The sequence below is a fragment of the Cornus florida genome, unplaced genomic scaffold (genome assembly GCF_030987335.1).
Source record: "Cornus florida cultivar Cherokee Brave unplaced genomic scaffold, ASM3098733v1 CherokeeBrave_3.0.0_Hap2_Chr02, whole genome shotgun sequence".
Classification (NCBI taxonomy): Eukaryota; Viridiplantae; Streptophyta; class Magnoliopsida; order Cornales; family Cornaceae; genus Cornus; species Cornus florida.
This window is the reverse complement of record NW_026775572.1, coordinates 109,567,953-109,640,041: the sequence shown is the minus strand read 5'-3', so window position 1 is coordinate 109,640,041 and position 72,089 is coordinate 109,567,953. Positions and strand designations below refer to the sequence as shown.

The window sequence follows — 72,089 nt, the reverse complement described above, 5'->3', positions numbered from 1 at the left end:
CCCAAGTCTCGTGGAGTTGTTCTCCATCAACTTGAGAAAAGCTTAGAATGGAACGCCTCATTTGGTTGGTTTTACTCACCGTATAGTACTTCTTAAGAAATTCTTGTTGCAATTGAGCCCAAGAAGTAATAGAGTTAGGAGCGAGGGAGTTCAACCAATATTTTGCCCTATCCTTTAGGGAGAATGGGAAAAGATGGAGATGAAGTGCATTGTCCGGAAAACCTCTCAACCGGATGGTCGAACAGATTTCAAGGAACTCATCAAGATGCTTATATGGATCTTCATTATCAAAGCCATGAAATGATGGAAGCATTTGGATGGTGCTTGATTTGATCTCATATTGAGCTGCATCGATGTTTGGCATCACTATGCAAGATGGAGAAGCATAGGTGGTAGGGATGAAATGATCTCTAAGAGTCATTGGCTCGATATTAGGAATTTCAGCCCTTTCATTCCTCGGATTTCCTACGTTATCCCCCATTATATTGAATTCAGTTCCAAGGTCCCTTATAAGAGTGGGTTCCCTAAGATCCGTCTAAGAGTTCTTTCAAGAGAGTTAATATCAATGGGAGAATCGATTGTGGGTAAGGAAAGTGACCTACGACCGAACATCAACAACAAAGCATATACTCAACAAATCAATTCATCAACCACAACTCCACATACGATGTTCCCTTTCTCCTCAATTATCAAGACAGAAAATGTAAATGGCCACGACAAGGACCGATGCTTGAACACAAAATATAAACAAGTTAAGAGCCTCGACAAGGGCTTCACAACTAAATTAAACACATACACAATATTTACAATGAGAAACTAGAAGTCAAGAGACTTACCTGGGGTCCTCTAGACTTACAATTTGCTAGCAATCCCACGGCGAGCTCCGAATCCCTAGAATCTTACAACACAAAGATGATCAAAACACACAAGGAATATTCACAAGACACAATATTCACAATCAAACTAAAATTAAGCCTAGAACTTTGGTCGCTAAACCGTTTGCAGTCCCCGACAACGGCGCCAAAAATTGATCGGTTGGTCAATTAAACATCAACCTTCGCAATAGCACGAATCATTGTAAAATAGGGCTATTGGTCGGGTAAGTCGAACCACTGGGACTGCGCTAATCTATGGCAACCTAAGTGTCTAGAGTCATTTTAGAGTGATAAGGGGTGTTCATAGAGGGTTTGTTTTGTTTGTCACTAAATTACAAATTCAGAATGCATAAAACAATAAATTGAAGGAGATTAAAAGAGAAGATTTAGAGAAGGAAGTCTAGGGAAGTGAGTCCACTCCAAACCTCTACACAAGCTAATTATATGATTAATTTGGGGAATTAATGTAGAAATGACCTTGATATATAATAATACATGACTACTATAATATCTTCAAGAAATTCAATTAATTAAAGAGTAAGAACAACCTATCAAAGCTTCACATGGTTGAGTTACCTAAACTAAGATGCAACCCTAGACATGCTCACTAAGCTAGAGATTGTCAAACAATTAATCAATTGGTGGAAGCACATGATATCAAGTCACAAGATTAACTCATCAAAAGAAATTCTTAAGCTATGGATTAACAAGCTACTCAAAACCATGCCATTAAAACCGTTCCATAATGTTAGTTCCATTGTCACTATGAAACTATAAGTCATACAACTATGAGATTAAATAATCTAAGACAAGAGTATGTAAATCAACATAGTCATTCAAACATTCAAAATCTTCATTACAATTTGTAACATGCTCTAGACCATGGAACCAGCCAAATATACATTTCATTCCCCAAAATAAATCAAAAACTAGACATGCTTACAAGGTAGAGCTTCATCACCTCCCTAGATGGAGGTTTAGTTACCCATTGATGCACTAGAGGAAGGAGGAATCAAAGCCTTGACCTCCATTTTCGAGCTCCCCTCTTCTAGCTCCAAGAACACACCTTTTTTGCTCTCTTCTCTCTCCTCTAATCTTGTAGAATATGGGATAATGATATGTGTGGCCTTCCTTGCCTTATCTACCACCAAAAGGTCACCAACCAACATCTCCAACCACTTCATTAAAGAGGAAAGCAAAGTGAAGAAACCAAGGTGCAAGTGGGCTGAAATGAGCCATTTCCGAAGGGCATTCTGCCCAAAATTCGAGCACTCTAAGCAAGGCCTCGAGCACTCGAATTTAGTGTAAAAATGCCCATGCTTCACTTGCTCCGCCCAGACCTACTTTGGTTAAACAGCCATAACTTTGTACTCCGAACTCCGAATGATGAACCGTTTGAAGATTTAAAAAGCTAATTCAGAGCTCTAAATATTTCATGTTTTGGTGGAGATCCAATTCTCAAGGATGGTTGGTCGAAAATGAAGATCAAGGCAGAATTTCATTGCTGCCAGGCAGTTCTGCGCGCCTCTGGTAACAAGGCCATAACTCTCTGCTCTGAGCTCCGAATGACAAACCGTTTGAAGATTTAGAAAGCTAATTCAGAGCTCTAAATCTTTCATGTTATGAGGGAAGTCCATTTCTCGAGTTTGGAAGGTCAAAATGGCAAGCAAAATTCAGGTTCTACTGCTGCCAGAATTCAGCATTGGCACCTTTTGTTGCTCAAGATTCCACAAGGCCTTATTCTTGTTCCATTTTGGCCAATGAACCTGAAAATGCATAAAAACATAGAAATGAAGATAATCTACATAAATTAACATACAACGGACTTTACTAATGCAATTTAGGGCGCTTGAATATACAATATTCGGCGCTTATCACCATGTAGGGAACCTTCTTGTCTGTTCTGTCGATTGATGCGAGTAAGGCTCATGTGAGCGTAGCGTCGCAGTCCTTGTCTGGTGGAGTGAGATGCGGTCCAGGCAGGCACCATATCATTTCCTTTTCCTTCATGGCTTCAAGATCTAAGGCCTTAAGCGTAACGGTACCTATGACATTGTTGTCAGAGTTTTGGGATTAGCTACCCCAACTCTCACAGATGCCTGGTTCCCGTGGTGCTTTTGGTAATGATCATTTTTGACATTGATGTCATCCGTACCGATAGGTTTTTCTGAGTTGACCTGGTTCAGGGCAGGTTATGAACTAGTGCCTTATACTATCATGCTACCTTACTGACGAGTAAATGTGGGCGGGTTCTGGTCGCTGTTCGTACTATCTTGTCACTTTCTTCTTTTATCGTGTTTCAATATTTCGTTGTCTTGGGATTCTCTCGGTGGTTGACATTGAGTTAACATGCCGATTTGTATGAGGTGTTGTCTCGGTTCGTGGTTTCATGTTCTTCCAGTCGATCTTGGGACTTCTGGAGTTGCCTTTCAGTGCTTTATGAGCTATCATTTGGTTTGACCTTTAGTTCGGTCCCTATTCTGTCCCTTTCCGGTATGTTCCTAATTTCGGGGATGAAATTTGTTTAAGGAGGGTAGGTTGTAATGACCCGGTCATTTACCTTCCTATCCTTTTTTTGAAATTTTACGGATAAATTTTTTCGTTTAATTTTCTTTTCTGAGTTTAGTTTCTCGTCACTGGTGTCATCTCGAGTGCTCAGAAATAGTTTCTGAGATTCTTTCGTTCGGATTGATAACTTCCTTTGAGAACCGAGTTATTTCCACATTTTCACTTTCTGGACACTATTCACTTTTCGTCCTTTTCCTTATTTCGTCTTTTCCCCGTTTGTCACTTTTTGGTACAACCTCACTTTTCATGCTCAGAGTTGGTTTTTGACTTCACGTGCCCTGTAATGACCCGGTCATTTTCATTCCTTTCCCTTTCCTCAGATTTTCACGGATATTTTTTTCCATTGATCTTTTTTCCATTCTGAGTTCAGTTTCATGTCGTTTAGTGTCATCTTGAGTGCTCTGGAGTGATTTTCGAGACTCTTTTCTATAGATTAACAACTTCCTTTGAGGACCAAGTCGTTTCCACATTTTTCTTTTTTCGACACTATTCACTTTTCGAACTTTTCCCTATTTTATCTTTTTCCCGTTTGGCACTTTGTTTGCGTAACCACACTTTTTGTGTTCGGAGTTGGTTTCTGACTTCACGTACCTTCAATCTCAATGATTTCTATAAGATATGTATCTTTACTTTCGTGAGAAAGTACTCTGGTTGTTTCCGGTGTCTATAGGGGCATGGATGCATTGTTCTTTGGAAACATTTCCTTTTCTTGGGGTATTTTTTATAAATATCTTTTGAAGATATTTTATTTCATGGGTATCTAAGAAAATATCTTTTGGAAGATATTTTCATTCTGAGGCAGTTTCGCAATTTTCACTTTTTGGAGGGGCCATTGTGCAATTAATGAAAGTTATTACTCAATGCCTTGTTTTGAGCCTGGATCCTCGTACGGGATTCATTTTCACATTTTGTCGAGTCGTGGACTCTTAGAATTTCCTCCTGGACAATGTTTTCCAGTTTCAGGGTTTCTGGCCCTAGTTTGTGCCAAACTTGTTTGGGGTATAACTCTCTGGTCGGGACTCAGTTTTTGACGCTGTTTCTTCTGTTGTTCATATTTTCTCATTTTGAATCTTTTTTGTTCACGGAGTTTTGCCGTTTGAGTACGTCTGCTCAAATTTCACTTTTTCGGACCCGGCGAGGCCCGTTCGAGGCACTTTTTGAGTTTTTCTATAAATAGGGGGTGAGTAGATGAAAAATCAGATTTTTCTCTCTCTCTCTCTCCTCTTTCTCATGGCCGGTCCAAGCTCCTCCCATGGCTTCCAGCTTCTCTCTCCTCTTTTGAGCTTCTTCCCTTCAATGAAAAGTTATCGTGCCTTAGTGTTTTATGTTCGTGTTGGCGAGGCCTTCGATTCCAACCGATTGGAATCTCGTTTTGGCCATTTCTTGAGTTTGGGTTTGAAGTCAAGTTGTGTTTTTGATGGGGCTTCCTTGGGATTCATGTTCATGGTGTTGTCCCCGGCAAAACCTAGGAGTTTCGTCGGATTCGGAGCCGATTTATTTTGGTGGGGATTTAAGATTTCATCTTAAATGGAGGTAAGGAATGTTTTAGGAATTTATATGTGTTGTATTATGTGTTTTCCATGTTTATACAACCTATATGCATGCCTTGTATCAAATTTATGAAATTTGAAATATTTAATTCTTTGTATAAGATTTAATTTTCATGATGATGAGAAATTTTGATTTGAATTGTGGCATGGTAAAAACTCTTGTTTTAATATGTTGGTTAACATATATTAAATTGGGATTAATTAAATAAGAATTACTCTTTTTAATTAACATTTATCTTTTATGAAAGATTAAAGTTCATGGCCGTACCTTGCATGAAATTGAGTTGTAATATGCTTTTAAATTAAGTCATGGCATGCTCTTTAACATACTTTAATTTGAGAGCATTTGGTTGAGTTTGAAAATCTAGAGACTTTAATTAAGAGAATTAATTAAAATCTATTTTGTGGTTTCATGGGCCTAATTAAGCTTTTATGTGAATATATGTAATGACCATGATATGTCTTTTATTATATATTAAATTGAGGCCATTTTGAAATGATTTGAAATCTAGAGAGTTTAATTATTTTGATGTAATTAAATTCTATCTTGTTTATCCATGGATTTAATCATTTTTAGAAGTTGCTTCTATTTTAAGAGCATGGATTTAGACTTGTGATATATTCACTTGATTGTGTTATATGCATTGAAGAGCATTGTTGTTAAATTTATATTCATGAGAGTATGTTTCTAATATGAATATATTGTTAGCTTGTGATTTCATAGAATTATGGATATGAAATAATTATTATGCACTATTGAGAGTTAAATTGCTAACTTGTTACTATGTAGTAGAAATATGTATAAGTTGTGAACTTATTTGGCTTATTTTGGAATCTTGAGACATTGTTACAAGTGACATGGCTAGAGTTTGACTCTAGTGCGGGAGGTATGAGTTCTCCCCAATTGAGATAGTGCGCACTAGGGTGGTCTTCCCAGCGGGTTAATGCCCGGAATAACCATTTTGTTCTTGGTTCAGTCCGAGACGTAATGTCCAAGTCTTCCACTAATTGTTTTCGCATTCAATTCCAAGTTGACAATCATGTTTAATTGTGACTTGTGGTTTTGGTTGTTGGCGATTTGATGTTGTTAAGCATATCCATACTAAATTGCTATATTTAGTTGATTTCACACTTTTAGATTTCTAGTTCATAACCTAAAGAATCTATGTCTTGATGTGTGGTATTAGATATTCTAATTATACTAAATTATTATATTTAGTTGATGTTGCATTTTAGATTTCTAGTTGATAACCTAGAGAATCTATGTCTTGATGTGTGGTATTAGATATTTTAATTATGCTAAATTGTTATATTTAATTGATGTTGCATTTTAGACTTCAAGTTGATAACCTTGAGAATCTATATGTTATTGCTTTGTGTAAGCATGCTCCTATGTTGTTGCTTTGTGTAAGCATGACCCTATGTTGTTGAAATTGCATGAATGAGGCGATTGATGCTAGAAATGATCTTAGGGAGCTAGGATGCTCCCTGAGTCTCACCTTTGACATAGACGCTAGGTAGAATGAACCACAATAATTAAATCATGCAAACTTGTAAAACGTAGGTCGATGCATGCTCATTTCCTACAAGTAGGTTTATGTTACTCACCCCTACGATACTGGGGCATATTTTAGGTACAAGAATCAAAGTAGAGATTCTCATCATGCTTGGATGGTTTGTGAACTTAGAGACTTCCATTTTTGTGAAGGTTGGCTTGGAATGCCAATTGTAGCCTTATTTGTTAATTGTGTATATTTGATTCTAAATGTGTAATGTGTGCCTAAGCACACTTTTTGATTCTCATTTTGTGTATATGACATGAGGCCAAGGGCCAAACTTCTGTTGGAATCACATTTATATCATGGATGTTAATTTTTGTCTTAATGAGAATATATGAAAAATCATGCGTTTTAGCTTGCTATTTTGCGCCGGAGCGTGCATTGTGCATGAAACTCATCCATTAGCATTCATTCATCATGTATGAAGTGTGGCCAAAGGCCAAACGGTATTTTGAAGTCATTTCAAAATTTTGAATTCCAAGTTTTCATTCCAAACTTCATTTTTGTCATTTTGGCCGTTGGGGGGTCATATTTTGTGTCGGCCATATTTTTGAGCCATGGACCATTGTAGCATATCTTATTAGGTAAGTTACGTTTGTGTGCATAGTAGTTTCCAAGCAAAGATTCTTCTTTGGTGAAATGAGCCTCCTACGGCCTCATTCTACACTTTTGTTGCATAATCTGACCTAAGGGTATTTTGGAAATTTCCTTTAGGAAATAAATTCTGTTCCTCACATGGTCACTTAGAAAATGTGATTTTAGGGGGGGTTTCTTCTTCGTGTTTTTCTTAAAAATGTCGTCTTGGCATCGGAAACCATTTCCGAGTTCAGCTTCTGTTTTTCCATTTAGCAACTTTTTCGACCCTCTGGACCAGATTTCTTGGGAGGGCATTTTGGGAATTTCATTGTGTTTATTTTTTGATTTCTATCATAAGTCACGTAGAAAACTCAATTTTGAGGAGGGTTTTATTCCCTGTGTTTTTCCAGAAAATGTCATCTAGGGCCTCAAAATCCCATTTTTTCTGGAAAAACCCCTGCTGCTAGGGTTCCTTGCTGCCCATTCTGCCTCCTTTACATCTAAACGGTTAGATGGGGTTTCGTAACCGGTTAGATGAGTGTGGGCAGTGTTTTGGTCCAGTTTTTTGGTCTTTTAACCGGTTAGGAAGGTGTGGTAATCGGTTAGATGTTCTTGGGTTGGTACTTTTCGACCGTTTTGCCCCTGTTTCTTCCGTTAGCCATATCTTTTTCATCCGGACTCCAAATCAAGTGATTTTTGAGTCTAAGTTCATTAATTTTTTGTTGTCTTTCCAATGGTGTGCTTGGTAGCACCCACTTTTAAGCTGGAAATGATGTTTTTGCCCCTAGGTTCATTCTTGTTCGTTTTTAAAACGTTGCTTCCGCATTTGATTACTTTGGGTTCTGTGACCTCGTTGAGGGTCACATTGGTGTCTTAAAGTTATGTTGTATCTCTAGAGACCGTTGTTTGTCTTTTGCTTCCGCATTTCGGATCCGTTATCGGGTCATCTTTCGGTTCATCACTGACGCACCGAGTTGAAAAACTTGGGCCGTCACAAGTGGTATCAGAGCTCCTTCGTTTGAATACCTTAGACGATGGGTTTTGGGTGCATATCATGCTTATGTTGCCATGCTTTATGTGCTTATATGCTTTATGATAACATGTTTTGGTTTGATAACATGTTTATATGCTTACGTGCTACATATGGTATGCCATTTGTTTAGCATGATTTAAATTTGTCGTAAAGAGCATGACATATGATGTATGCTAGATTAGATTTGTATATGCATAACTATATTGCATATTTGGCATGACACGGGTTTGGTCATTGAGGCACAAGTTAGGGTGGATGGTGATTATAGTCACAGTCTCGTGGTGATGTAGGTTGTTGTTGACCTAGCATTGGTTTTGAGGTAGGTGGATGGTCACCTTTTGTTTAGGCTCTTGTGAGATTAGTCATTTGGCGTTACCGTAGTGGTGGATTTGTTGGTTTTGGGCCATTATAAGGTTATGGACCTCTTAGGATCCTTGATTATCCAGGAAGATTCCTCTGGAACTTGCATTTTTCGTGGGCGGGTACGTTTGTGGGCGGATGCATGGCACTGTCATGCTACCGTGCTGGCTAGTTACAAGCGTAGTTCAGATGGAATCAGTGTTGGTTTTGTTTTGATAAGCGTTGTCCTTTGATCGGTGATGATGATGGTTATTTTGGCGATCAGTCGTGGTGATTGATTTAGTTGTTATTGGTATGGCTGTAGTTGCCATTTTCTTTGAGGGGCTCTTACGTGATGACGCTTTTGGGATCAAGTCGATTGATTGATGTTGCGGGTAGTGAGAGCACTGCACTGTTAGTGTCACTTGTAGTGTCACCTCTAGATTTGGAGTTAGATTGTTAGAGTCTTACCATTGTGGTAAGGGCTCACGTTTGTTTGGAGACAGGTTGTTGTCGCATTAGTTTTGGAGACAGTTTATAACTAGGAATTGTCCTTTCTTTTCTTAGACACTCTAGGACACGATGTCAATAAGGTTCATTGTTGCATCATGTTGTCTTATGCAGTTTCATTTACTACCATGTTAGTAGTATGATTTATGATATTGTGATGCATAAGTAGGTGGAGGTGTATTAACATTTGTCTTCTTGTTGTGTGGCATTAGTATGCCTTCTTTATATACATAGAGATGCCATATTGTTTATGTGTTTTACTGACATGATTTTGTGTTTATGTGGAGACGTGCAGCATGTACTTTTGATTTTTATCTACGTGAGTGGATTTTCTTTCTGGTAGTTGCATTCCTTGTCATATGCATGACTTCCAGGTTTGGTATTCCCTTTTGTTTTCCTTCGGTCGCACGTAGCGTGTATGCGGGTTTCCACAATGGTTTCGTGTTTGGTTCGTGTAAGGGACTTCACAAGGAGTAAGTCTCTTTTCTCCATTGTGTTGTGTGTTGTTTTGGGGTTGACTGATTCATGAGGGTCACCATCGTTGTCTTGAGTCCTTGGTGAGAATTTAATGGATTTTGGTCGACTCACTTCCATGTAGGGGGTGAAGTCTTTGGACTTGTTGTCTTTCATTACAGAGATGGAGTCGTGGTGTTGTTCTTTTTAGGACTGGTGGTTCCCTTTCTTTCGTGTCTTCCCTTTGGGAGTTTCTGCAGTGGTTGTTGACGGCTGTGGTGCTCAGAGTGAGTGGATTGGTGTGTGATCATTTTTCGGGGACTTATGTCCATATCATTGAGGATTTGTTTGATTCGCAAGGTGAGCTCGATGCTCTTTTGAGGATGTCTTTTAGAGACTTATTTTAGTTTTGAAGACCTTGATGTGATTGATTCTTAAGAGAATTCTTGGAAGATCGCTGTTAGATATTGCTTGTCTGTGGAGTCTTCTCGTCCTAGTTATAACTAGGCATGGTCTTGAAGAATCGTAGTTCCAGTGGTTGTTTATGGATCGATAGAAATTGAGGAATTTTGATTTAGCTTGGTGTTGCCAAGCATGGTTTCGAGAGATTCATCTTGTGACCTTAGTTGTTGGCATTTTGATGTGTGTATACCACTTGGTGGACTTGTATTTCGAAGATTTAGTTATCCATGATAGGGATGTGGATCTGATGTTTGATTACAGTGTAGTCTTATAGTTGATCTGTTTCAGGGAGATATAAAGGACCTTCGATGAAATGTCTTGTGGAGAGGTTCGTTTTGATTTTTAGAGGTTCCGATTTGCTTTTTAGGCTTTGGATTCTTCATTAATGTTGTTGGTTGAAGTATTTTGAGACATTGGAGATGCTGGTTTTGTTATATTGAGGATTTAAGGCCTTAAGCATAGCGGTACCTATGGCATTGTTGTCAGAGTTTTGGGATTAGCCAGGATGGTCTGGCCAGACATCTTTGGACCATATCTCAACTCTCACAAAATGTTGGTCTCCGTAGTGCTTTTGGCATTGATCATTTTTTGACATTGATGTCATTTGTATCGAGAGGTTTCTTGGGTAGACCTAGTAGGGGGCAGGTTATGAATTAGTGCCTTATACTGTCATGTTACCGTACAAAGTTGTGTATTGTGGGCGAGTACTAGTTGCCGTCGATGCTACCTTACTGATGAGTAAGTGTGGGTGGGCACTAGGCACTGTTGTTGCTACCACACATTTGAGTACGTCGTGGACGGGTTCTGGTCGCTATTCGTACTGCCATGTCGTCTCTGTTCAGTACCTTGATTTGATACGTTGTTATTTTGGACTTCTTTTGTTGGTTGTTTTCGAACTCGTATGGTGATTTGTTAGGAGGGATGCTTTCGGTTGTTGTCTTCCATTCCCCTGTCTGACCTTGGGTTCAGTGCGTGAGTTTTGAATTATCATATGGCCATGTGGTCACTTTTCCCTTGAGGGGTTGTCTTGTCATAAGCACGCGGGTGCAATTAACACTAGTTTGTATGTTCCTTTCAGCTTTGAGGTCGCTGGTGTAGCGCGTTGTGAGGGATACTCGGAGATGTACTCTGTAGTTATCCTGGTTCCGCTTTCTGTTTCATTGGGCTGGATTTCATGGACGAAATCCCTTTAAGGTAGGAAGGTTGTAATGACCCGGTCATTTTCATTCCTTTCTCTTTCCTCAGATTTTCACCGATATTTTTTTCCGTTGATCTTTTTCCTTTCTGAGTTCAGTTTCATGTCGCTTAGCGTCATCTTAAGTGCTCTGGAGTGATTTCCGAGACTCTTTTCTGTGGATTGACAACTTCCTTTGAGGACCGAGTCGTTTCCACATTTTTCGTTTTTCGACACTATCACTTTTCGTCATTTTCCCTATTTTGTCTTTTTCCCGTTTGGCACTTTGTTTGCGTAACCACACTTCTTGTGTTCGGAGTTGGTTTCTGACTTCACGTATCTTCATTCTCAATGATTTCTATGAGATACGTATCTTTACTTTCGTGAGAAAGTACTCTGGTTGCTCCCGGTGTCCACAGGGGCATGGATGCATTGTTCTTTGGAAACATTTCCTTTTCTTGGGGTGTTCTTTGTAAATATCTTTTAAAAATATATTATTTCAGGGGTATCTAATAAAATATCTTTTGGAAGATATTTTCATTTTGGGGCAGTTTCGTAGTTTTCACTTTTTGGAGGGGCCATTGTGCAATTAATGAAAGTTATTACTCAATGTCTTGTTTTGAGCCTAGATCCTCGTACAGGATTCATTTTCACATTTTGTCGAGTCGTGGACTCTTAGAATTTCCTCTTCGACAATGTTTTCCAATTTCAGGGTTTCTGGCCCCGGTTTATGCCAAACTTGTTTAGGGCATAACTCTCTACTCGGGACCCAGTTTTTGACGTTGTTTCATCCGTTGTTCATATTTTCTCATTTTGAATCTTTTTCGTTCACAGAGTTTTGCCGTTTGAGCGTGTCTGCTCAAATTTCACTTTTTCGAACCCGGCGAGGCCCGTTCGAGGCACTTTTTGAGTTTTTCTATAAATAGGGGGTTAGTAGATGAAAAATCAGATTTTTTTCTCTCTCTCTCTCCTCTCTGTCATGGCCAGTCCAAGCTCCTCCCATGGCTGCCATCTTCTCTCTCCTCTTTTGAGCTTCTTCCATTCAATGAAAAGTTATCGTGCCTTAGTGTTTTATGTTCGTGTTGGCAAGGCCTTCGATTCCAACCGATTGAATTCTCGTTTTGGCCATTTCTTGAGTTTGGGTTTGAAATCAAGTTGTGTTTTTGATGGGGCTTCCTTGAGATTCATGTTCGTGGTGTTGTCCTCGGCAAAACCTAAGAGTTTCGTCGGATTCGGAGCCGATTTATTTTGGTGGGGATTTGAGATTTCATCTCAAATGGAGGTAGGGAATGTTTTAGGATTTTATATGTGTTGTATTGTGTGTTTTTCATATTTATACAACTTATATGCATGCCTTGTATCAAATATAGGAAATTTAAAATATTTAATTCTTTGTATAAGATTTAATTTTCATGATGATGAGAAATTTGGATTTGAATTGTGGCATGGTAAAAACTCTTGTTTTAATATGTTGGTTAACATATATTAAATTGGCATTAATTAAATAAGAATTGCTCTCTTTAATTAATATTTATCTTTTGTGAAAGATTAAAGTTCATGGCCGTACCTTGCATGAAATTGAGTTGTAATATGCTTTTAAATTAAGTCATGGCTTATTCTTTAACATACTTTAATTTGAGAGCATTTGGTTGAGTTTGGAAATCTAGAGACTTTAATTAAGAGAATTAATTAAAATCTACTTTGTGATTTCATGGGCCTAATTAAGCTTTTGTGTTAATATATGTAATGACCATGATATGTCTTTTATCATATATTAAATTGAGGCCATTTGGAAATGATTTGAAATCTAGAAAGTTCAATTATTTTGATGTAATTAAATTCTATCTTGTTTATCCATGGATTTAATCATGTTTTAGAAGTTGCTTCTATTTTAAGAACATGGATTTAGACTTGTGATGTATTCACTTGATTGTATTATATGCATTGAAGAGCATTGTTGTTAAATTTATATTCATGAGAGTATGTTTCTAATATGAATATATTGTTAGCTTGTGATTTTATAGCATTATGGATATGAAATGCTAATTATGCATAATTGAGAGTTAAATTGCTAACTTGTTACTATGTAGTAGTAATATGTATAAGTTGTGAACTAATTTGGCTTATTTTGGAATCTTGGGACATTGTTACAAGTGACATGGCTAGATTTCACACTTTTAGATTTCTAGTTCATAACCTAAAGAATCTATGTCTTGATGTGTGGTATTAGATATTCTAATTATACTAAATTGTTATATTTAGTTGATGTTGCATTTTAGATTTCTAGTTGATAACCTAGAGAATCTATGTCTTGATGTGTGGTATTAGATATTCTAATTATGCTAAATTGTTATATTTAGTTAATGTTGTATTTTAGACTTCAAGTTGATAACCTTGAGAATCTATATGTTGTTGCTTTGTGTAAGCATGCTCCTATGTTGTTGCTTTGTGTAAGCGTGACCCTATGTTGTTAAAATTGCATGAATGAGGCGATTGATGCTAGAAATGATCTTAGGGAGCTAGGATGCTCCCTGAGTCTCACCTTTGACATAGACGTTAAGTATAATGAACCACAATAATTAAATCATGCAAACTTGTAAAACGTAGGTCGATGCATGCTCATTTCCTAGGAGTAGCTTTATGTTACTCACCCCTACGATACTGGGGCATATTTCAAGTACAAGAATCGAAGTAGAGATTCTCATCATGCTTGGATGGTTTGTAGACTTGGAGACTTCCATTTTTGTGAAGGTTGGCTTGGAATGCCAATTGTAGCCTTATTTGTTAATTGTGTATATTTGATTCTAAACTTGTAATATATGCCTAAGCACACTTTTTGATTCTTATTTTGTGTATATGACATGAGGCCAAGGGCCAAACTTCTGTTGGAATCACATTTATATCATGGATGTTAATTTTTGTCTTAATGAGAATATATGAAAAATCATGCGTTTAATATGTTATTTTGCACCAGAGCGTGCATTGTGTATGAAACTCATCCATTAGCATTCATTCATCATGTATGAAGTGTGGCCAAAGGCCAAACAGTATTTTGAAGTTATTTCAAAATTTTGAATTCCAAGTTTTCATTCCAAACTTTATTTTTGTCATTTTGGCCGTTGGGGGGTCATATTTTGCGTCGGCCATATTTTTGAGCCATGGACCATTGTAGCACATCTTATTAGGTAAGTTACGTTTGCGTGCATGGTCGTTTCCAGGCAAAGATTCTTCTTTGGTGAAATGAGCCTACGGACTCATTCTATACTTTTATTGCATAATCTGACCTAAGGGTATTTTAGGAATTTTTTTTGGGAAATAAATTCGTCACTTAGAAAATGTGATTTTAGGGGGGGTTTCTTCTTCGTGTTTTTCCTGAAAATGTCGTCTTGGCATCGGAAACCATTTCCGAAGTTCAGCTTCTGTTTTTTCATTTAGCAGCTTTTTTGACCCTCTGGACATTTTGGGACTTTTATAGTGTTTATTTTTTGATTTCTCTCGTGTGTCACATAGAAAACTCAATTTTGAGGAGGGTTTTATTCGTTGTGTTTTTCCAGAAAATTTCATTCAGGGGCTCAAAATCCCATTTTTTCCGGAAAAACCCCTGCTGCTAGGGTTTCTTGCTGCCCATTCTGTCTCCTTTACATCTAAACGGTTAGATGGGGTTTCGTAACCGGTTAGATGAGTGTGGGCAGTGTTTTGGTCAAGTTTTTTGGTCTTCTAACCAGTTAGGAAGGTGTGGTAACCGGTTAGATGTTCTTGGGTTGGTACTTTTTGACCGTTTTGCCCCTGTTTCTTCCGTTAGCTATATCTTCTTCATCCGAACTCCAAATCAAGTGATTTTTGAGTCTAAGTTCATTGATTTTTCGTTGTCCTTCCAATGGGGTGCTCAATAGCACCCACTTTTAAGCTGGAAATGATTTTTTGCCCCTAGGTTCATTCTTGTTCGTTTTTGAAACGTTGCTTCCGCATTTGATTCCTTTAGGTTCCGTGACCTCATTGAGGGTCACATTGGCGTCTTAGAGTCATGTTGTATCTATAAAGACCGTTGTTTGTCTTTTGCTTCCGCATTTTGGATCCGTTATCGAGTCATCTTTCGTTTCATCACTGACGCACCGAATTGAAAAACTGGGGCCGTCACATGCATTCATCCTTAGTGGTTTCCACGAAATCCGTATATTTACTTTTGTAAGAAAGTACTCTGGTTGCTCCCGGTGTCCATAGGGGCATGGATGCACAGTTCTTCAGAATCTTTTTCTTTTGTTGGGGTGTTTTTCATAAATATCTTTTGAAGATATTTTATTTCAGGGTTTTTAAGAAAATATTTTTCGAAGATATTTTCATTCTGGGTCGTTAGTGTAGTTAACCCTTTTTGGAGGGGCCATTGTGTATTAACGAAAGTTATTGCAAAATACCTCGTTTTGTGCCTGGATCCTTGAACGGGATTCATTTTCACATTTCGTCGAGTCATGTACTCTTAGATTTTCCTCCTGGTTGTTTTTCTCCAGTTTCAGAATTTTTGGCCCCGGTTGCCGCCGAACTTGTTCAGGGCATATCTTTCTACTCAGGACTCGATTTTTGACACTATTTCTTGCGTTATTCATATTTTCTCATTTCAGTTCGTTCACGGAGTTTTTTTGTTTGAGTGCGTTTGCTCAAATTCCACTTTTTTGGACCCGGCGGGGCCCTTTCGGGGCACTTTTTTAGATTTCTATAAATAAGTTGCCCTAATTTTTAAAATCAGATTTTTCAGACCTTCCTCCTCTTGGCCAGCAGCCATGGGAGCCCAAGGGGCTGCCTTTACTCTTTCTTCCCCCCCACTTGATTTCCTTGGTAGAAAGTCTTCGACCTTAACATTTATCGTAGGCCTCGACGTGCTCTACCTTTCCCCCTTATTAGAATCCATTTCTAACCATTTTTTGAGTTCGGGTTTGAAGTCAAGTTGTGATTTTCATGGGCCTTTCTTAGGATTCTTGTTCACCGTGTTGTCCCCGACAAAACCCCGCGGTATTGTCGGATTCAGAGCACTTTTTTTTCGGTGGGGATTTGAGATTTCCATCTCAAATTGAGGTAAGAGGTGTTATAGTTTATATTCTTGTTATATTGCATGCTATTGATGCTTATACAACTCATTTGCATGTCTTTATATCAAATCTAGAAACTTTAATTAATTATTTCTTTGTGTAAGATTTAATTTTTCCGGTTGCTCATAGCTTGGTTTAAACATGTGGCATGATATTATATTACCTCTTGACATGGTCATTGACATATATTAAATTGAGGATTTTTGGACAAGTATTGAAGATTTTATTTAATATTTATCTTGAATAAATATTTAATTCATGTGGCCTTAACTAGCTTGAAATTAATATGTGTTAGCATATTATATTAGGCTCTAGCATGCTCTTCAACATACGTGAATTTGAGAGTAATTGGAGGTGTTTTAAAATCTAGAGAATATTTAATTAAGTTGATTAATTAATTTATTCCATGTGCACTATTCACTCTGGATTTCTGACTTGATATTATTGATGTGTATGCCATATACTTTCACATATATTAAATCGGGAATATTTGATTAGGTTTTAAAACCTTTCATTTAATTATTTTCTAGTATTAAAGTTTAATACTCATGGCCGTACCTTGCATGTAATTCGCTTGTAATAGGCTTTTAAATCAAGTCTTGACATGTTGTATAACATACATTAACTTGAGACCATTTGGGTGAGTTTCAAAATCTACAGATTTTAATTTAAAGAATTAATTAAAACATATTCAATGGTTCCATGAGCTTGATTAAGTTTCTAACTTTGTATTCATGATTTCCTTGATAAGTTCCTTCACGTGTATCAAATTGAGAATAATCGGATAAGTTTTGAAACTTATATTTAATTATTTTCCTTGAATGGGACTTAATTCACATGGTTGTAACTTGTATTTCAGGGAGCTTTTAGCTTTTTATCATGTATCTAGACTTCTTGTAACTTGACTTCATTAATGGGTTTAATGAACTAGCACAATTGTCTTGGAATGATTTAATTATTTATGTATTGCTTAGTAAATAATTAAATCATTAATCTTATACTTGTGGTATATTTGCATCAATGGATTCCTTGTGTTTTAAATCCTAATTTGTAGTCTATGTAGGTGCATACTATGATATCTTGACATTTCACATGCCATCATAGTTGAGAACTTAGGGCATGACTTGTGTGTTCCAAAATCTTGGTTGTGCACAACTTGTTGATTTTGGGACTTGGGATATCAATCAAGAATTGACATAGCTAGGACTTGGTTCTAGTACGGCAGATAGAGAGCTCCCTACACTATAGTGCACACTAGGGGAAGGTACTCATAGGTTAGTAGCCCTAAAGTGATCCCAAGAGTACGGTTTTAATCCGGGCGATATCCGAGTTTCCACATTGGTTGATTTCACTCTTTAAATTTTAAGTTGCTATTCCTTGAAGATTTAAAACTTGTGTTATGTGAAATACTCCAATCTTGTTAATTGCATAGATATTATGCCTTGTCCTTGACTTCATGTATTTTTCCTATCGTGTTAATTGGAATGCGCCAATCATGTTAATTGCATTGATAATGTAATTCTTGTTAACTTATATCCGACTATACTTCTTGTCGTGTTAATTGGTATGTTCCAATCATGTAAATTGCATTGATAATGTGATCCTTGTATTCTAGCATTCTCTTGTCGTATTGTATAGATTATTCCAAACCTTGCTTAATTGTATTGATACTGCGATTCATGTTGATCTATATTATAGTATCATTCTTATCATGTTCTTTGGATTATTCCAACTTTGATTTGTCTCATATATGTATATATATATCATGATTCTTGTTGATTTATACTCTAAGGTAGTTTAGGATGATCCCCGAGTCTCACTTTGACATAGACGTTAGGTGGCATGATCCATTTTGAATTGTTTTATGTTGATGTAAAAATCTGTAACAACTTGAGTCTATGCATGCTCATTCCCTATGAGTAAACTTGTTTACTCACCCCAAAGTTACCGGGTGATTTGTCAGGTATGGAAGACTTGGTTCGTGATGCTCATCATACTTTGGATGACATGTAGCTTTTAAGTTTCCATTTCATGCAACTGTTAGCATGAAATGTCATTTTGTAGCCTTATAGGTCAAAACTTGTATCTTTGATTCTATATATGTAATGTGTACTTAAGTACACCTTTTGTAACGTATTTACCTTGTGTGAGATGAGGCCGGAGGCTAATGACATTTATATTGCATCTTACGTAATTCTTGATTTCATGAAATATTATGAAAATATTAAAAAATGCCAAGTCATTATCTCACCATGGTTGCATCGGGTGTGGGAATTTCATTTTTATTCTTTCATAGGGTCTCATTAATCATGTTTGAAGTGTGGCCAAGGGCCAAATAGTAATTTGAGATCATTTGTTAATTTTGGTTTTCAAATTTTCCATTTCTTGTTCATTTTTGCCTTTTTGGCCGTTGGGGGGTCGAATTTTGCATCAGCGGTATTTTTAAGCCGTGGACCATTGTAGCACGTCCTAATAGGTAAGTTACGTTTGCGTGCATAATCGTTTTCAAGAAAAACCGCATCCTTGGTGATTTGAGCCTCCTATGGACTCATTTTACATTTTTATTGCATAATCTAATTTTAGGGCATTTTGGGGTTTTCCTTCGAGAAATAAATTCCGGTCTTTACATAGTTACCTAGAAAACGTGATTTTAGGGGGGGTTTCTTCTTTGTATTTTTCCAGAAAATGTCATATTCGTATCGGAAATCCCTCGCAAAGTTTAGCTTTCAATTTTGCATTTTAGCAGCTTTTTAACCCTCATTACCAGATTTCATAGAGGGGCATTCTGGGCATTTTACAGTGCATTTTCTTTGTTTCCATCTATAATGTTGGGTAGAAAAATCGATTTTAGGGGGGGTTTCTTCTTTGTGCTGTTCCAGAAAAATTCGTTTGGTAGCCCGTTTTTGAACTCAGATGTGGACGGTTACTGTAACAGCTTTTTGCCCTCTTATCCAGTTCTGATCTAGGGGCATTTTGGGGATTTTCCAGTGTGTCTTTTTCGTTTCCTTTCACGAGGTCAGGTAGAAAACTCGATTTTAGGGGGTGTTTCTTCTTCGTATTTTTCCAAAAAAATCTCTTTTCAAATCTCATTTCGGCTCTCAATTCTGGCTGAATTGTTTTCTTTTCTAGCATGTCATGGTGTATGTCATGGTGGTTGTCGGTGTGCTCGTGGGGTGCTCGTCTCGACGTCATGACGTCGACTTTTGTTTTCGCTCGTTCTCCTTTGTCCGGACTTCAAATCGAGTGAACTTTTTTTTAAAACTTGACTAATTTTATGCTGTCTTTCCAACAGTATGCTCGGTTGCACCCGGATATTCCTTGATAATTACCAGTTTACCCTTTTGCCTTAAGTGCTCGTTTTTCTTTGTCATGCCATTTCTCTTTCGTCCGGACTCCGAATTATGTGATTCTTGAGTCCATCTTGATTAGTTTTTCATTTTCTTTCCAGCAGTGTGCTCGGTGGCACCCGAATCCATATTTTTTGAAATGACTATTTTGCCCTAGGGCTAAATTGTTATTTTTTTCGATCTTTTGCTTCCGTGTCTGTTCTCTTTGAGTTCCATGACCTCATGGAAAGTCATCAAAGTGTCTTAGAGGTGTGTTGTGCCTTGAGAGACCGTTGTCTTATTTCTTGCTTCCACATCTGGATCCGCTATCTGATCAATCTTCGGGTCATCACAGGACGCACTAGCTTGAAAAACTAGGGTCGTCATGGTCACAGAGACAGGATTCAGATTTAACTTCCATTCATCAGTTGATTTCAGATGGGGATATAATAAAGGACTGGACCTTACACACAGATGGTGGTTTACAATTCAGAGGTTTGCTTGTGGTTCTTACAGTTTGTCGGGAAGATATGTTATGGGAGTTTCACATTTCTCGATTTACTGTTCATCCAGGTGGTACTAAAATGTATCATAATTTGAAATGCCAATATTAGTGGAATAGGATGAAGACAGATGTAGCTCAGTTTATGGCTAGATATCTTACCTATCAGCAAGTAAAAGTAGAGCATCAGAGACCTGCTGGTCGGTTACAGCCATTGCCATTAGCACAGTGGAAATGGGAGTGTTGCCATGGATTTTGTGACAGGATTTCCGAGGTCACAGAGGGGTAATGAGTCTTTTTGGGTTATTATTGACAGATTGACTAAGACTGCTCACTTTTTGCCTGTTAAGGCGACAAATTTTGCTAAGGCACTTGGCAAAGATGTCAGAGAGATCATTAAATTACATGGGGTGCCATTTCAGACAGAGACGCCAAGTTCACATCGAAGTTCTAGGAAAGGCTTCATGCAGCGTTTAGTTTACCGTTATATTTCAGTACGGCATTCCATCCGCAAACAGACGGCCAGTCGAAGCGTACTATCCAGATCTTGGAAGATATGCTTCGGGCCTGTGTGCTTGATTTTGGTGGTAGTTGGGAGAACCACTTACCTCTTATTGAGTTTGCCTACAACAATAGCTATCAGTCAAGCATTGAGATGGCTCATTTTGAGGCATTGTATGGTAGGCCTTGTCGTTCTCCTATTTAGACTGAGGTGGGTGAGACAGCCGCCTTAGGGCCAGACATTGTTTTGGAAACTATAGAAAAGATTAAGTTGATTCGATAGCTGTTGTTGACTGCTCAGAGCCGACAGAAAAGTTACACAGATAGACGGAGACGGCCGTTATCCTTTAAGGTGGGAGACCACGTGTTTCTCAAGGTTTCTCCACAAAAAGGATTGTTACGATTTGGAAAGAGTGGCAAGATTGGCATTACCGCCACAGATGGACAGGGTTCATAATGTGTTTCATATTTCGATGCTACGAAAGTATGAGCCGAATCCATCACACGTGTTGAGTTGGGTCGATGTTGACATTGATGAGGATGTTTCTTACGAGGAGGGGCCCGTTCAGATTCTTGAAACTCGAGACAAAGTGCATGTTAAGGGGTTAAACGGTGACTCTCGTGAAGGTTTTGTGGTGACATCACGGTGTTGAGGAAGCTACGTGGGAACGGGAACAGGATGTTCGTTCTGTGTATCCGAGTTTGTTTTCTTCCCCAGGTATGACTTGATTTCGGGGACGAAATCCTTGTATGTTAGGGAGACTGTGAGAACTTGCATTTTTAATATTTTCTAGACATGTTGGCATTTATGCATTTTTATTTTATTGTCGGGATTATGATTATTTTTGCAAATGTGTTTAATTTTATTTAAATGTCATTATTTGTTTCATGAGGGTTATTATACACTTTTATTATGCAAATAACATATTTAGCATTTGATTATTTTATTACGGGCAAAGTAGACTTTTATTATGTAAATGGCATTTATTTATTTTGTGAGGGATATTGTGGACTTTTTGCTATGCAAATGGCATAGTTGATATTTATTTATATTATGGAGGGTAGCATTGGTTTTTGTCATGCACATGGCATGAATGAGATTTGGTAATTTTTAATGGATTTTTTTTTCATTTTATATAGTCCTACCTTTGACTATGTGTGTGGGCTTGACACCTAGGTGTGTGATGAGGCAACCTTTATATTTATTTGGTAAAATAATTCATCTAAAAGAAAAAAAAAATTGCATAAATTCTTCTGCAGACATTTTGTTCTTGTGTTCTTCCTAGTGGTCAAATTGAGGGGGGTTTGTGAACGAAAAATGTTCCTATGATTGTGAGGGTTCTTTTGATATCAAGTTTGGATTCATTTCTTTGTTACTGATTTTAAAAAGTGGTTTTGAAAGAAGAAGGGTGAAGGGATTTTAAAAAGGAAAGTGTTCTTCCATTTTTATCACTTTTGGGTGGCTTTGATTCATCCTTGGATTGCTTTGAATTGTGGTTTAGCAAGGTTTTCAAGCTTCTAAGAGGTAGGATTGTCTAACCCTCAATTCCTTTGCCTTTAGTGAGTTAATTTCTTTCAATTTGAGTTGAAAATGTATAGAAAACTAAACTGAAATTCTGTGCAAAATTCTGAAACTGTTTGGCTGAAATTACATGCGACGTTTCTCCTCAAATTCATGTAAATTCGTAATTTATATTTTAGATATGATTTGATATTATGATAATATAGTTAATTATCTTTCATTGAGAATTGGTTTCACACAAATTGGTTGAGAAATGAATTTATTATGAATTTTTGAAGTTAGAGTGTTCTTGCTGGAAATTCTGGGTTGGGGGCAGATTTTTTCCGAGTTTTCTCATCAAACCTGCTTTAAATGGTAAGGTAGTTTGGTGTAGTAAATTTTTATTTTGAAAATATAGTCTTTAAAATTTCAATGGCCTCTAGATTCATTCAATTTGGATGAGAATTGTCTATTTTATGATTTTTCAAAGTTGGAAGCTACAGGCTGGAAATCAGTTTTCTGGGCCGAATTTGTTTCAAAAGTATGGGTCAAAACTGTTCCAATTGAGAAGAGATTTTGTTAAACTAAATTGATACTTTCAAATTACAATGTTTAATCTTTCATTAAGCTTTGGAATCACTCAATTTGATATAGAATTGAAATTGTTATGAATTTTCAAAGATGAAGGTAACAAGGTGTGAATGAAACTATTTTGTTGTATAGAAACCTTAGGACATGACACAATTGTGCATTCATCTTGCATGGTCATGGGGTTAAGGTTAGAATGGAAAAGGAAGTGAAAACATCTCATTAAATGATTTTGAAAACCGGATAACAGGGAGGTGCCTTGTATCCGTGAGTTTAGAAAGTGGGATTGAATCAATGATTTGAAAATCGGACAAAGGAGTTGCCTTATGTCTGTGCAGTTAATGGGAATTTAGAGAAGATGTAGAAGTTGCTTACACGTAATTGTGTCACTAGGCCCCAAATAATCACAAAGAGTTGCCTTATATCAGGGATAGATGACCAATTCTCTTCTCGTGGTACTGGGGAGCAGCCCTAAGCAGATTACATTAACTTTTGTGATGGAAATGGGATTTTAGGAAGTGAGAAGTGTCAGTGGTATTAGCATTAACATTGGCATTGCATGGCACTTCATTTTATTATCTTACATGACATCATGTCTTTCCCGAGCTTATATGGTCCCATTATCCTTTATCTGTTCTTTGTTTAGATTCATAAAGGTATTAAGGAGTGCGCTTTAGACAATTTCTGTTGAGCTGTGATTGCTTATTCCTATTTTGTACACATCTTTTCAGGTCATGGCATGGATGGTATAAAGGGTGTTCCTCTTCAGTTGTAGTTAGAGTTGGGGTTGGTGTCTTGGGTTTTTATTCCTCATTTTAGACTATGTTCTGTATTATATTTCTTCCGAATATTCCTAGCATGTAATAAATGTTATTTCAGACTTTAAAACCTTAAAGTTGTAATATGTACATCTTTTCTATTTATTTTTTTTAGTCTTGATTTTGTAAAGGGAAATAGATAGGTGGATGTGTGGTTGAGACAGGTTATAGGGATATTTATTGATTTTGGGACTGTGATTGTTTGTGTGTTGTGTTCATAATCTGGACTACGGTCTAGGGGCATGACACGAAGTCCCTAGTGTTCTGGTATTTTGCCATACACTTGCATGTGGTGGACATTTTAGTGCCAAGAAGACCGATTTGAAGGTTCTTCAAAGTAGGCTATTTTGGCCCACCATCCATAAAGATGCCCACAACTTTTGCAAGGTGTGTAAACGGTGTTAAAAGATGGGATCAATGTCAAAGAGAGACATGATGCCCTTAACCAATATTCTTGTTGTGGAAATCTTCGATATTTGGGGCATTGATTTCATGGCCCTTTTCCAATGTCCTATGGCTATCAATACATTCTCCTAGCCGTCGATTATGTTTCCAAGTGAGTTGAGGCTTGCGCTACCAAAATGAACGACCACTCCGTAGTAGTTCAATTCATTAAATCAAACATCTTTACTCGTTTTGGTATACCAAGAGCAATTACTAGTGATGGAGGAAAGCATTTTTGCAATCATTTCTTAAAGACACTATTCTTGAAATACTCCGTCACTCATAAGGTTGCCACCGTCTATCACCCTCAAACAAGTGGGCAAGTTGAAGTTTTAAATCGGGAAATTAACCAAATTCTTGAAAAGACTGTGAACACAACCCGGAAGGATTGGTTAAGAAAATTGAATGATGTTTTGTGGACTTGTCGGATAACATATAAGACTCCAATTGGAATGTCTCATTATATACTTGTTTATGGGAAGCCTTGCCATCTTCCAGTAGAATTAGAACATAAAGCTATGTGGGCAATTAAAAAGCTCAACCTTGACCTTGATAAAGCCTGTGAGAATCGTTTACTTCAATTGAATTAGTTGAAGGAGTTAAGACATCATGCCTATGACAATGCCAAACTTTATAAAGAAAGGACCAAAGCTTTCCACGATAAACACATTGTGAAGAAATCCTTTGAGCCTGGATAAAAAGCGTGGCTCTTCAATTCCAGGCTCAAAATCTTTCCCGGAAAGTTGCATACGAAATAGGAAGGCCCGTATGAAATCATTTCCATTGCTCCTTATAGGGTGGTTAAGATCAAGAGCTTCAAAGATGGAAACACATTCAAAGTAAATAGTCAAAGATTGAAGCCCTACATTGAAGGGCAAGTTTTTCAAATAGATGTGGAAGCTGCCCTCTTGATGAATCCCATCTATCTTGATGATTGAGATAGTTTGAACGTCGTCTAGAGACGTTAAACCTAGTTCTATAGAGTTTCCAAACTCTATCCCTCTTTTCTCTCTCTTTTTGTTTTCCATTCTTGCAGCATCTAAACAAGGTCCAGGGTGCATTATTGAAAAATTCTATGCATTTTATGCTTTTTAGGACTTCTGCCTTGAAATAATGTCCATAAAGATGTAAAATTTCAAAGAATCATCATTCTGCCCAGGACTTTTCGATCGATCGAACATGGTCTCAATTAATTAAAATTAATTTCAATCAATCGATAACCATGTCGGAAATTTTTGATCCCAGGGCATCAGTTTTTAAGCTTTCGATTAATCGTGAATCATCTCGATCGATTATAGGAAATTTTGATCAATCAAATCATAAAAAAAAAAAAAAAAAAAAAAAAAAAAAAAAAAAAAATCAATATTATTGTTCATATATCTTTGCATTTTGTCTTTCCTTGTTTTCCTAAAAATGAAAAACATTAAAACTTTTTAGCATTGTGCCCTTTTGGGCTTAATCTCTTACCTCTTATCCTGTGTTATATTGCCTTACGATGCATAACTTCACCTCGCATCCCATGATGATATTTGATGTGTGTTTGCTAGTGTGACCATTTTCAGACAGGTTTTTGGAATCTAAGTTTGGGAGTGCACCTTCCAATGCTAAGCTTCCATTGCCGGGTCCTATTTGCTACACCCATTTGGTATACTCTTTTCATTATCTGTTGTTTTCTTTGTACATTACAGACAATGCACATATTAAGTTTCGGGGTGTGTTAGCATAATTTGGCATGTTGCATTTATTTTCAATGCATGTGATATGATTTGAGAGTTTTAGCTATGATTTTGATCTTTTAAGGGCCATGATACTTAGAATTTAAAAATTGCTTAACTTGAGAGTTTAATACTCCTTGTATGCCTTGTGGATGCCATTTAGGAGTAATTTTTTTGAAAGATTGATATCATGCTTGCATTTGTAGTCCACATCGTCTTGATCTTGTGATTATTTTGAGATTCATTCTAGGATTCTACACTAGCACAGGCGTACACTAGCATTCATTTGTGGGGTACATGCTTAGTTGATTACGGTTTATATCCCAATTGAGCTAGTAGTGTTTTGAAAGCTCTCATTCTTGACAAAGGTGGATAAAAAACCCTTTTCACTAAGTAGCCAGGATTCTAGCCTCATCAAGCATTAAATTTCTCGCGCCGAAAGATGGAGGGCCCAAACTCTAGGTTAAAAAAGAAAAAGAAAAAGTGAGGACTTCTTACCAAAGGTGAGGAGTAGGAAATGATTAGATGGAGGTTGTTTTGATTTGTAGCCTAGTTGATTTGAGCTTGTAAGTCCTTAGGGGTGTCTCTATACCTCATGCCCTAAACCCGTCCGGTTTGGAAGTCATTGACCTAACGCTCGCCTCATGAATCTTCTAGAAAGCTTAAGAGATCACTACATTGCCTCATGCTTCCATCTTTGATCCAAATAAAAAAAAAAAAATTGAGTGAAAAGAATAAGTGCACCTAGTTAAATAAAACTTTAATAAAAGGTTTATTCTTTGTCTTGACGATCGGTACTAGATTTGTGTGCTAACTTGAGGCCGGTTGTGACCATTTCATTAGTTGGCTAAAATAGCAACATGTTTGATGTCGGTTCACTTAAAAAGGATTCTAGAGTTCTTTTGATTTGCATGATCATTCTCTTGATGTGTGGAGGACCATATTTGTTTGCATGTTAATGAAATTTTGGAAAGTTGTTTAGAGGTGGTTGAAAAATTGCATACTTGAGGTAGTTTTCTCCCAATTTTTGTTTGGAATGTTGGTGCCCCTTTAGTGAGAAAGAGCTTAATGTTTTTGAGTATCATTTCTAGAAACCCTCACGAGACTTCACTCGTCCACTAGGGATAACCTAGGAGTTTAAAAGGCTTGTTGCATACGCTAAATGCAATCGTGTTCCCTACGAAAGTGGTGTTATCCTTTTATTGCTTTCTAGTTTATAGTTGTATAGTTGTTTATTTTTTTCTTTGCTTTGTAGTTCATTACTAAGGACTAGAAATAACTAAGTTTGGACGTGTGATAAATACTCAAATGTGATGCATTTTAGCACCTAAGTTAGGGTATTATATTTCATTCTTCTATCTTACTTTCTCGTTTTAGTTCTAATTTACGTTTTTGTCTATTTTAGGTCAATAAGGTTCAAACAGGCTAAAAAGAGCCTATTAGCTCCTTTTTGGAGTTAAGAAGAAAATCCGAAAAAAGTCAGAAAAACGGCACTAGACAATCTTCGATCGATCGAAAGAGTTCCTGATCGATTGAAAAGATCTACGATCCATCGAAATTAAGGCGGTGCCAGCTCAGTGGATAAGGTCGCCAGTTGTCAAAAATATCTTTGCCACGTCATCTTTTACTCCGATCGATCGAAGCCCCTGTTAGCAATGAGCCGTTTAATTCCCAAGCGAGCCCAAACTCCACCAACTTTTGTAGTTGCGAGATTGCACCAATCAAAGGCCTATTTTCTGACTTGTTGCCTACTCAAAGAGGCTTGTATTTAAATGAAATTGAACCAATTGTATAGGTTCCAAGATTTTACTACACTAGTCATTCCAACTTTTGTTATACAATTAGATAATATTCTCTCTCTAGATTGGGGTTTTTGGAGCAAAGCAAAAAGAAAGAAGATGGTGCCTACATTGAAGAAAGCTTTTGAGGGTTGGATGACAACAATCATGCGTGGCTAGATCCTTCTCTTGGGGCTAGAGATAACCCCTAGGCTTGTTTCCTAAACTTAGTATTTTGTAGTTTTTGGGGATTTATGTTGTAAATGATGTTTTGATCATGATTATATATAAATCTTGAGCTTCTACATGATTTGTATGAATTAATTCTTCCAATTGATCTTTTATTTCTAGTCATATATCTATGTATGTTAGAATGAATGGTCATGTGCTTACACTAGATTTTATGAGTTTAATGCATGTCTATGTGTGTTGGAATTATAAATCTAGTGATGGTCAAGGCATGGTACTTAATTGATTACCCTTGTAGTTTGTTTGATGGATTATGCTTATTTCTTGATGGATTGTGCTACCTCCTTAGCTTAATTAGTTTAATTTCCTTATCATTAGTATAATTATAGTGTAGTTGTTTTAAATTCCTAGATAGGTAGACAATCCATTCTTGTTGTTTGATGATCCATGCTTATTAGTGCAAATAGTATATTTCTCTAGATTTTTGTGTGTTTATTAATTGTAGGTTCATTGAACAGTTAATGGCTTAATTTGATAGGTTGTGCTACTCACTAGATTGATTAGACAATTTATGTTTAATTTGCCATCCATGCTTAATTTATGCTTAACTTGTTTTTACAACACGGAACCCCCCTAAATTAGCAAATGCTAAATGTTTAGTGAAGTAAAGTTTATCGGTTAACTCTATGCCCCAAGACTTCTCTCTCATTCTCTATACCTTAATCTTTAGATTGCTCTTAATTTGCATGTTTTTAATTGAATCTTTAGCTTAATTCAACCAATCAAAACTCTATTTGATCATTCGACCTACTAATCCAATTTCGATTTCGTAGTACCTTGCAAATCCCTTGGGACGATCCCTTTTCACTCATACTACATAGTATAGTGTTAGGTAGTTTTTATAAATTTTAAATATGGTGGCCACTTCTCACACTTACACTTTTTACATCATTTTGAGGTATCAGTCATGGCTCACACCATACATATTTCGTGGAAACCAAATAGAATAAAGGTACGTAAAGTCAGAAATCAACTTCAAGCACAAAAGGTGAGGTTACGCGAAAGAAGTGACAAATGGGGAAAAGACGAAAAAGGAAAATGTCTGAAAAAGAAAAGAGGAGACGACACGGTCTTCATGAGGATGATACCAATCTCCAAAAAGAATAAGTGTCGGGAACTATTCCCGAGCACACACGACTATCCGAAGGGTCAAAACTCGGACCTAGAAAGGAAAATATCAACGGAAAAAATTTATCCATAAAAACAGAGAAAAAGAAAGGAAGAAAAATGACAAAGTCATTGTAGAATCATATCCTAACAATGGTCCTCAAACAATCCAAATATATAGATCATGTATAAGGTCATAATACAACTATGAACATGATTATAATCATACTATCAAGTACTGCAATTATTATAGCAATTTAACATTTATACATCATAGAAATAACTTATAAGCTATTAAAGTCCTTTATATAAACCATGACTGCCATAAACCCAGCCAAGATATAATTTATGATTCCAGCAATTAAGATAGTTAAACCATAATCCAATGCTAAACATTTAAATCCCAATATTTAAACAATACGACATATTCAATTTACCATTTAGTAATTGAATAACTCCCGTGCTAACATGCATACTTAAACTTCTTGTTATTAAATCCACCTACCTCTGTTCCCGAGTCGTTATAATATGATCGGGACCTTAAATAATCAATTCGGGACTGAACAGAACATGTTCGGGCCAAAATCACGCATCAGCGCTCGAGCACCCCATCACTTGGCTCGAGCGCTACCCAAACAGTAATTGAGCGCTGTTTTCTCTAGAAAATGGCGCTCGAGCTTTGTAAACAATGCTCGAGCGCTATTTCGTGACTAAGATTTGTGCTCGAGCTCATCGCAAAACCTATTTGTGCTTGAGCTCATCGCTAAAATTGGAAAAGATTTTAATTCTGAGAGTCATTGGCTCGAGTAAAATGCATCCGAAATAAGTAATTCAGTATGACAATGACGCTTTATTACAGATTAACACAAAAATTGTGAAACAGTGACCGTTTGCTACTTTATTTCACAATGAAAGAAAATAAATAAAAAAGTAAATATTAAACAAACAACATCAATATAATAAAACCCTAAATAAAAGTAAAATATAGGTTGTTTATTCATCAAATTTAATAACTATATTTTTAGCCTCCTTGGAAGTTCTAGTTTAAACTAAATTAAAGAATATTATTGTTGAAGTTCCTTTCAATATGAAGTAATTGCATTGCAATTACATATTCCTAAGGCTGCAATCTGCATCAGAACAAATGGTGTATATTTATCAAATATAAGCACTATAATTTTAGATATTTCTTTATGTTACTCATTGTGAATTGATGGAGAGACGATGAATGAATTGGTTGAGTTTCCCTTTTCATCCAAATGGCAGGTCTTTGAAATCCCAAAAATTAGAAAGTGTTTGCTAAACAGGGAGAATGGAAAACACAATTAAATATACCAACACTACATGGGCAAAAGGTGCCAAATAAAAATAAAAATACCATTTACCTTTCTGAAAGAAAAAAAAATCTAAATTCAGAATCAAATGAGCCTTAATTAAACAAACCGGAAGCATTAGTCCATAACCCACTAGATGACTGCTGAGTGTTAGTATCAACTGATTTGGAACCATCAACCCAATTTTGATAATGTGTATTTTTATCACATTGCAATGCATTTTCATTAATTTTATTATGTTCTCAATTCCAATAATAATAATAATAAATATTATTATTATGTACTGAATTCATTTTTATTTAAAAATTACTAACTACTGTAGTAAAATTTTATTCAATCACAAAAAAATAGAAAAAAAATATATATATATATTAAGTTTCAATTTGGTGAAACATTTATTTATTTATTGCAATTTTGGGTGGGTTTAGTCCATGGTCTGGGGTGGCTGGATCCAAAATTTATTTATCAAATCAAACAACTAAAGACTCTGCAATAGGGATACTAGGACTGGATCAGAAAAGTAGCGTTTGAGGCCCAGTGGTTCTGGGCTTGTCAATGCCCACTCCTACAGTGTTTGATGTGGGAGTCCTAGCTAACAGCAGTGGTTTTAGAACCTTAGAAATTAGAATAGAATGGAAGCCACAGATAATTTATATTTATAATTTTCATTTTTTTAATCAGCAAAACAAATTAGCATCTTAAGAATTGATTGGGCCGGTTGATTAGCAATTGGTGGCCGGTTTGTCACTTGTGGAAGATTCGCTATCTGCTGCCCCGGGTATTGCGGGTTGCGGATAGTGGATTGTTTCTCCACCTAATATGATTGGCCCTGGGTCAGGAGGTTTTTTTTTACAAGGCCAAGGCCCGAACAAAAACAAGGCTACACACAGAGCCCAAAACAACCAGATCGGCCAAGCTCATAAGCCAAGCCTAAAACCCAACCCAATCTAACAGTTGCCCTAAGACAAATATAGGCTAAAGAAATCCTCCCGTAACCTTTTCTTTTTCTGTTTTTTTTTTCCCGGAAATTCCCCTAGACTAATGGTGTCTCAGTCAACATGAACATCCGGGGGTTCCATACGCAGAGGCAGTGCCTTTCAAAATCAATCCGGCTCCGGCGGTGGCCTAATGACGGACTGCGGCAGATCCCAATCAAGAACGATCCTTCACCAAATCCAAGGTACGGTTTAAAACCCTTTTTTGTGAACTTCTTTGATCCTTGAAAGCTCGATTGTTGCGTTGGTTCCATATTATAAAATGGAACGAACCCTGGGTCAGGAGGTTCCTTCCGGAGAAATTATGAGGAAATACCTGTGGCCGTGGTGAATTGTCGGTTGCAGTGGCATATTATAAAATTATTTCTCAACTCAAGTGATGATAAATAAACTTAAACCCATGTCAGCAGTGAAACATAGAGTGTCTGGTACACAAATCACTTACAACATCCTTAATTCAGGAGCTTTTGCATTTTTTGAAAAATAAAAATTGGACATGAGTATGGGATAGGGGATAGAGTGGAATGAAATTTTTTTTGGAAGCCTAAAACCAACATTGGAATCTCTATTATTCACTCCTGCATACCATTCAGAGAAACACGTCTCTGAAACTTTTCTCTTTCTGTTGCTACAAACAAAAATCCTTTCAGTGAAATTGATTCCATTGGAGTAGTTGATAAGGTTAGTTGTTGTGAAATGACCCAAATAGCACCCAAGTATGATTGAAAAATAATTTCCATAAATGGCAACTTTTGATGTATTCCATAATTTCCATAAATGACAACTTTTTGATTATTCCATAATTTCCATTGTACTTTGTTGTTACAAAGAATTGATTTTACACCTCAATTAATTCCATTGGAGTAGTTGGTAAGGTTAGTTGCGTGTCAAATTGAATACTTTCCATAAGTTCCTAACACCAAATTAAAGGTGTGGGCGGCTTCAATTTTATCTAGGGCTTGGATTAGTGACCCATCCCCATGGTACTACCAAATCTTATCAAGAAGAAAGTTGCCATGTTGGTAAATCAAAAAGTTAAAAGGGGTTATACCAAGAAAGAATTGAGAAATAGAATATCCCGTACATGGGTTTAGTAGATAAAAGGGTAAATTCAAATGGAGTAATCGACTTCACCAAGTGCTGAAATATCTGAATTTAAATAATATGTATGATTTATTAGTGATATCATGTATTCAGAATTTGTAAATCACTCGAAAGTTCAAAATAACTAGAATGCCCAATAGGCATTGTATATAAACAAAATTGGAATCATTTGAAGAGATAAATAGGTGCACTAGGAAGGTTAATTAAGATGAATACATCAAAAAAAAAAGGGAATAGTAAATGAAAAAAAAAGCTCCATTCCTAACATACAAATGATTGATTTCAAGTTGAAATATACGAATGCTATGTCTCTTACTTTTCTATGTCTTACTTAATAGTGCCATTTGAGCATGATAAGTGAAGAATTGATAGATGCTGTTATCTAATATATACATAAACTTAGCTGATTTCAAACTGTGTCAGTTGTACTTAACTGGAGTTGGGGCTATGGTGGTGATTATCATTTATTGGGAACTATGCCCTCCTATGGCTATATATCATGTGCTATTTCAGTTCTTTCCATGTGTGTTATACATATATTTTCTTTTCTTTGCTACTAAAATTGCAATGTTGGTTGGCACTGGACACTCCAATGCTACAGAAACCGTTTAAGCTTCGGTTATCATGCCGGTGGTCATGTCTTAACTTAGTGTTAGGTTTTTATGGAGTGGTCTGCTTTTGGATGTTATGTGGTTCTATAAGGTTCGTGATGTTTACTTGCTTTTGCTGTTGGATGATCTTGTAATGGAATGTTGGCTTTTTGTTTGCCAAGTTAAAAAAAAAAAAAAAAAAAGGTTTTTGGAAAAAGCCAAAGGCAATTAAATCAACTAGTTGAAAAAAAGTAAGCTAATAGCTAGTGGCCGGCTCTTCGGGTTGTGATAACTGAAAAAAAAAAAAAAAAAAAAAAAAAAAAAAAAAAAAAAAAAAAAAAAAATGGGCTGATGAGAACGTGGTTGAGGACATCATTGACAAAGGAGGGTGGGCAGTGTACAAATTCTCAAATTTTCACTTGGCATGACTTGTATATTTGACTGAATTAAGTATATTTTTTATACTATTATAATGATTCCCCACTATATATATATATTGCTTTATCTTGCCTTGTTACCCATTGCAGTGAATTGGTGGATAGATGTCATTCTCACATTAATAAATCATATTCATATATGTCATTCCCATATTAATAAATCACAATGAATGATTTATTTTAACTGATGTATATTTCAATTCAAAATGAAATATATGAATGCAATTTAAGTAAATGTTATAATAAGAATTGAAAATTATGTAATAGTGCTCAATAATCTATTTATAATAATAGTGAGGACTTACTCTTTCATGTCTCAAATAGATTAGAAACACATATCAATAACTATATACAATATCACTATATATAAATAACAAAAAAAAAATTGTATTTGTTATCAGCTTCATGGGGGTAAGAACCTCTTACCAGAAATGCCAAATATAAAGAGATTAAAAAACAGCCTAAAGACAGTAATTCTGAAATAGGGATGGACTAAGACCCTTTTACCAAAAATGGTAATAATATGCCTATATATGTTGGGTATGTAAGTCATGTATCAACTTTAAAGAAGTGCTTATTTCTGACTTCTAATACAACTCTTCTATTTTGAAGCTCATCTCAAACGAAACCAAGAGAGAATTTTGTGTCCGTTGCTTTCACAGTGACCAAGAGAGAATTTAGTATTCTGAAGCTCATCTCAAAAAAAAAGAAGTGCAGAGAACTTGTGAAGATATGGACCATGTAAGTGTCATTCTCTCATCTAAATTAACTCTTTGATTTTTTAACACGATCATTGCTCTTTTCTTTCACATATTTGGACCAAATGTAGCAATATTTTGCTGTCAATCTTAACTTTTCACTCTGTAATCTTAAACTTACCTTTGAAATTGCTGCTTCAACTACATATCTATGTGTAGTTAAATTCTTAAGTGAGTTTATAATGATGATCATGTTAAAAAACCAAGAGAGAATTGGGTTATAAGCCTATAAGATCTCTATATATAATCTATATTTAACCCATATATAACCCAAAGATTGATCACAAACACGATCATCATTATAAACTCACTTAAGAATTTAAGCACACATAGATATGTAGTTGAAGCAGCAATTTCAAAGGTAAGTCTAAGATTACAAACTGAAAAGTTAAGATTGACAGCAAAATATTGCTACATTTGGTCCAAATATGTGAAAGAAAAGAGCAATAATCATATTAAAAAATCAAAGAGTTAATTTAGATGAGAGAATGACACTTACATGGTCCATATCTTAACAAGTTCTTTGCACTTTTTTTTTTTAGATGAGCTTCAGAATACTAAATTCTCTCTTGGTCACTGTGAAAGCAACGGACACAAAATTCTCTCTTGGTTTCGTTTGAGATGAGCTTCAAAATAGAAGAGTTGTATTAGAAGTCAGAAATAAGCACTTCTTTAAAGTTGATACATGACTTACATACCCAACATATATAGGCATATTATTACCATTTTTGGTAAAAGGTTCTTAATCCATCCCTATTTCAGAATTACTGACTTTAGGCAGTTTTTTAATCTCTTTATATTGGCATTTCTGGTCAGAGGTTCTTACCCCCATGAAGCTGATAACAAAAAAAACAGATCATTTACAATAATTTTTTTTTTGTTATTTATATATAGTGACATTGTATATAGTTTTTATTGATATGTGTTTCTAATCTATTTGAGACATGAAAGAGTAAGTGACCACTATTACATAATTTTCAATTCTTATTATAACTTTTACTTAAATTGCATTCATATATTTCATTTTGAATTGAAATATATATCAGTTGAAATAAATTCATTATGATTTATTAATATGGGAACACAGTTGTTAAAGGCGCCAAAGGCGCGCGCCACCTTGACGCCTTGATTGACTTAAGGCGAGTGATTTGGGATAGGCGCGCGCCTCTTAGACAAAGGCACAAGGCTACAGGCGAGATGCAGGCGCGCCTGTGTGAAAAATGGGTTTTTTTTTTTAATTATCTTGGTTGTGTTACTTGTATCTGTTTTTAATTTGTTTATTTGTTGTTTTTATTTGTTTATTACAAAATCTACACAACTTGCAAGTTAAAAAGCATAAAAAAAAAAAAAAAAAAAAAGAAAAAGAAAAGAAAAGAAAAGAAAGGAATAAAAGAGCAAAAGGAAAGTGGAAAGAAGAGAGTCAAGACTGAAGAGACAGAGAAGAGAGAAGTACGAGTGATCTGCGAAGCGCCGAAGACTGGATCTGCCAGATCTGCATCTGCGCCGAAGCCTGGTAAGTTCTCCTTCCCTCTCTTCTTCTTCTTTTTCTCAGTTCTCGGCAATTTTTTTTTTTTTTTTTCTCTTTTCTTCTTCTTCTTTTCTTCAGTTTTTCTTCTTCTCTCGGCTCTAGTGACTCTAGTCACTCTCTTGCTCTTCTTTTTATTTTTTTATTTTTTATTTTTTATTTTATCTTGCTTTGAGCTGAGTCTAGGCTCTTCTTCTTTTCATTTTTTTTTCTCTATTCTTCCTTGTGCCGAGTCTAGGCTCTTCTTTTTATTATTATTTTTTTTTCTTCTTTGAGCCGAGTCTAGGCTCATTTTTTTTTTTCTTTTCTTTGAGCCGAGTCTAGGCTCTTCGTTTTTATTTATTTATTTATTTATTTTCTCTATTCTTCTCTCTTGGCTCTTTCTAGTCTCTTCTCTTCTTTTATTTTTTTATTTTTTATTTTTCCTCTATTCTTCTTCTCTCGGCTCTCTCTAATTTAACTTTCCTATTTCTAATTTTGTGGATTTAATAGGATATATTCCCAATGATATATGAGTGTAGCTGATATTTTTAATTTGTTTATTTAATGGATTCTAGTAATCTAGTTCGTTGATTCAACTTAATTGTGTCGCAATTTATTTTGCCTCATCTTTCTAATATGCCGATAATTAGTGAATAATGATAATTAGTGAGATAATGATGTGTTGGCAGTTGGCTTACTCACCTAAATTTGTCCAAAAAAAATAATCCGAATCTCTTTACTTCATACTTTATATAGAACAATCAATGCGTTTCTGCTTTGTGCATGAAATTTCTTTAGTTGAACACACTTGGATCATCACATCACCCATTCCTTGTAATCCCAATTGCACAGTCTCTCACACACACAACTGCAGGTCTTCATTGCATCATTAAATTAACCTTGTCACCAATATAAGATCAAGGTTGAAGGTGCATCAGTCTACACTTACCAAATTTGGTTTTTTCTGGTCTGTGCAAATACAAAACCACAGGAAAAGCAGAGTTACAAACTTACAAGAATATATATGGACAGGGGTAATGAAATTAACTAATATATATACATATTATTTTAATATTGGTTCGTAGACTTACATCTAGCAAACATGGATATCAAGGTTTTGGCATCTTTATGTTGAATATTTAACTTAAGTAATTTATTTAGTTGACTTTTGCATCTTTATATATACTATTGCATCTATAATACTTTATTGGGTGGGTTTTGTTTTTTTTTTTTTTCAACGTGCGCCTTGGTTCAGTCGGGCGTGCGCCTCACCTTGCGCCTTGCGCCTCAGGCTCCAGGAGGCATTTGCGCTTTTGTGCTCCTTGAGCCTTTAACAACTATGTATGGGAATGACATATATGAATATGATTTATTAATGTGAGAATGACATCTATCCACCAATTCACTGCAATGGGTAACAAGGCAAGATAAAGCAATATATATATATATAGTGGGGAATCATTATAATAGTATATAAAATATACTTAATTCAATCAAATATACAAGTCATGCCAAGTGAAAATTTGAGACTTTGTACACTGCCCACCCTCCTTTGTCAATGCTGTCCTCAACCACGTTCTCATCAACCCATTTTTGTTTTTTTTGTTTTGTTTTGTTTTTTTTTTTTTTTTTTTTTTTTTTTTTTTTTTTTTTTTCCATTTTCCGCTATCACAGCCGGCTTTTTTTCAACTAATTGATTTAATTGCCTTTGGCTTTTTCCAAAAACATTATTTATTTATTTTTATTTATAACCTGGCAAACAAAAAGCCAACATTCCGTTACAAGATCATCCAATAGCAAAAGCAAGTAAACATCACGAACCTTATTGAACCACATAACATCCAAAAGCAGACCACTCCGTAGAAACCTAACACTAAGGGCCCGTTTGATTTCCTACTTCAGCGTTGAATGCAGAAGATGGTAAGTGATTTTTAAAAATAAGTGCGTTTGATAAAATTTTAGGAAACCGCTTAATATGGTAGACCGCTTAAAAGAGGCCAAAATTTTTAGCGAGAGGTTTGCTTATCGCTTATCGCTTATCGCTTATCGCTTATAGCAGAAGACGGTAAGTGATTAAGTTTTAAAACTATTTTTTTAATGACTACTCTACCCTCAAATAATCACGCTCTCTCATCTAGACTTCTCTTTGCAATTTCTTTAAAATTCTCTTTGCGATTTCTATCTGCATCTGGAAATAGAGTGAGTTATCTCGTTGAAAAACTCTTCCATATATATTTGGTTGCTTGTTACTTTTTTTTTTTTTTTTTTTTACTTTTACATTATAGAACAAATTCTTTAAAAAATATATAATTTTACCAAATTCCCAAAATAATAATTCTACGTATTATATTATAAACACGTCTCTTTGGTTACCTATTCAAATTGATTTAACACCAGTATTTATATAATAGAATTCTATTTCTAGATTAGAATTATTTTTCACCTACTTTCTTTAATATTTTTAACATCCTTTTCGATACCATACATAAATATTATATTATTCAAAGCCCATATATAATAGAATTCATTCCTGGATAAGAATTCTTTTTCACGTACTTTTTTCGTAACACCCTTTTCAATACCATACATTAATATTATGTAATTAGAAATCAATATATTTAAATTTTACTTTCTTTAATCTTTGTAACACCTTTTTCGATATCCTACCTAACAATTTAACAAATGTTATGTAATCCAAAACCCATATATTTTAAATTTTACTTTTTTTAATCTTTGTAACACCTTTTTCAATATCCTACATAAATATTATGTAATCCAAAATCCATTTATTTTAAATTTTCATCTATTATTTATATAATATAATTCTATTTCTAGATAAGAATTTTATTTTTTTTGTGATTATTTGACATTATTATTTATTGTTAAATTGATATATTTCATTGAGTGAATTAATGTGGTTATTTTATTAATATTTTTATATTATAAATATAAAATTGTTATGAGTACCATATATTGAGGGCAAAAATGTAATCTGTACAACTTTCAAACTTTAGCTTTTGTATATAACAAACAATCTTAATGAATTCAGTACTTAAAATTAAAACATTATCAAATGGGTTTTCAAATTAATATATTCAGCACTTAAAATTTCAGTGCTTAAAATTCAATACTTGAGATTTTTAGTGCATAATTTTCAGTTTTATCAAATAGCACCTAAGTTAAGACATGACCACCGTCATGATAACTGAAGCTTTAACGGTTTCTGTAGCACTGGATTGTCCAGCGCCAACGAACATTGCAATTTTAGTAGCAAAAGATTGAGACGAGTCCGAGGTAAAGGATTCCGTCACTTGCGCCCCTGTCCTTCCAGACAAAGCTGATTTCGTACCCACTAATCCACTTGGCGGACTCAGATCTGCCATCTTACTCACTGCACTTGCCCCCACACCTTTAAGTATCTTATCCCCCTCAAGTCTATGTGTATGAGAACCACTGGAGATAGATTGATGACGTTTACAGCTCTTACTAACCGGAGAAGATCCTTGACTATTAGATGTGGCAGAGGAATCAAATCTATTCCCTTTACCCTTACTTGACTTCGCCTTCCCCTTCTTCCAATCCTTCGACATTTGATCCCAGCATTCCAATGGCAATATCCTGCCTTTAATGGGAGACGTAACCTGAGCACAATTCACAGCCTCATCATACTGCATTGAAGCCACATGGCTCTGAGAAGAACCCGGAAGCACTCCCCCTTCGAGCACAGGAAATTTTTCCCTAACAGGATTAAAGTCCTCAACCACCCTTTTTCCTTGAGTTTCCACAACAGTCAAAGTTTGTATATCAATAGCCCCCGTGGATCCCTCCCCATGACCATCCCCACTAGCACCCCGAGTCAGGTCACCAACACTCAATAAAGCAACCACTGCAGGTAGTAAAGGAAGCACCTGATGAAACCCTGGTGCAGTGGTTCCCATGAAGGACTCCCAAATATCCCACGAGAGTCAATAGGCCATCATTGAAGTTGACGTGACATAGAGGAAGTATTAGGATTACCCAGGTCCTCAGCCCCATCCGAATCAGTGTCGTCAACATACAACCACTTTTTACTTAAGTTGTCACCCTAAGAATCACCCATGTCTTTCTCTGGGTGCCAAAGATACTTCCCAATAAAGCCTTCAACCCCTAACCATCCTCCATACTCTTTTAAATCCATCAGAGAAGAAACCCTCTCTATTGTGCATACTTTCCAGTCATGTCCAATAATACCACATGTATAACAAAAAGGGGGCAACTTTTTATACCTTACTTGAGTCCTCGATTCAACCCTAGTAGGACTGTTAACACAACATGATGGCAAAGGGGCTGCAAAATGTCCAACTCCACTTTAGGTTGCAAGACATGACTATCCGCAACAACCTTTTTTTTACCATCAACCATACTCTTATCGCATAACTCCACCTTTAAGCACCTCCCAAAAGAGGCTGCAATCCGTTGTCCCACCTTCTCTGAAAAGAGATTCGCCTTAACATCCAAAATCTGGACCCAGAATGGGGACACCTGGAACGGAGCTTCAGAAATCAACAGCCCCTCCTCCCACGCCTTAATCACCACCATGTGCCCATTAAACAACCACGGGCAGCCATGAAGAACATTGTGACGAACAAGAGCATCCGGAATAATTAATTGGAATAAGTTCGTCGCCACTTTAAACACTTGAAGTCGCTGTGGAAGGATATTCTAATGTTTGTCTTTTGGCCACAACTTGTTAAATAATTTACCAAAAGTAAATTTTACCCCTACAAGAGTAATGGTTTTAGATGTCTAGACTTTAGCAAAAAGACTACCATTACAAACCTGAACCCCTTGAGCAGTGTCTTCTTCGGATAGCTGAATGGGTTCCTTCTCAGCCGTAGTTTTTTTCCTGAATACTCAGTCGTAGTTAACGTCAAGCCCCTGCACTGATCAAGGACACCTTGCTCCATCACGCCCTCAGGCGAAGAACCCAGACAAAGAAAAACGATAAACACAATCACACACTACCGTGGATACAGAGAAAAGAAAATATATGTATAACACACACATGGAAAGAACTGAAATAGCACATGATATATAGCCATAGGAGGGCATATTTCTTGATAAATGATAATCATCACCATAGCCCCAACTCCAGGTAAGTACAACTGACACAGTTTGAAATCAGCTAAGTTTATGTATATATTAGATAACAACATCTATCAATTCTTCACTTATCATACTCAAATGGCACTATTAAGTAAGACATAGAAAAGTAAGAGACATAGCATTCGTATATTTCAACTTGAAATCAATCATTCGTATGTTAGGAATAGAGTCTTTTTTTTTCATTTACTATTCCCTTATTTTTTTTTTATTTTTTTTTTTGATGTATTCTTCTTAATTAACCTTCCTAGTGCACCTATTTATCTCTTAAAATGATTCCAGTTTTGTTTATGTACAATGCCTATTGGGCATTCTAGTTATTTTGAACTTTCGAGTGATTTACAAATTCTGAATACATGATATCACTAATAAATCATACATATTATTTAAATTCAGATATTTCAGCACTTTGGTGAAATCGATTACTCCATTTGAATTTACCCTTTTATCTACTAAACCCCATGTACGGGATATTCCATTTCTCAATTCTTTCTTGGTAGAACCCCTTTTAACTTTTTGATTTACCAACATGGCAACTTTCTTCTTGATAAGATTTGGTAGTACCATGGGGATGGGTCACTAATCCAAGCCCTAGATAAAATTGAAGCCACCCACACCTTTAATTTGGTGTTAGGAACTTAAGGAAAGTATTCAATTTGACATGCAACTAACCTATACCAACTACTCCAATGGAATTAATTGAGGTGTAAAATCAATTCTTTGTAACAACAAAATACAATGGAAATTATGGTATCACAGGATTCTGGCTTGAAACAGCAGGAGGGAGTTGAGGAGCAGGTGGTGGGGGAATAGTAGAAGAACAAGGCAGGGGTGCATGGTGAATAGATCGAGAGGAGGCTAGGTGTTAGCGGAAGGATGGATAGGTGGTAGAGGAGGAGGAGGGGGAGGAGCTTGTTTTCTCTTTACTCAAAAGATTCAACTGCAAAAATTAATAAAAATTGTTTTATCTTTAAAATAAATAAAATAATAAGTAAATAAACAAAAATATCGTGACTTGAACAAAGAACAAGAAATTTTACTAATGGACAAGTATAATACACAACAATGCACACAAGTATTTGGACACTTTACAACACACCCACAACAAAGCCTTGTATATAATTGCTGAACCACACCAGTTTGTGCCGGTGCTTGGAGGGTAGAGGTTGTGAAATGGCTTTGAGGGTATGCTTGAGTTTGTATATCTTTGTGGGTGATGGTGTCCATTGAATGAAATCATTGGGTCTTCATTATAGGCTTATGTTTAGGCTTTTGTTTAGGGATTTGATTTTTATTCTCTTTCCATATTTGTAATTTTCCACTTGTATATAATTTTCCATTCACTATAGTAACAACCGATGGTGAGAAAAGAAAAATCAGAAAGAAGAGATGGGTTACCTGTCATGTGATCGGATGCCCCTGAATCAATGATCCAAGGTGTAGAAGATGAAGCATGGAGCCACGTATTACTTGAAGTAACAATGGTAGCGATGCAGGAGGGCTAATTTGCACGCTCATGCTTTACCAGAGAATCATAGTCGGCTTTGGAGAGAATGACTTGTTCATTCACAGGAGTGGGAGTAGTCTCCTCCGAAAGGGAAGCTTGATTAACCCAAGCTGGCTTGCCATGAAGAGCCCAGCAAAAGTCAACAGAGTGATTGTTTTGGCCACAATGAGTATAATTCTTGCTGTCGCAACCCCCTCAGCCGCCACGAGTACCACGGCCTGCGTTGGAAGGACCTCTGCCCTCTCGCCCTCCGCGGAAAGTATCATGTTGCTCAGTAGGAACAACAAGAGCAGAGTGGTTGTCCTTCTCAATCACAAGGGCATGAATAGATGCTCTTTGAACTTAGTTAAAGTCTCACTTGCCATGGGTATCTCCTTGCCAGACAAAATCTGCAAACTGATCGACGCGAGTTCGGGTTTAAGTCCAATAAAAATTTTACCACCCGAAACTCCTCCCTGTGCCCTTTTTGTTGTTCTATGTTTGTAGTCAATGGTTAGTAGACATTCAATTCTTCCCACACGCCCTTCAGTTTTGAGTAATAATCTTCAACAGAACGATCTCCCTGCTAGTGATTAAAAATATCCTTATACAACAGATAAATACGAGAAATATTTTTCTCTGAAGAATACATGTTCCTGAGATTTTCCCAAATATCTTTGGCAGATTTTAAGAATGACACGTTGTTGAAGATCTCAGGCTCCAAGCTGTTCCATAACCAAGTCATAATATAACATCTTCTTTCTCCCAAGCCTCAATAATCTTTTCATCACTGGTGGGTTTGGTTGATTTAACATATGACAGTTTTCCTCGAGCCCGTAAGAACACCTCTACGGCTCGAGACCATTGAAGGTAGTTTGAGCCTTTCGGTTTGGTGCTAGTAATTGACCCAATAAGATAGGATTCTTTGGTATCCATCACAAGAGCTGCTGAACAAATGAGATATAGTAGCGAGCGGGAGCCGAGATAAGAGAACCAAGATCTAGCCAAGATAGACCCGAGAGAAATTATAGAGGAGAGAGCCGAGGAGGGATCCGAGAGAGATTACCGAGACGAGAACTGAGATCACCGAGAAGAGATTGCTGAGAGAAAGCCGAGATGGAATCAAGATCGGAGAGTCTAAATTAGACTAAAGAAAAAAAAAAATTTAAAGAGGGATCGATTTCTGCTCTAATACCATGTTGAGAGAGAAAGAGAGAGAGAGAGAGAGAATATATGAAATCGTATATATTATTGAGTGAGTAATACAATAATACAAAGATCTAGCCGAGATAAACCCGAGAGAAATTATAGAGGAGAGAGCCGAGGAGGGATCTGAGAGAGATTGCCGAGATGAGAACTGAGATCACCGAGAAGAGATTGCTGAGAGAAAGCCGAGATGGAATCAAGATCGGAGAGTCTGAATAAGACTAAAGAAAAAAAAAAATTTAAAGAGGGATCAATTTCTGCTCTGATTCCATGTTGAGAGAGAGAGAGAGAGAGAGAGAGAGAGAATATATGAAATCCTATATATTATTGAGTGAGTAATACAATAATACAATGGTGTTTATATAGGAGAGGCTACGGGAGTAGGTAAGTGGAGAACAAGTAAACCCTATACATGGTAATTCTATATATGGCTATGAGGGGTAGGCGATAACTCATACAATACTGTTGTACAACACACTTCAAACTAACTTTCTTTCTAAAACTTTCTTAAAATCCCCAAGTGCCTTGCTTATATAAAAAAAAAATGATGGCGTGTCCCTACCGTGTCCAAATATATATGGTGTGTCCGACGCGTGTCCATGCCGTGTCCGAATATTCAAAAAAATAAAAAATATCCAAACATGTTTTTTGGCGTGTCCGACGCGTATCCGTGTCCAACACGGATTCTTTGCCTTTTTAGGCGTGTCCGTGCCTCCTAGGTTCCAATCTTAGTTTCAAGGAGTCCAACACAATTAAGATGATTTTCCATCAAGAAGTTTTTAATTTCTCTTTGTCTTGAGGGATTGTTCACCCCTCACATTTCAAGCAGCAAAAATTGTTACTTTGTTGGGGTTTGTAGGTCCTCAAAGAACCTATTATAAGCCTTTTTGGATGCAGACTGAGCTGCCTTAGCAACTCTTCTAGCATTATTTCTCAATTACTTTCTCTCCTTAGGAGTGATTCTTGACTGACCATCAAGTGCAGTACAGTCATTCTCAGAAACAGTGAAGTATGTCAAAGGAGCTTTTCCATTTGAAGTTTTAATGGTGATTTGGCCCTCCTTAGATGCATGGCAAAACAGGACACTGAATCTGTTAGAGGACTGGGATGATGAAGATTTAGAGGATGAACACTTGTTAGAAATAACATGGACCCGTGGTGGAGGATAATCATTGGATGTAATCATTGCCCCACTGGCACGTCTTTTGGCACTGGAATGGGATCCAGGGTTAGATGGTGAGGTTTGAGGAACTGGGAGTGGTGGAATAGGCTGAAGAGGGTTCCACTCACAGGTCATGGTACAACAGATGTGTCCTTCTGTTGGAAAGAAGTATTGTTAAGCAGGGGTAGGTCCATACCATTAGAAACAGATGTGGGCTTATGGTGGGAGGATGGATTCTCAAGGTTAGCTAGTGTGCCCTTAACAATATCAAGAACAGGGGACGTCTTTTTTACCCGAGTCCACTGCCTCAGAGGTTGTCCCTTATTTGGTTGTTGAATTGGCACCCAACATTTGGTAGATTTATTGCATTTTGAATCTGGATGATTAAAACAATTGAATATCGTGCAAAACTGTGGTTTCCATTGGTATGTAACATCAATATTGATGAACTTATCCTTCCTCACTTTCAATAAGACAGAATCACTCAGCTCCTGAGATGCTTTTACCTCGATGCAAATCCTAGCATAGGAAAGTCTTTTTCTGGTCTCGGTCATACGTTATTTTTTTTTTGGTCTCGGTCATTTTGATCAGCAGAGAGTGGTGTGTCAATGGCACTAACAATACTGCTTAGGCCTTTGTTAGTCCATGGACCCTCATCTAACACATTAACACATGCCTGCAATCAGTTTCATTTCTAAAATTGAAAATTAGAAAGCCTGATGCAATTCCAACTGTGTCCACTAGGCCTTTAGAAGTCCATAGATTTTTAGCAATGGTACTGACCGATTTAAAATGAAGATTCTTCTAGAGAAAGAAGCCAATAAGGCAGCTTTTTCATTCCAGAGTGCCTTCAGATTTAGTACATGGTGGTGGATCCACATAAGTCCTGCCATTATTGGTAACTGGCTGAAGAAATTCAAAATGGAGTTTGGAAGGGGCTTTAACATGAGACCAGAGAGGGGGAGTAAGGGTGGTATAGGAAAGGGATGGGTGTGATGTGTCAGGAGGTGTGATTAGAGATGGTGGCAGAGAGTCCTGCTAGGTAGGTGGTAAGGCTGGGTGAGACATACCAAGCCCCCATGGTGGTTAGGTGTCTCAAGATTTGGGAAAGAAAGGTTGTTCACAATGGGAAAGGGGTTGGTCAGAGAGAGCCTTAGCATGAACACATTCAGTGTATGTGCAGCAGCATAATGAGAATTTAAAGTGTCTTGTAAATGAGAGATTACCTTCAAAAGCTTGTTAATTTTCTTTTGCAGCTCAATAGGATGCTTGAAATCTTTATAGATCTGAATCTGTCGTCAAAGAAGTTTAATTTGGTTCCTTAAGCTCTTCGGAGAGTTTAATTTTTGCTCGTGGTGTGATGCAGATTTCTTAAGCCACATGCAATTCAAGAAGCCACAAGAAGAACCCAGAAGCTGCAAGAAGATGCTAGAAGCAACCAACCACCGCCATGGAAGGTGCCGTGAAGAACCATCCAGTGTAAGTCAACCTTGACAGGTTTTACTCGTTTTGAACACTTATTTACCGCCTATAAATAGATTGTATCATATGAAGATATGGTAATATATGCACCTTTAATTTTTAGTTAATAACTAAAAATTAACTCACTCACTAGCCTTTTGAACTTTTTGATTGCTTTTGTAAACTTTGAATACATGTAACATGCAATTAACTTTGCTTTTGTAAGCTATCCGGTGCCTGGTCATACAAGAACTCAAGATATCCAATAAGCATGAAGGCCTCAGAGATGCCATGAAGGGCGGACTATGGCACGAGCCAAAAGACAGTGATAGACCGGGGCATAGTCCGCCCTTCATGGCATCTCTGAGGCCTTCATGCTTATTGGATATCTTGAGTTCTTGTATGACCAGGCATCGGATAGCTTACAAAAGCAAAGTTAATTGCATGTTACATGTATTCAAAGTTTACAAAAGCAATCAAAAAGTTCAAAAGGCTAGTGAGTGAGTTAATTTTTAGTTATTAACTAAAAATTAAAGGTGCATATATTACTATATCTTCATATGATACAATCTATTTATAGGCAGTAAATAAGTGTTCAAAACGAGTAAAACCTGTCAAGGTTGACTTACACTGGATGGTTCTTCACGGCACCTTCCATGGCGGTGGCTGGTTGCTTCTAGCATCTTCTGGGTTCTTCTTGTGGCTTCTTGAATTGCATGTGGCTTAAGAAATCTGCATCACACCACGAGCAAAAATTAAACTCTCCCAAGAGCTTAAGGAACCAGGTTAAACTTCTTTGACGACAGATTCAGATCTATAAAGATTTCAAGCATCCTATTGAGCTGCAAAAGGAAATTAACAAGCTTTTGAAGGTAATCTCTCATTTACAAGACACTTTAAATTCTCATTATGCTGCTGCACATACACTGAATGTGTTCATGCTAAGGCTCTCTCTGACCAACCCCTTCCCATTGTGAACAACCTTTCTTTCCCAAATCTCAAGACACCTAACCACCTGTGTTACCTGGACTCGTCGTTTCCAGCGAGGGTGTCCGTGTCGACACGACACGGACATGGACATGGACTTGGGATATGCGTCCGACCTTGTACGGTCAAGATCGGACACGGTCGTTGAAGAAAACCCTTGTTTCAATGGTCAGAAATTACTGGTTTCACCGCGATTTTCAGGAAGAAGGTTTTGGAGAAGACGAGGTTCTTCATGCGTTGGTTTTGCATAGAAACCTACCCAATTTGGCGCGTCTTGTTCACGTTCTCACGCGTAAACAAATTTCAGCCGACAGCTGCCTCATTGAGAAACGTGTGTATATATATATGGTAGTAGTATATGTATATGGTAGTATATATATATATAATAATAATAAAAATTATGGTTAGTGGGTTACCAGTTGTAACCCACTCACCAGAATTATGTTGACCGTTTTAAGATAATTAGATAAGTATAAATTTACATTTTTAACCTTATAATTAAACCATTTGTTGCGTTTTTGCCCCTTCAAAAGATCTGAGTGTTCTTTTCTTTCTTCCTTCTTGTGTGTGTATATATATATATATCTGTGTGTGTGTGTGTGTGTGTGTGTGTGTGTGATTTTTGACAAGAATAACCCTATTTATTTAAGGCAGAGACTATCGTCTATGGTGGACCGGTGGTTAAAGACTCTGGTTGTGCTAGGAGAATGATACTCACGTGGGATCTGCCTGATTCCTTCATATGGCCGCCGGCAGAGCCTCCAGACTGATGAGCACGGTGCGCCTAGTGCGTCACCTGCGTCGCCACTTGGAACCAGATGATCTTTGGCTTAGACTTCTTTAGTTTAGGAAACGCTAGACTGAATACGTCTTGATCCATCTGTAAGGCCTTATGGGCTGTTTAACTTATGGGTTGGCCCATTGGTTGAGGCTTTGGCCTGTTGTAAATTGTTTCTTTCAATACAATACATTTACCTTCCCAAAAAAATAAAAAATAAAACCTATTTATTACTTTTCCTTTGTAAGTTAAAACAATTATGTAATTTTGTATTCATGGAAAATATTATCTCCAGTTTTATTTTATTTTCTTTTTTGTTTTTCCCTCTCTGTTTTTTTTCAGAGTTTATATTGCCGGCCAGCAGTGCAAGAAACACTGTGAGATTGCCCAACACTGTGGCCCAACACTGTGGGTCACTTTTTGTCCATTAAAATAATAATTTAGACAAGGTTATTTTTGAGCATTGGGATTTGTACATTATTTTATCATCATCAATACAACAAAATATATACAAATTTGTTACAATAAAATACACAATAGTTTATAACTTTACATGTATACTTATTTATTAATATTAATGCTTGTTTTTAAAAAATATAAAGGACAATGATCAAAAGATAAGACTTATTTGTTTTGACTTTTTAAAGTGGACAACTAATATGAGAAAATAATAAAAGGTTTTTTCCATAATTAAATCTCATAAATCCATTAAAAAGGGTAAATAAATACTTATGCCTTTTTTATATAACTTCCATATAAAAAATATTGAAAGTAAACTAATTTCACATTAATTACTAATCATGTTTGAGCTAGGTTTATAAATATTCTACAAAATATTATATACATTGTATTTAAATTAATTAACTTTTTATCCCATATTTAAAGCTCGGTAGCTTACACGTTCACCCACTTGTTGCTAAGAAAATTATTCTCATTAATCATGTTTAAGGGTATAAATATCCTACAAACAAAAAATTAAATTTATATTACTTAAGTTTCGTTTCTATTTAAATCTCACATACCCAATTATTAGTAAGATAATTATATAAATAATTACACATTAAATTATTTATTTTATTTACAAAAATATTAGAATAAAATTAAGTATTTAACTAAAAAAAAAAGCTTATAGTTAAGCATTTAACTATATAATTCAACACATGGAATTAAGAAGGTTACACTTAGTACAGTGATTCATATACAAAAATATTAGAATAAAATTAAGTATTTAACGAAAAAAAAAAAAAAAAAGCTTATATTTAAGCATTTAACTATATAATTAAAAACATTGAATTATATTTGTCCTAATTAAACACATTGAATTAAGGAGGCTATAATGGTATAGTAATCCTACATGACTATATAATTAAATACATGAAATTAAGGAGGCTATACTAGTATAGCGATCCTATATAACTATATAATTAAACACATGAAATTAAAAATCTCATTATATAAATAATTACACATTAAATTATTTATTTTATTTACAAAAATATTAGAATAAAATTAAGTATTTAACTAAAAAAAAAAGCTTATAGTTAAGCATTTAACTATATAATACAACACATGGAATTAAGGAGGTTACACATAGTACAGTGATTCATATACAAAAATATTAGAATAAAATTAAGTATTTAACTAAAAAAAAAAAAAGCTTATATTTAAGCATTTAACTATATAATTAAACACATTGAATTATATTTGTCCTAATTAAACACATTGAATTAAGGAGGCTATAATAGTATAGTAATCCTACATGACTATATAATTAAATACATGAAATTAAGGAGGCTATACTAGCATAGCGATCCTATATAACTATATAATTAAACACATGAAATTAAAAATCTCATACTAGTTTAGTGATCCATATATAACTATATGGTTAAACACATTGAATTAAGGAGGCTAAAATAGTATAGTAATCCTATATGACTATATAATTAAAGACATGGAATTAAAAATCATACACTAGTATAGTTATCTATATATAACTATAGAATCAAACACATTGAATTAAGGAGGCTATACTAGTATAGTGATCCTATATAACTATATAATTAAACACATGGAATTAAAAGTTAACTAACAAGACTATAGTGATCACTGATCAATTGATAACTATATAATAATTGAACTCACGATACTATAATAATCATTACTTTACCATTGAGACTATGGTAATGAATAGATAAGTATATAGTAATTGAACTTATGAGACTATAGTAATCAATAGTTAACTAATAAGACTATAATAATCACTAATCAATAGATAACTCTATAGTAATTGAGTTCATGAGACAGTAATCAATAGATAATTATATAGTACTTGAGAGACTATAGTTATCAATTGAGTTAGATAATGAAATATTTAATTAAGAATAATTGCTTACATTATAGGTAAAGAAATAAAATATTTATTATTAAATTAATGTTGCTAATTCTATACGCTAATTTTGTGACTTCACATCATCATTTAATTAAGAATAATTGCTTACATTTATAGGTAAAGAAATAAAATATTTATTATTAAATTAATGTTGCTAATTCTATACACATCATCACAGATTCACAAGTATGAAAGTTGTTTGAATTTCAACTTAATATATAATATTAGATTTTATATCAATCAAAAGGCCTGTTTGGGGGTGATGGCTTAGTCAGTCATTAAATGCGACTGTGACATATTTTGTAGCTCAAGAAGTGCACCATTCTTACACGCCAGAAGAGCTCCAGCCACCTGCGCCATTTTCATCTTCTCTCTCTTCAACCTGCACCTACGCCATTTTCATCTTCTCTCTCTTCTTCCTGCACCTACGCCTCTCTTCTTTGTGCACCATTTTTATGTTGCTCCGACCTGTATATTTTTTATGTTGCTATTCTATATACTCTGATTTGCAAGACTGCAACACAAACAACCCTTGAACAGGTATATATATCTTCTCCGTCTGATTATACAACTGAATCAACCCATACTTGTATAATTTTATTTTATGCACCTCCAAGACAGAGTTGTTGGTACTTGCTTACTTGGTAATTAGTGGCACTTGGCAGTTGGTATTGTTGCTATTGCCTATGGGTAATCTGTTAATGAACTTAGTGTATGACTTTATGATATGAATGATATAATTATGGACCTTAAGGTTTTAAAGTTTAAAGTCTTTGAATTCATTATGAAATTCTAAACTCTAAAGTCCTAAGATTCCTAAGTTTCTAACATCTCTGTCTTTAATCTTTATACAGTTCTACTCAACAATTTTGCATTTGTTTATTTTTTCCTATTTTTTCATAAGTTCAATAGTTCATAACAATATGTTAATGTCAATATAAATTTTAAATAATATTTCAGCCTTTTCAGATGCAAACTTTTGAAGTGCAGAGTCTGACTGTGGGCCTGTGGTGTTGTATCTTTATGCTGTGAGACTGAAGAGTGACGACTAAAATCCGAATCTATGTGGTGTAAGTGTGAGAATTCAGACAATTGACTCAATTCAATAAGGTACTTATTTAGTTATTTAACTTATTTAACAATTATGAATTAACATAATCTCTTACTTATTTATCTTGTTAGTTGCTGCCTGCTGCCTTATGCCATGCTTAGTTGCCTATATGATTAAATCTATCAAACTATCACTAATATGATTTTTCATTTTTTAATATTTTGTATGCTGTGTCCAAGTACCAGTGTCCGAATTTTGGACACTTTTATTCCGTGTCCCTATGTCCTATAATTGAATAGATTGGTGGATTCGACCTCTAGACCCGTACCCGTGTCCGACACCCGTACCCGAGTCCGGGTAACATAGCTAACCACCATGGGGGCTTGGTATGTCTCACCCAGCCTTACCACCTACCCAGCAGGACTCTTTGCCACCATCTCTGATCACACCTCCTGACACATCACACCCATCCCTTTCCTATACCACCCTTACTCCCCCTCTATGGTCTCATGTTGCAGCCCCTTCCAAACTCCATTTTGAATTTCTTCAGCCAGTTACCAATAAGGGCAGGACTTATGTGGATCCACCACCATGTACTAAAACTGAAGGCACTCTGGAATGAAAAAGCTGCCTTATTGGCTTCTTTCTCCAGAAGAATCTTCATTTTAAATTGGTCAGTACCATTGCTAAAAATCTATGGACTTCTAAAGGCCTAGTGGACACAGTTGGAATTGCATCAGGCTTTCTAATTTTCAATTTTAGAAATGAAACTGATTGCAGGCATGTGTTAATGTGTTAGATGAGGGTCCATGGACTAACAAAGGCCTAAGCAGTATTGTTAGTGCCATTGACACACCACTCTCTACTGATCAAAATGACCGAGACCCAAAAAAAAAAAAAAAAATGACCGAGACCAAAAAAAGACTTTCCTATGCTAGGATTTGCATTGAGGTAAAAGCATCTCAGGAGCTGAGTGATTCTATCTTATTGAAAGTGAGTAAGGATAAGTTCATCAATATTGATGTTACATACCAATGGAAACCATAGTCTTGCACGATATTCAATTGTTTTAATCATCCAGATTCAAAATGCAATAAATCTACCAAATGTTGGGTGCCAATTCAACAGCCAAATAAGGGACAACCTCTGAGGCAGTGGACTCGGGTAAAAAAAAAGTCCCCTGTTCTTGATATTGTTAAGGGCACACTCGCTAACCTTGAAAATCCATCCTCCCACCATAAGGCCACACCTGTTTCTGATGGTATGGACCTACCCCTGCTTAACAATACTTCTTTCCAACAGAAGGACACATCTGTTGTACCATGACCTGTGAGTGGAACCCTCTTCAGCCTATTCCACCACTCCCAGTTCCTCAAACCTCACCATCTAACCCTGGATCCCATTCTAGTGCCAAAAGACATGTGCCAGTGGGGCAATGATTACATCCAATGATTATCCTCCACCATGGGTCCATGTTATTTCTAACAAGTGTTCATCCTCTAAATCTTCATCATCCCAGTCCTCTAACAGATTCAGTGTCCTGTTTTGCCATGCATCTAAGGAGGGCCAAATCACCATTAAAACTTCAAATGGAAAAGCTCCTTTGACATACTTCACTGTTTCTGAGAATGACTGTACTGCACTTGATGGTCAGTCAAGAATCACTCCTAAGGAGAGAAAGTAATTGAGAAATAATGCTAGAAGAGTTGCTAAGGCAACTTAGTCTGCATCCAAAAAGGCTTATAATAGGTTCTTTGAGGACCTACAAACCCCAACAAAGTAACAATTTTTGCTGCTTGAAATGTGAGGGGTGAACAATCCCTCAAGACAAAGAGAAATTAAAAACTTCTTGATGGAAAATCATCTTAATTGTGTTGGACTCCTTGAAACTAAGATTGGAACCTAGGAGGCACGGACACGCCTAAAAAGGCAAAGAATCCGTGTTGGACACGGATACGCATCGGACACGCCAAAAAACGTGTTTGGATATTTTTTATTTTTTTGAATATTCGGGCACGGCATGGACACGCCGTGGACACGCGTCGGACACACCATATATATTCGGACACGGCAAACTTTCAGGCGACATCTCCGGCGAGCCGAGCCGAGCTACCATGCCGAGCCATATTATGTGCTAAGCCGCCTAAGCCAATCCAAGCCGAGTAGAGCCAAATTTTTGAGCTAAGCCGAGTCGAGCCAGTTCCTTAGCCGAGCCGAGCCGAGCCAAATTTTGTTTTTTTGGTTGTTTCAAGTCATTTTTAGGCCGATTTTGACCGTTCAGAAACCCGTTCTTAGCTAAACGGACCGTTCCAGACGCAACCGCGAAGTCTATTTTTTCAAATTCAGCTACGATTTGTCAGAATCAAGCACCCAAAGTGGTAAAGCAAATCCGATGGCATCCTCCAACAATTTCTTCTAGCCCCAGCTTCTGCGTTTAGACAAAGACAGCTACGAGAATTGGTGTATTCAAATGAGAGTTATCCTTGGCTCACAAGACTTGCAGGATTTGATTGAAAATGGATATGATGAACCAGCTTCAAACATAGTTGTTAAAGGCGCACCAGGCGTGCGCCTCGGGCGCCAGGCGCATCAAGGCGCAGCTTCTGCGCCTTGAGTATGGTGAGGTGAGCCTTTGTCTTCTTCCTTTAATTTTTGCCTTTTAAACATTTGTTGTATTCAGAATTTCAGACTTCACAATCTTCTTCTTATATAATAAATTCTGATGTGATAAAGTAACTTTAAATGGTGGGTGGTCCCTACCACTACCACCAAAAAAGTTAAAAGACCAGTCCAAATAAAAAAGTAAAGGAACCCAAATTAGGCTCAATTGTTGTACGAAATATTTGGGAGCTATGGGTCTCTTTGTCAAGCTCTCTCACTCTCCGGCAAGCTCTCTCTCCGGCGAGCTCTCTCTCCGGCAACTAGGTAACCATTTATTCTCTTCTTCTTCTTCTCTGTTTTTTTTTTTTTTTTTTTTCCTTCTTTCTTCTCTGATTTCTTTTTTCCTTCTTCTTCTTCTTCTCTATTTTTTTTTTCCCTTCTTTCTTCTCTGTTTTTCTTTTTTCCCTTCTATTCTTGCTTTTCTCTCTGTCTGTCTTCTTCTCTGGCAACCAGCGTCTTCTTCTTCTTCTTTTCTATTTTTTTTTATTTTGTCTTTCTTCTCTGTTTTTTTTTTTTCCCCTTCTTTCTTCTCTGTTTTTTTCCCCCCTTCTTTCTTCTCTGTTTTTTTTTGTTCCTTCTTCTTCTCTGTTTTTCTTTTTTCCTTCTGCTCTTGCTTTTCTCTTTTTTAATTATTTATTTATTTTAGCTATCAATTATCAACATGCCTGTTAGTTTTTCATCTGGAGTGTGGCCTGTGAAATGCTGCTATTTTAGGCTTTTTAGCTATGAAAATGCATGCCTGTAACGCCTGTTATTGTTTCCTAATGTTGCTATTTTAGCTATGAAAATGCATGCCTGCTATTGTTTCCTTTGGACTGTGACCTGTGAATGCCTTTTTTTTTTTTTCTTTTTTCTTTGCTGTGAAAATGCCTGTTGCACTTTTTAAGTGATGATCAAGATGGTGCTATGTTTATTGATGATGAGGATGATCCGATGATATTTAGATCCTTTGGTGTTCTTCTTAGGAGTTAGGATGAACTGATGAAGTGAACATTTCTATGTTTGTTTTACTTTTTATTTAATTAGTTCATTTTTGCATCTTTATGTTAGTAATTACTATGTTACTATGTTGACTATTGAACACCAATATTTGGTTTAGTTTGCTTTTGCATCTTTATGTTAGCATGTTGATTATTAAACTTATGTATTTGGTTTACATGATTTTGCATCTTTATTGGATGTTATTTTTTATTTTTTTTTTCTCAACTTGCGCATCGCTTCAGTCGGGCGCGCGCCTCGCCTTGCGCCTTGCGCCTCAGGCTCCAAGGCACCTTTGCGCCTTAGTGCGCCTTGAGCCTTTAACAACTATGGCTTCAAAAAAGGAACTAGATGACTTAAGCGAAGCCCAGAAGGCAGCGCTCAAAGAAGCCAGAAAGAAAGACAAGAAGGCGTTATATCTGCTTTATCGAAGTGTCGATGAAGCAAGTTTTAAAAAGATCTCCGCCGTCAACACCTCCAAGCAAGCATGGGAAATCCTTTGCAAAGCACATTGAGGGATTGAAAAAACAATCAAAGTTCGACTCCAAGTTCCAAGGGGTGAATTTGAATTGTTGCACATGAAAGACGAGTCAATTTCTGAATACTTCACCAGAACATTGACTATTGTTAATCAGATTAGAAGATATGGAGATAAGATCGAAGATGTTCGTGTGCCCGAAAAGATTATGCGATCTCTCAACTCAAAATTTGAGCACGTTGTTGTTGCTATTGAAGAATTAAAGGATCTTAATGCAATGACAGTAGACGAGCTAATGGCCACACTAGAAATCCACGAACAAAGAATCAATAAAAAAGTTCACCTTAAGTTCCCTGGATCAAGCTCTTTAATCAAAGCTTACAATCAATGAAAATAGAGAAGAGCAATGGGGAACCTCACAAAGAGGACAAGGAAGAAGCTGAGGCCGAGGCCGTGGCTATCAAGGACGAGGTGCTGGATTCAGAGGCGGTGGTAGAAGAAATAATAATCAAGGCAGAAGAAGTCAGCCATCAAGAGGAAGATCTAGAGGCAGAGGAAGCACCTTCAATAATCGCCAAAGTTATGACCAAAGTAATGTGCAATGTTATAACCGCAACAAATATGGCTTCGTTTAAAGACAGAAGACTTCGTTTAAAGACACCTGAAGAAGCTTGGAGTTCATACAAACCAAGCGTTAATCATTTCAGAATTTTTGGGTGTATTGCCTACACCAAAATCCCAGAAGCCAGAAGAACCAAGCTTGATGACAAAGGACAAAAATGTATCTTTGTCGGTTATGGTAACAGAACAATGGGATATAAGCTGTTTAATCCCATCACCAAAGAAGCTATTATGAGTAGAGACATAATTTTTGAAGAAGATGAAGCTTGGAATTGGGATCAGGACCAAACAGTTAAAAATATAGAGCTCGTTCTTGAAGAAGATAAAGAAAATGCAGCAAGAGAAGTTGTAACGGTGCCACAGATTCTTCCATACCGATCTCCCGTACCTTCTAGAAATGATCCCTCATTATCATCGTCAGAGGAGAGTTCAAGTGAAAGACCCAGAAAAATGAGAATCCTTGGGGAAATATATGAAGCTACTGAAATGGAGGAAGATCAGAATTTGTTATGTTTATTTCTGGATAGTGATCCTGTTAGCTTCACAGAAGCTATCCAAGAGAATAAATGGAAGACGGCCATGGATGAAGAAATCAAAGCTATAGAGAAAAATGATACATGGGAGCTATCTAGTCTACCAAAAGGTCATAAACCTATTGGAGTGAAATGGGTCTACAAGACAAAGAAAAATGAAAAAGGTGAAGTTCAGAGATATAAAGCACACCTCGTAGCAAAGGGCTACAAACAAAGAAAAGGATTAGATTATGGTGAAGTGTTTGCTCCTGTTGCCCAACTAGAGACAATCAGACTAATGATATCTGTTGCTACCCAGAATAGATGGAAGCTTTACCAACTCGACGTAAAGTCAGCATTTCTGAATGGATTTTTGGAAGAAGAAATCTATATTGAACAACCGTTGGGATACGTAAAAGTCGGGCATGAAGACAAGGTGTACAGGTTGAAGAAAGCCCTCTATGGGCTAAAGTAAGCTCCACGTGCATGGAATACAAGAATTGATAAGTATTTTCAGGATAATGGATTTGAGAAATGTCCATACGAGCATGCTGTATACATGAAGAAAGATGCAAAAGGAGGCGTACTATTTGCATGTCTGTACGTTGATGATTTAATCTTCACAGGTAATAACCCAGCTATGTTGGCATTCAAAAAGAACATGATTCGAGAATTCGAAATGACAGACATTGGTCTAATGGCACACTTCCTTGGAATAGAAGTGATACAAAGAGATAAGGGAATTTTTATCTCCCAAAGTAGATATGCAAAGGAGATCCTCAAGAAGTTCAAAATGGAATCATGCAATTTGGTATTAACCCCAGTAGAAAGCGGACTGGAACTCAGAAAGAATGAAGATGGAGGAAATGTTGATCCAACATACTTTAAAAATTTAGTTGGAACTTTACGATACCTGACTTGTACCAGACCTGATATACTCTATGGAGTTGGATTGATTAACAGATATATGGAAGAACTAGATCAATCACAACTAGATGCTGCAAAGAGGATACTCCGCTACATCAAAGGCACAATCAATGATGGTTTGGTATATACCTCAGCTGATGAGCTTAGTCTTACTGGCTATTCAGATAGTGATTGGGGTAGAGATTTAGAGGAAAGAAAAAACACAACTGAATTTGTCTTTTTCATGGGAAATACATCGTTCACATGGTTATCCAAGAAGCAACCCATAGTGACCCTATCTTCATGTGAAGCTGAGTACGTAGCACCCAGCTCAACTGTGTGTCATGGTATTTGGTTGAGAAATGTGCTGAAACACTTGGGATTTCCACAAGAAAATCCTACGGAGATTTACATGGATAATCGTTCGGCAATTGCTCTAGCGAAGAATCCAGTATTTCATGAACGAAGTAAGCATATCGACACACGTTATCATTCCATCAAGGAGCATAGCACACCATTCCAAATACTTTAGTACTCTTAAAAAAAAGTATATTGGATTGGATCATATTTTTGAAATGTGATCCGATCTGATCTTTACGAATTACTTATTTATAAACAGCCATCAATCCGATGGATTAAAAAGCCAATCCAGTCCACAGATCGGATTGGACTCACAGATTTGCGGATTTAATGGACAGCCCTAGTTTCGGTTAAAGTAATTGTCTAGTGTATTACATTCCTTTCTTGATACTTGCTCTTGTACTTGATAAACAAGGTTTAATATTATTATTATTTTTTGATGCCTCGAGTTAGCATCAATTCAAAACTACTAAACTCTAAAATTGTATTCAATCACCAACACTGCATTGATTAAGTTTCAATTTCAGACATTTGACACTAACCATCACCTCTAGGTTAATTAATTTAGCAACCAAATTGATTTGTTATATGTAAATTGATAGCCCATTTGACACTAACCATCACATTATCAAAGTGCTTACAATAATACAGCAGTAGGGATGAGCTTAAAAGGTGTACCAACTTTAGTTTGTGGTTCTTCAATGCTTCTCATAGATGCTAGGGAATAAACCAAATCACACATTTAGGTCATAGGCTCTAAGCACTTCTGAAATAGGGATGGACTAAGAACCTCTTACAAAAAATGGTAATAGTATGCCTATATATGTTGGGTATGTAAGTCATGTATCAACTTTAAAGAAGTGCTTATTTCTGACTTCTAATAAAACACTTCTATTTTGAAGCTCATCTCAAACGAAACCAAGAGAGAATTTTGTGTCCGTTGCTTTCATAGTGACCAGAGAGAATTTAGTATTCTGAAGCTCATCTCAAAAAAAAAAAAAAGAAGTGCAGAGAACTTGTGAAGATATGGACCATGTAAGTGTCATTCTCTCATCTAAATTAACTCTTTGATTTTTTAACGTGATTATTGCTCTTTTCTTTCACATATTTGGACCAAATGTAGCAATATTTTTCTGTCAATCTTAACTTTTCACTCTGTAATCTTAAACTTACCTTTGAAATTGCTGCTTCAATTACATATCTATGTACTTAAATTCTTAAGTGAGTTTATAATGATGATCATGTTTGTGATCAATCTTTGGGTTATATATGGAGATCTTATAGGCTTAAGTCAAAGTTTTGTTTTTTCTCTCTTAGACCAAATATATATATATATATATATATATATATATATATATATATATTATAATGACAAGTACTAAATGATGCAATGGGCTTTTGTGGGGGTTGATTGGTAGCACAGTGAGAAGCTTAAAGAGAGGAATGGTATGCCAAGTTGAATTGCACATTTTATTGATACATATGTATGCTTAAGCCTGAAGTAGTACTATTTTTAAAAGCATCTTAATCTATTTCTAAGCTTTTATGTTATTCTATAAATCCCTTCAATTTAATTTGACAAATATTGAACTATATATCTATATATATATATAATTATAGAAGTGGAGTCAATGTTAGTGCCTCAGAAAATAAGTGAACTGTATGAATGTGGATCAGCCACACATTTTTTTAATGTAGTTCTGTCGTATGAATTCAGGATGAAATTATAGAGGTACCGGAACTCAATGAACAAAATATTGAGGCACTGGAGATCATAGAAGACATAATTGAAGAGATAATTGAAACAATTGCACAGGCCCAAGAACTCAGCCAAGAAATCATAGAAATAGAGGAAATTGATGAAGTCAGAGAAGAAATTACCCAAGAAATCGGCCAAGAAATAGTAGAAATAGAGGAAAATGATGAAGTTAGAGAAGAAATTACAGAATAAATAGCTCCAAAGAAAAAGGGTGGATTAATCACTATGCCCTTCATTTTTGGTAATCATTTATATAAGTTTGATAACAATAACAAGAAGTTTCTTTCTCCAAATGTTGTTTTTAAAATGATGGCATTGTTTAATTTGTGCAGCAATTGATGCATCAGTGAAGTTTGCTATGCTAGTTCTTAAAGTAAATGTGATTATTCACTTAATCAAGCAGCTTCTGATGCCGATTACCAAAGCATTCAACACCTTCACCATTTTTGATATCCTTACAAGCTTGACACCATTGATCGGGGGCTTCGTGGCCGACGCAGGTGTAGAACGGTTCTGGACCATAATAATTTCCTCCATAATGTACTTAATGGTAAGACACACACTCTCTCTCTCTATGTGAATAAAGAAACTAACAGAGTAGTGCTTTAATTTGAATGTGTTTTTTATTCTGTAATTTTTAGATATAACTATGTTCAATTGAAAATAGCAGAGCTTTTGAATTAAAAAAATAGCTCTACTTGGCTCAATGCCCTACCACTGGACAGTTTGAACTGTTGACAAACCGTTATTTGATTTTCCTTAAGCTAATCGCCATAATAATAATTAAGTAAGTAACATAACAAAAAAAAGAAAAAAAAAATACATGTATAATTGGAGCATACCCCAAGGCCCGAACATTAGAGGCCAAGCAAGGCCAAAGGGCACAAGTCAAAAACAAAACAAGAAATAGATCCCAAAGATCCAAGACAAAAGTCCAATTGCTCATTTGAAACTAACCTAACAAAACCTAAGACCATAGCCCAGTCAGATGAAAACAAAACGCACTAACTGAACCATAAACCTGAGCTGGAGAATCAACAAACCCGAAAGCATACTATATAATGGTGGTTATGGTGGTGGTGAAGGTGGTTAAGGCGCTAAGGTGTTGGAAAGTGATGGTTCGAAGAAGGAGCTGGGAAGGTTCCATTCAGTGGTAATGGTTTCTACATATGGACTTCTACATTTCTTAACCATGAACAGCTTCAATGGGACGGCATTGATCACTGAATTCAAAGTTTATAACGAAGGTAAGGATTTGTTTCAAAAAATTTATGTTGTTCCTTTCCCTCCACACATAGATGATGCCCAAATGAGGAAGTCATTCCAACAATTAGGGCTTGTGTAAAAATCCACACTTATTTTATATCCCATTTCTTATAGTTTTAGAGTAAGAGCATTGATGGAAGAGGTGCTCATGACTCTCTGCTACATTGAGACACAGTGCACACACATTTGGCTGCGTTGTGAAATAAAGAGGGTTTATCTCGAGTCAATAACTTCTCTCGTATTGCTAAATATTGGCAGAAAGAATGTTTGGGTATATAATTGCTGAACCACACCAGTTTGTGCCAGTGCTTGGAGGGTAGAGGTTGTGAAATGGCTTTGAGGGTATGCTTGAGTGTATATCTTTGTGGGTGATGGTGTCCATTGGATGAAATCATTGGAGTTAATGTTTGGGGCAGGTAGGTTTGAGTTGTCACAGAGACAAGGTTAGAGAGAGATTATTTAAGAGTAGAGAAGATACTTCCATATATTTGTTGATCATCATTCCCTGTCTATGAGCAGCAGATTTAGATAATACCTGGTAAAGGGGGCCACATGGGAGTCAATTGTCAAAGAAGACCATACTTGTAGCTCCATTGTTGATCTTGTGCTTGACTAAATGTTGACCAAGGTGCCTATTTTGTAACAATTTTCTCTAGAACCATGAACTATCATTTAGTATACTGATATCCCAAATGTTTTGTTTGATGAGATGCTTTAGAGTCGATTCCTTTGAGATGCTATTTGACTCATTTGAGCAAAGTGTCCACAGGTGCCTTAGAATAGATGCCTTGTTCCACTGTGGGATGTCATAGATGCCAAGACCTCCAGCCTGTTTTGGGATGCAGACCTGATTCCGTACAACCTTAGCTCTAAATTTGGCTACATAAATCTCTGTAGTATTTGAGCAATTTGGTCACACACTTTAGCAGGCAGCATCAGTAAATTTATCCAGAAGGTATGAATGCTGAAGAGAGTAGCTTGAATCAGTTGTAGTCTCCCTGCAAAAGAAAGTGCTCTAGCTGTCCAATTTGTCACTCTTGATAGCATTCTATCAATGAGTGCTTGGAAGTCACTAGTAATTAGTCTTGAAGTAATTAGGGGTAGCCCAAGGTACCTAATTGGGAGGGTACAACATGGAAACTGGAATAAGCTGCAAATGGCATTTGGGATGGCAGTAGGTACCCCACTAAAGAAAAGATGACTTTTGTTTGGATTAGGGGAGAGATCAAAGAGCATGCTAAAGGTATCAATGGACTTTTTAATAATCTGTGTAGACCTGAAATCACCATGACAGAACATAAAGATGTCATCAACATATGAAAGGTGAGAGAGTTTGGTATCCTTACACCTCCAATGGTATTTAAAATAATTTTTAGAAGAGGCGAGCTGCTTAGTTATGGATGATAGAACATCCATAGCTATGATAAAGAGAGGTAGGCGGATAGAGGATCCCCCTATCTACCATTAAAAAAACCACAGGGTTCTTCATCGACAGACACAGAGAAGGAGGCAGTTGAGATACAAGATCTGATCCAAGAAATGAAAATGGGAGGAAAGTGCATTGACTTAAGGACATTAAGAATGAATTTCCAATGGCGACAGTCATAAGCTTTATGTAGGTCAACCTTGTGTGTCCATCTAGGAGGATAAAGGTCCTCATGATACCCTCTTAACAGTTCTTGGGCCAATATGATGTTGTCCACAATTTTCCTACCTTTAATAGAGGCATTTTGTGCTTTGTCAATAATGGTAGGCAGAATGGGCTTTAACTTGTTAGCAAGGAGCTTTGAAATTCTTTTTTACAAGACATTACAACAAGATATATAGGTCTATAATCAGAGGGTGAAGTGGGATTAGGAAGATGGAAATCATATCTATAGGTTTACTCGATGATTGTGGCAGATTTATTGGGTCTTCATTATAGGCTTATGTTTAGGCTTTTGCTTAGGGATTTGATTTTTATTCTCTTTCCATTTTTGTAATTTTCCACTTGTATATAATTTTCCATTCACTATAGTAACAACCAATGGTGAGAAAACATGAGAAATATCAGAAAGAAGAGATGTGTTACCTGTCATGTGATCGGATGCCCCTGAATCAATGATCCAAGGAGTAGAAGATGAAGCATGGAGACACGTATTACCTGAAGTAACGATAGTAGCGGTGGAGGAGGGCTGATTTGCACGCTTATGCTTTACCAGAGAATCATATTCGGCTTTGGAGAGAATGACTTGTTCATTCGCAGGAGTGGGAGTAGTCTCCTCCAAAACTGAAGCTTGATTAGTCCAAGCTGGCTTGCCATGAAGAGCCCAGCAAAAGTCAACGGAGTGATTGTTTTGGCCACAATGAGTATAATTCTTGCTGTCGCAACCCCCTCTGCCGCCACGAGTACCACGGCCTGCGTTGGAAGGACCTCTGACCCTCGTCCTCCACGGAAAGTATCATGTTGTTCAGTAAGAACAACAAGAGCATAATGGTTGTCCTTCTCAATCACAAGGATATAAATAGATGCTCTTCGAACTCAAGCAAAAGTCTCACTTGCTGTGGGTATCTCCTTGCCAGACAAAATTTGCGAACTGATCGAAGCGAGTTCGGGTTTAAGTCTAATAAAAATTTTGCCACCTGAAACTCCTCCCTGTGTTGTTTTTGTTGTTCTATGTTTGTAGTCAATGGTTAGTAGACATTCAATTCTTCCCACACGCCCTTCAGTTCTGAGTAATAATCTTCAACTGAACGATCTCCCTGCTGGAGATTGAAAATATCCTGATACAACTGATAAATACGAGAGATATTCTTCTCTAAATAATACATGTCCCTGAGATTTTCCCAAATATCTTTGGCAGATTCTAGGAATGACACGCTGTTGAAGATCTCAGGCTCCAAGCTGTTCCATAACCAAGTAATAATATAAGCATCTTCTTTCTCCCAAGCCTCAATAATCTTTTTATCACTGGTGGGTTTGGTTGATTTAACATATGACAGTTTTCCTCGAGCCTGTAAGAACACCTCTATGGCTCGAGACCATTGAAGGTAGTTCAAGCCTTTCAGTTTGGTGCTGGTGATTGACCCAAGAAGATAGGATTCCTTAGTATCCATCACAAGAGCTGCCGAACAAATGAGATATAGTAGTGAGCGGGAGCCAAGATAAGAGAACCAAGATCTAGCCGAGATGAACCCGAAAGAAATTATAGAGGAGAGAGCCGAGGAGGGATCTGAGAGAGATTGCCGAGACAAGAATTGAGATCACTGAGGAGAGATTGCCGAGAAGAGATTGTTGAGAGAAAGCTGAGATGGAATCAAGATCAGAGAGTCTGAATAAGATTAAAGAAAAAAAAAATTTAAAGAGGGATCGATTTCTGCTCTGATACCATGTTGAAAGAGAGAGAGAGAGAGAGAGGGAGAGAGAGAGAGAAAGAGAATATATGAAAACGTATATATTATTGAGTGAGTAATACAATAATACAATGGTGTTTATATAGGATAGGCTACGGGAGTAGGTGAGTGGAGAACAAGTAAACCCTATACATGGTAATTCTATATATGACAATGAGGGGTAGGTGACAACTCATACAATACTAACTGTAAACGTGCGACAACTCATACAATACTGTACAACATACTTCAACCTAACTTTCTTTCTAAAACATTCTTAAAATCCCCAAGTGCCTTACTTATTTATAAAAAATATCATGGCATGTCCCCGCCGTGTCCGAAATCCGAATATATATGGCGTGTCCGCCGTATCCGAATATTCAAAATAATTAAAAATATCCAGACACGTTTTTTGGCGTGTCTGACACATGTCCGACTCATATCCGTGTCCAACACGGATTCTTTGCCTTTTTAGGCATGTCCGTGCCTCCTAGGTTCCAATCTTAGTTTCAAGGAGTCCAACACAATTAAGATGATTTTCCATCAAAAAGTTTTTAATTTCTCTCTGTCTTGAGGAATTGTTCACCGCTCACATTCCAAGCAGCAAAAATTGTTACTTTGTTGGGGTTTGTAGGTCCTCAAAGAACCGTTTATAAGCCTTTTTGGATGCAGACTGAGCTGCCTTAGCAACTCTTCTAGCATTATTTCTCAATTACTTTCTCTCCTTAGGAGTGATTCTAGGATTAGGTCTTGACTGACCATGAAGTGCAGTACAATCATTCTCAGAAACAGTGATGTCAAAGGAGCTTTTCCATTTGAAGTTTTAATGGTGATTTGGCCCTCCTTAGATGCATGGCAAAACAGGACACTGAATCTATTAGAGGACTGGGATGATGAAGATTTAGAGGATAAGCACTTGTTTGAAATAACATGGTGGTGGAGGAGAATCATTGGATGTAATCATTGCCCCACTAGCACATGTCGTTCGGTGCTGGAATGGGATCCGGGGTTAGATGGTGAGGTTTGAGGAACTGGGAGTGGTGGAATAGGTTGAAGAGGGTTCCACTCACAGGTCATGGCTGTGCTAAGCACAGCTACATCAGATGTGTCCTTCTGTCGGAAAGAAGTATTGTTAAGCACGGGTAGGTCCATACCATCAGAACCAGATGTGGCCTTATGGTGGGAGGATGGATTCTCAAGGTTTGCTAGTGTGCCATTGACAATATCAAGAGCAGGGGACTTCTTTTTTACCCGAGTCCACTGCCTCAGAGGTTGTCCCTTATTTGGTTGTTGAATTGGCACCCAACATTTGGTAGATTTATGGCATTTTGAATCTGGATGACCAAAACAATTGAATATTGTGTAAGACTGTGGTTTCCATTGGTATGTAACATCAATATTGATGAACTTATCCTTGCTCACTTTCAATAAGACAGAATCACTCAGCTCCTGAGATGCTTTTACCTCAATGCAAATCCTAGCATAGGAAAGTCTTTTTTAGGTCTCAGTCATTTTGATCAGTAGAGAGTGGTGTGTCAATGGCACTAACAATACTGCTTAGGCCTTTGTTAGTCCAGTATTCCAGTGGAATGTTTTGAAATTTAATCCATAAAGGGATGCAATTGTAGGAGTCCTTAGTAAGCTGCATGTTGTGATGCCATTGCTTTAGGACAAGAGGTCTGTTAGAGAAGGTCCATGGACCCTCATCTAACACATGCCTGCAATCACTTTCATTTCTAAAATTGAAAATTAAAAAGCCTGATGCAATTCCAACTGTGTCCACTAGGCCTTTTGAAGTCCATAGATTTTTAGCAATGGTACTGACCAATTTAAAATGAAGATTCTTTTGGAGAAAGAAGCCAATAAGGCAGCTTTTTCATTCCAGAGTGCCTTCAGTTTTAGTACATGGTGGTGGATCCACATAAGTCCTTCCATTATTGGTAACTGGCTGAAGAAATTCAAAATGGAGTTTGGAAGGGGCTGCAACATGAGACCAGAGAGGGCGCGTAAGGGTGGTACAGGAAAGGGATGGGCGTGATGTGTCAGGAGGTGTGATCAGAGATGGTGGCAGAGAGTCCTGCTGGGTAGGTGGTAAGGCTGGGTGAGACATACCAAGCCCCCATGGTGGTTGGGTGTCTCGAGATTTGGGAAAGAAAGGTTGTTCACAATGGGAAGGGGTCAGTCAGAGAGAGCCTTTCATGAGGAGGATGCAGCAGTAGTGAAGCATGAACACATTCAGTGTTAAGTGGTGGAAAATCATGATTCCTTGATCCTACCAGAGGATCAGGGGAGGGGAAGAGATGATGTGGAACCATGGGACTGAGTGAGATCATGTGCAGTAGGATAATGAGAATTTTAAGTGTCTTATAAATGAGAGATTACCTTCAAAAGCTTGTCAATTTCTTTTTGCAGCTCAATAGGATGCTTGAAATCTTTATAGATCTGAATCTGTCCTCAAAAGAAGTTTAACCTGGTTCCTTAAGCTCTTGGCCTCTTCAACTTGGTTCACAGCTCTCTTCAGCTCCAATCCATGGTCCACATCTGGTTGGAATTGCTTGAGTCTCCTGTTGAGCAACAAATTATCCCTTTGAAGGACATCATCAAATTTCTCAAAAACAGAGAGTTCACGTGTAAGGGCATTCATCCTAGCATTATATTGCAAAGCCAAGGACACTTCATTGTTCTCATCCCCAGACCCCTCAGCATTGTCAACGAGGTCATTACAATATAGGTCAGATGAGGTTTGAAAATGTAGGAGCATTATTTTACTAATGTATTATACTTGTCCATTAGTAAAATAAAATAATAAATAAATAAATAAAAATATCATGACTTGAACAAAGAACAAGAAATTTTACTAATGGACAAGTATAATACACAACAATGCACACAAGTATTTGGACACTTTACAACGCACCCACACAAAAGCTTTGTATAGAAGTTGCACACACCAGGACTCACTCAATCACACTTATTCACAGAATGTCACTTGGTGTTTCTCTACCCAAATCTCTTATTTATACTAGGTCTCAACGACTTACAAAGTCGATTGGATTGGTCTTCAATATAATATCCTACAGAGAAGTTTCGTAGAGGGAGACTTCTAGAAAGAGAGAAGGAGATAATTTGTGGAACTTTCTACTAACAGAGAAGTCAGTGTCAACTTCAACAAACTAACCAAGAGAAAACAGAGAGATGGTTAGTTTACCTCATGGGAGAATTCAAATGAGTACATAAATGAATAGTGGACAAAATACGTTGTATATACAGTAGTCGATTCATCATCTGTATTTTAGAAAGTCCTCTAAAATATTTTCACATGTCACTGATGCATGTGGTAGGTTATTTGCATATGCATTCAGTGCTTATGAATCAAAATATGATTTTTATTTTTTATGGTACAATCAAATATAAATTATCAAAACAATTGTGCAAATTAATGCATGCGTACATTTATATTAGCGAACCAAATTGTTGTCAAATTATTGAGCTTCTATTTGTTGTTTGAATATAAAATTTAACTCTTACCATATTTATGTGTAATCAGGGAATGATATGTTTAATTTCATCATTAACACTACCGGGATGGAGGCAGGCCAATTTTGGCCAATTGGCAACTATTGACATCTCTCTCCTACTGACTGCTTTGGGGTCTGGTGGAATTCGGGCTTGCGTGGTACCATTTGGGGCAGATCAGTTTGAAGAAACAGACCCTCAAGAAAAGACTAAGACGGGGAACTTCTTCAATTGGTACTACTTCTTCATGGGGTTACCTACCGTGTTAGCAACAATAGAAGTGGTGTATGTTCAACACAATTTTGGACGGGCATGGGGATTTGGAGTCCCTACCATAGCAGTGTTATTATCCGTCATTGCCTTCATTTCCGGATATCCTTTGTACCGAAAACTAGACCCCGTAGGGAGCCCGTATACACGGTTATTGAAAGTCTCCTTTGCTGCAATAAGGAAAAGAAGTCTAACCATGGTTTTGGATCCTAGAGGGTTGTATGAGAATGAGGAGCTTGATGCTTCTATAGCTGGCAATCGGAGGCTTCTTCACACTCAACACATGCAGTAAGTCCCTCTGCCTTTCTCTGTTTGTTTTGTGTAGACGTTATGAAGTACACTGGACATATGAGAATATGGGGTAGATATTGCGTGAATTGAAACTCAAAGATAGTACTTTCAATAACGAATGACTTTCTTACTCTTTGGGAAAACTTATAAATTTTGGATCTCTTCACTTCAAGGAAATTCTGAAAGGCAATATGAAGTTATTTTTAAAATCAACAATTTAAAGTTTATTAATTTTTTTTTTTTTTAATGTAATTTCGTATTTAATATGAACTGACTTATTAATAACATTAGTCAATTACATTTGGCAAAAACATGTGTATGGTAGAATTCAGAGTGATGAAGACCACTGTATCCTTTGTCATCATGATCGTTATATGAGAGAGTCCTTATGATTCAGCCATTTCCCTCTATGTAGATAACTAGATGTGTGAGAATGGACTAGTAAGACTACCATTCCAAGTATTCTTGCTTGTTCGAAAAGGAAAATTATGAATTATATGTTCCTCATATTCATAATTCTAAGCCTTGTACAAGGTCATTTCATAATTATAAGCACTCTGGTCCTTCATTAGATTATCCCCACTCCACCTGTACTAGAAGAATTAACTTTGACATCTTATATCAATCACTTTTGTTTTAGTCATTGCATTGGTTTATCAGTTTGTTGAACTGTCAAACCACCTGGTATTTAGTACATTTATATTGTAAAGCTTGGTTCAAATTGTCATTGGTTAAAAATGATCGAATTTTCTTCTCAAAAATAAAAAATTTATTTGAAGATAAAATTGGTGACTAATAAATGTTAGGTGAGTTTAATTTTTGCTCGTGGTGTGCTGCAGATTTCTTGATAAGGCAGCCATTGTCACTGAAGAAGACAACCTCGGCTAAACACCTTCCACAGAGTTGAAGAACTGAAAACATTTATTCGAATGGGACAGATATGGCAGCTGGAATCATCCTCAGTGCAGCCTATGCCCAACAAATCACATTCTCAGACAAACAAGCCCTCACCATGGATAGACACCTAACAAGGTCATTTCAAATTCCTGAAGGCTCCATGACCATCTTCACAGTCACCTCCATGCTTGTCATAGTAATCTTCTATGTCTGTGTGTTCGTCCCTATTATCCGCTGATTCACGGGTGTAGACCGGGGCATCTCCTTCCTGGTGCGGATGGGTATTGGCTGTTTCATTTCAATACTAGCCACCCTAGTTGCTGGCTTCATTGAAGTGAAGCGTAAACATGCCACAATTTCCATCACTGTCTTCTGGCTCGTGCCATAGTCCGCCCTTCATGGCATCTCTGAGGCCTTCATGCTTATTGGATATCTTGAGTTCTTGTATGACCAGGCACCGGATAGCTTGAGGAATACTGCTTTGGGGTTGTTTTCGATAGCCAATGCAGCTGGGGGTGTCACTAGTGCACAAGTTTAGTGCTGGTCCGGGTGGTTCAAATTGGCTTCCCCATGATGACTTGAATAAAGGGAAGTTAGAATACTTTTACTGGTTGATAACATTGCTGCAGCTTGTGAATCTTGTTTATTACATATGCTGCCCAATGTTCCATACCTTCAAGCCATTGAGACGGGCCAGTCTTTGAGGGAAGACAGTGGTGGTCAGGGAAGAGGTTGATTCTGTTCATTTTACTGTTCCCACCTCCTCTCAAGAGACTATTCAAGATGGAGGCTTGCACGAATTGAAGAGTTGAACACACAAGACATTTGAGTCATTTTCAAAAATCTTAATGCCTTTATGTTTTGTTATTATTTTATTAAGATGCATATATTGATACTATATTTTTTTATTATTATTTTTTAATCATTGATAAAAATTTCACATACATCACTCACACACTCATAGTTTACTATGTAAAATGTGAACATGGGTATTTGCTAAACCATTCAAAAACATGTTAAATGTGAACATATGTATTTGGGTCGTGCTCTATAGCCTCTATTCCTTCACAGAAGTCACCCATTTGCCACCATGCACCCACGTGCACTGCGAACCCGTGTTTCTTTCTGCAGCTTTGCCACCGTGCACTGCAACCCTCTCTTTCTCCACGCCTCATTCGTCAAATTTGAATACGTTCATAATTCAACATCAATTAAATATCACTCCAACCTTGGCCTAATAAATATTTAAACAATAATATTAGATGTTTGGTACAGAAATAGTGTATTGAAAACTTGCTATGGACAACTTTTTCATTCATTTCGGCCGCATTCACATTTATTCTCCTTATATATATATTCATATATATATGACGTTTTTTGGTATATATGCTTGTAAAGATTCCACTATTACCAAACAAAAAAAAAAAAAAAAATTTATTTCCGAAATAGTAATGGTACAATTGTAATTTTTGTGCCATTCCAATATTACATAATGCTACAAGGACTCTTGTAAGTATATCAGATTTTTCTAAAATATTTTATGTCATTGATTAATACATTATATTAATATTTTTTTTGATGACTCGCATTCAATTAGGAGCGGTTATTAGTTTTTTTCTAAAACAATACTTTCAACAAATGAGCAAAATATTCCCTGAACCAAAAAAAATCATCAAATCACTCGTAGTACTTTCAAAAGTGAGCACTTTGCCTCCTCCGGTCATCGAAATCCACTTTCCGTCAATATGATCATGCACGTGACTGACTCTCTATAATTAATTCCAAAAATACCCTCCAAGATGACCATTATGCCCTCACTCCCTATATAAAGCATTTTGCTTATTTTTTACCCCAATCAAACCCAATTGCCCAACTGTCTCTCCATTGCTCATCATTGTCTCTTTGCTCTCTCCCCAAGTATATATATATATATATATATATAATGTTATAGTAAATATGAACATATTGTTACTACGTACTATTTTTAAATATTCATATTGATTCCGGATTTCCCCCCTAATAGTATAGCGTAGCTTGAGAGCTCTGATTCATCAATGAGAATCAATAACATGAAAAGCAGCAAAAATAAAATAAAATAAAATAAAAGACAAACTCATTTGAGGATATTAACATTTAACAGTGAACAAAAAATTAAAATAAAGTGAACTAAATACGCCAAAATCTAAATAATAATAATAATAATTTAATTTTTAAATTCTCTAATTTATTCTCTCCCTCCCTAGACTTGAACACAAGGTCAAGTGGGTTCAAGCCATAAGTCAAGTGGTTTGAGCCACTTAGACCATAATCTAATTTCACCGAGCCATATTAAAATTTGTCTGAACCATTTAATTCGAATTGCACTCAATTCAGCATTTATATAGTATAGATGCATTTTTGAATCCGAGAGAGTATTACAAAGAGGAGGTCCGCCGTATTCACGAGTTTGTAGTACTGCTACTGGTGGAAGTTGTGATACCGCCGAATTTCCACGTGTAGGTTGGCCAGTCCCAAATCCGAAAGCCTGGGGATATCAAAACAATTGAGTAATAAATGAACACAGAATACAATAAGGAATAAAAACAGAATAAATAATAATGATGAAAGAAAACTAAATTAATAAATATAATAATAATAATTGATACAAAAATCCAGATGATAAAATAATGAATCTATAACATCCAACCCGGTCGGGAATCTGAATATCGTGGATCCCTAATAAATCTCATACGGGAAACAACGCCTAAGTCTACTGAGCAATAAATACATGGACTAAGTCAATTGAGTGAAGATGAACTCCTATGTCAACGACACTGGAAGAATGATGATGACTGATTTCTGATCTACACGAACAACCTCTACGCCTGGTACTCACAAGGACCTAAAAAATATTACAACAAAGGTTGGTCAAAACTCACGAATAAGTCTTTTTCATTACAACCTAAACAGAGACCCGATGAATGATACAATCCTAACCAACCCATGCAATATTTACATAGTTGATAACTATTTATATATACACACTAAAGTCTCTCACTGGACTAAGACAGACTTAACCAAATAGTGAGTATCTCATGCAAAGTGTATACAAGGTGGTCACGAG

At 36.5% G+C, this 72,089-nt stretch overlaps 1 pseudogene; it reads left to right on the top strand.

The window, feature by feature from the left end:
• The first annotated feature begins 30,972 nt into the window (after positions 1–30,972).
• On the top strand, positions 30,973–69,930 carry LOC132295544 (protein NRT1/ PTR FAMILY 3.1-like; annotated as a pseudogene).
• Positions 69,931–72,089: the final 2,159 nt, after the last annotated feature.